Source organism: Narcine bancroftii, chromosome 1 (genome assembly GCF_036971445.1).
Source record: "Narcine bancroftii isolate sNarBan1 chromosome 1, sNarBan1.hap1, whole genome shotgun sequence".
In the NCBI taxonomy this organism is placed as follows: domain Eukaryota; kingdom Metazoa; phylum Chordata; class Chondrichthyes; order Torpediniformes; family Narcinidae; genus Narcine; species Narcine bancroftii.
In genome coordinates this window covers 68,053,034-68,125,122 of record NC_091469.1, presented here as the reverse complement: position 1 = coordinate 68,125,122, position 72,089 = coordinate 68,053,034, and the positions used below count along the sequence as shown (strand labels likewise).

Here is a 72,089-nt window from a genome sequence, read left to right as displayed (position 1 = left end):
CACAACTCCCCTCTCCATTTGGGCTGCGAACCCGTTCACAAGTGTCAACTGATTTCGCAGTGACTGTTATTCTCTCCCACCCAACCCCCTCCAGAAAAGACTTTTATCTTCACATTACAACAAAGTTCCCCCTCATTCCTTCTCTTTTTCTTTTTGTTTTATTTATTTATTATTAATTTTTTTAACCCCTCCTCCTTTTTTCCCCCTTGTCCCTTACTTCCCTTTTCTTCCCTCTTTTAGCTCTTACTTATATATTATTTTTACCTCTTTATATGTAGTTAATCTATCAATTTAATCTATCAATGCCAAATAATTTTATAAACATCTCGCAGGACTCCCCTCAGCCTCTAACGCTCCAGAGAAAGCAGTCCAAGTTTGTCTGATTTCTCTTTACAGTGAATACTCTCTAATCCAGGCCACATCCTTAATTGGGTTTCAAATGCATGAATTGTAATACAGATGCACGAAAAAGTCTTACTCAGAAGAAAGCAAAATCCTCCAAGAACACTTAAATTTTTTTAAAAATAAAATATTTTTCTTTCAGCATTTTTAAAAATCTTCAGTCAGCTGATTAAGAAATGCAATAATAATACAATATTTTAAGAACACTTGTTTACAATGGTATTAGTTCAGTTAGTTCATTGATGACCTTTCATTAAAAAGTGTGTTTGTCCCAAAACGGAAGCCTTGGACCAACAGAACTTAATATATGATTCATAAAGTCTAATATGGAGATATAGTGAATAATTAGGAAAGCTAAAATAATGTTTTTCTGTATTTGGGGAAATGAATTAAAAATTAAGATTATGCTTCAGTTTTTCAGGGCATTGGTGAGACAAGGTTGAGTGTGCACAGTATTGGTGTCCTTATTTAAAGAGGGATATCAATGCATCAGAAGCATTTTCAAGAATGTTACACCACATCTAAAACATTTATCTGATAAATCTGATTTCATTTTATGCAATTTTTACAGTGTTAAATAAAATTGATGTAAATATATTGAACTAAACAATACCTAACATTTATAATATCAATCTTGACAAAGATCTGCCCATCTTTTCTCATCAATCGTAATGTTTCAAGATGCCTCCCATTTCTGTCCAGATTTATGAATTCCTTGTTTGTAATAAAAGATACATTGCAGAAATAATCTCTCTTAATAAAAACTTCCAGCTCACTACAAGCTGGTAAGTACATTGTCGAACCTAATTTTTCCCGCAAGACAGCAGAAAAGTGTATTCCGAGTTATTCCATATTTACTTCTTAATTGTTGAAATCACATCAATTGACCTTATTCATAAAAAATCTTCTACATTTTTAATACCATTATGAAACAAGTATTTAAAAATTGCTTATCTTTAGTAAAAGATTATTTTAAATCCAAGGTGTCTTCGGTGATATTCTTCCTTTTGTTCCGATTTCATTATTTATCTTAGTCCAGATAATAATCAAATATTTAAGCAAAGGTGCTTCTTTCACACCAGTTATTAACTCTGAATCTCATTTATATATATTAATTCTCTGCTAATTTCTCTCCTATTTTATCCATCTCTATTTTGATCCATGCAGGTTTTCCTGATCCCTCAAATAAAGAAGAAAGAAATCTCAATTGAGCCACTTGATAATAATTCTTAAAGTTAAGAAGTTGCAAACCTCCTCAATCATATTTCCATGTTAATCTTTCTATGGATACCCTTGACATTTTATCTTTCCAAAGAAATGTTCTTATATGTTTATTTAATTCTTGAAAAACTTTTGTGGTAAAAATATTGGTAAAGTTTGAAAAAGATATTGAATCCGTGAAAACCTATTCATCTTAATACAATTTACCCTACTGACTAACATTATTGGCAAAGTCACTCATTTTAAAAAATTCTCTTTGACTTTTTTCAGCTTATGCTTTAGATGTGGTGAAGAAATAGGAACTTTTATACATTCTACATGGTCATGTTCTAAAGTTAGAATCTTCTAGGTGGATTTAGGAAAGTTTTTAGAACTGATTACTGATATTGTATTTTCACAAAATCCAGATTTATTTTTTAATGGGGAACATAGAAGGAACAAGACCTAAATTAAAATGATAATTTTATCAAATGAAATTTATTAAAATGGCATTAGCGGTGTAAAGGAAGTGTATTGCAGGGACTTGGAAATCAGGTACATGGAAATTCAAATTTATATACTTTTGGAACAAATTGCATGCCATTTAAGAAATAAATACTCTAACTTTTAAAAGTTTGGAACCCGTACATGCAAAGTTTAGGGATAAATCATGTAAAAATGTATTTCTGGCTTCTTAAAACCTGTAATAATCTTCTTCCCTAAAATGGCTATATAAATACTGTAAGATTCCAATGTGTGAGCCAATCCTTTGTGCAATCCAAAACAACATTGTCTTTTTCTTTTTCTTTCTTATTTTTCCTTTAAATTTCTTCATGTAACTATAAATGTGTTTCTGTTATCTGGTTTTTCAGTGAGGGAGGAAGTGTAAGAGGGAGGGAGGGGAGGTAAAAGGGAGAGGGTTAAACCATCATTCAATCATTGTCATCTTAACCTTAATCAAAAATTTGCTTATGTAAAAGTATATAATTGCATGGATGGAAAAAATGTAAACAAAATATTAAAAAAATAGAATGTTACTCGAATGAGTGGTTTGCCTTATGAGGAATGGTTGGACAGCTTGGGTTTATACCTGTAGATTTTAAAAGTGAGGGAAGAGACTTAATTATATCAGAAAAAAATAAGAATAGCTCTTGATGTGGTACATGTAGAGAGTACATTTCTTTATCTTGGATTATCAAGAACAAGGGGCATCAACAGCAAATTCATCTTTGTGCCATGGGAATGATTTGATGATCTCATCATGAGGTGAAAGAAGACTTTTAAGAAGGCGTTCCTTGTCACTTAATGTCATCCTCTGATTTTAAATAAGCTATATTTCACCAGACTCCTTGGCTAGTCAAGCAAGATGAAACAAAAGCTTACAGCTGGTTGATGAATATTACATATTTCCTCTAAATATTCAGAGATGAGCAAAATGGTTATTTGTGCTTGGAACATTCAAATGAGAAATAGACACCATTTCTACATTGTCATCTTTTTTTTACACAATGTAGCTAACTTCCTTGGACAATAAAGTATGAACAATTTGTTAAAGACTAATGTTTATAAAGATGTGTGATGCACATAATTTAGGTCTGTGCCCAAGCTTCCATTTTACTACTTTATTGCATCAACTTTCTGCTACCACACCTCTCTGGTAACATTTACACCATAAATAATGAATAATTTATTTGAAAACAAGCACCAGAATCCTCTTTAAAAGGTACAAGAAACTGCAGATGCTGGAACCGTGTGTGCAATTAAAGAGGAACGGGAGAAATCCAACAATGTCAGGCAACATCCATGGAGAGAAATAGACAGTCACCATTCCAGGTTGGACCCTTTTTCAAGACTAAGGTGGGAAGAGAATGTACTAAATATGAAAAGGAGAGGGAAAGGCTGGGGAGGGGCCATGAGGTAATTGGATAGTGGATAAAAGAAAGTGGGAAGAGACAAGTAGACCAATGGGATGGCGGGATTTAAGAGCACTGAAATGGGATAGGAAAATGTGAGCAGGTAAACGATAGATAGAAACAATGGAACCAGATCAGGGTGAGGAGTTAACTGGAAAATCCATTGCTCAATTTGGTGAGTTTTAAGCTACCCAGGTAGAACTGTTTATCAGGTTTATGTTTGGCATTGGATGAGACCAAGAACTGAATGGGTCTGTGTGGGCATGGTGAGATGAATTAAAATGGCTGGCAACTGGCAGTTTCCAGCTTACACTTGAGAACAGGTGCTCAAAAAAGTGATTGTGATGTCTGCATTTGTCTCCCTGATGTAGAGGAGGTGACATTGATGCCACTGAATACAATAGACTAGGTTTGATGAGGTGCACTGGAAGGTCTGTTTATGCCTCTGGATGAACACATCTTCCCTTCCTCACCCCTTCCCGTTTTTTACAGTGACCATTATATCAGTGACTCCTTGGTTCACTCTTCCCTTCCTTTCCATCTGTCCATCCCTTCAGGCACTTCCTGCTGTAACCATATAGATACAATACTTGTACCCATGCTTTTCCCCTCATCTCTATTCAGGGTCATGTTCAAACCCTTTTGTGTGTTATGAATAGGAGAGAGCATGAATGATTATTCCAAACACTCCTGAGGGCTACTAACATGAAATGTTTTGTTCGAAGTATGCATGACCAGTTACTGATAGCCTCAGTCACCTGAATAAAGCTATTAGCAGCCTAGTTTCCATTTAGATTACGACCAAGCAATGACAAGTTAATTATGGTTTCATTATTTAAAACTCAGTGAATTATGACTGGTAATAGATCTTTGAAGACATGCATGAAATAATTTCTCAGGCTCTTATTTTTCTTAGTTTATGATCAGCCAATATCTCATCATAAGTGAAATATTCATTGCTTTACAAAAGCAATTGAATTTGAATGATTGAAACTTAATTATTTAATTATTAAAATTATACATAATTAAAAGTTGGATAGTTTCTTGGGATTATTATTTCTTGTATTGCTTCTGCAAGATCATCATGGGAATTTTAAACTATTTTGAATTTTGTGAGGTGCATTTGAGCTTAGAGAGTATTGGGTTGGATTGAATTCCTCTTCAACAGGCAGCTCTGTAGAGAATTACCAACCAGCTGTAGTGCATCTGTCAGCATGTTCTAGATTCTGTGTCTCCACTGAGACCAAGGATGTTCCAAAATCTGTTGGCTTGAGGAGCTGGATGGACTTGAAACTTGTTCTCTCAGTGTTATACCAGCCAAAGTCCACAAATCTCCTGGGACCCATTCATTTGGATGGGGCCACTGAACTTCACTAAATAGGTATCGTATATGTTAGTGTATAAGACGGTATTTGAACCTTAAAAATGTCATCCCAAAACCAGGGGTCATCTTATTCGCCAAGTATAAAATATGAACCTTAATATCCTGTGGTTTAGAGTGTTCTCCATGGCAAATACAGTCCTACCACTAAATATATTTCTGCTGAAACTTAGTTTAGGAAGCTGGATTAATAGTAATGTTACATTAAAACAATAAAAATGTATTATAAACCTATCTAACATACCTTAAAATAATAGCACAGCAAATGAAGCTAACAGCATAACACCAGTCGCCATTTGCAACAGCTGATGAAGAGCAATGTCCCAGGGCTCCCTTGTGGGATCCACCCGCCCAGTCCGACTGCTGTTGGCTCGGCACAGGCTTTAAACAGCCTGTTAAAGGAGTTGACAGTGGATTCTTTGAAAATATGCTAATAAAATTTAAACCTTTACTGGGTAATTTGCTTTTAAAATATTGTGACAGCATCACTTTACTGGTCAGTGGGATGGCTGGTAAAGGAATATTGGGGCAGTAAGCTCTCAACGGTAAGTGCCTGACTTGGGGTAGTCTTATACAGTGAGTATAGCTCAAAACCTACATTTTAAGTGGAAATTCTGGGGCTCATCTTATATGCTGACATACATGGTAATTAAGTTGTTTACTTTTTGCCTTGTTTGAGCTATTATCAATGTTTTATTTAACTTAACATTGTGGAATGTAGTTTTAAACAGTATTATTTTTCATTTTATAATGTTTTAAATCACATCGGAAACCACGGCAAATTTCTACAGATGTGTGGTGGAAAGTTTGCTGACCACATTACAGTCTGGTATGGGAACACCAATACTGAGTGGAAAGCCTTGCAAAAGGTAGTGGACACAGCTCAGTATATTACAGGCAAAACTCTCCTTGCCATTGAGAAAATCTACATGGAATGCTGCCTTTAGAGAGTAGCATCACCCACCACCACCCGGAAATGCTCTGTTCTCGCTGCTGCCGTCAGGAAAGAGGTGCAGTTGTAACAAGACTCACACCACCTCAGGAACAGTTGATACCCCTCAACCATCAGACTCCTCAACAACAAACTCAATCAGAGACTATTAAGGTTCTTACTTTGCACATTATTTATTATTGGATAATTACTTTCTCTATTGTGCAGTCAGTTTGTTTGTTCTTCTTTCTTTCTTTACATTTCTCTCTTTTTCTTTACGTATATTTTCTTGAGTACAGTTTTTTGCACTACCGATGAGTTAGAAATTCTGCCTGGCCCACAGGAAAAGGAATCTTAGGGTTGTATGTGATGTCGTTCATCTACTCTGACAACAAATCTGAACTTTGAACATAATTGTTATTAGTGCTTAAAGTCTTAGATGCCTCTGATGGTAAAAGCTGCCAAAAGGGCATCAGGGTGGCCTGTGGATGGGATTTTAGCTTATGCCACCTGCAGCCTACTCACCAATCTATGCAACAGCAACTGCAAAGATATCTGCATTCTTTGGCATCTTGTAAGGGTGGACTGGATCAAGTGTAATCTGGCCTGGCAACTTTAATAAAATTGTTATTTGGATTTGCTGCAAAGTGAATTGTAGAATTGCAGGTACTAAATTCATGTTGAATTCATGAATCTGTGGGTGCATATTTTATTTTAGTTTTCACGGACTTACAAAATCCAATAAACAAAGCCATTCATGTATATATGCATGCCCAAAGTCCGTATTTGTCCCAACCCCACCCCACCAACAGGCATTGATAGCAGAAGAATGTCATGTTGGACAAATTATACTTGTTTCTCAATTGCTCAAATGACATAAGCTGCCCTCCTTTGTAACAATTCTCAATACACCTGATTCCCCTCTGGCACCAGGTGTCCAAGTCAAAACTTTGCTCAAAGTGAGCAAAATTGATCTGTAAAATGCAAAAACCTGTGTTTCTGACTTTCGATTTCAGATTTATTGTCAGAGGACATACATGGCATAACACAATCCCGAGATTCTTTTTCCTGTGGGAGAGGCAGAATTACCACTTATATGTGATGCCAACAAAATTGTACTCTATGTACACAAGTAAATAAACTGTGCAATACAGAGAGAAAAAAATTGATAATGTGGAAAAGTAAGAGTCCTTAAATGAGTGTCTGTTTGAGATTGTTGTTATCTGATGGTGAGGGGTAGCAGCTATTCCTGAACTAGTGGTGTGCATCTTGTGGCACCTATATCTCTTCCTCGATAGTAGTAGTGAAAACAGAGCATGTGCTGGGTGATGTGGATCCCTGATGATTGCTGCTGCTCTCCAATGGCAGCATTCCCTGTAGATGTTCTCGATAGTGGGGTGGGTTTTGCCAGTGATGTCCTTGGCTGTGTCCATTACCTTTTGCAGGGCTTTATGCTTGGGGGTATTGGTGTTCCCTTGACTGTGATGCAGTCAGCAAAATTTCCACCACACATCTGTTGAAATTTGCCACGGTTTCTGATGTCATACCATATCTTCATAAACCCTTGAGGAAGTGGAGTCGCCGATGTGCTTTCTTCATGATGCCATTTGTGTGTTGGGTCCAGGAAAGATCCTCTGAGATAGTGACTCCCAAGAACTTAAATTTTCTCATCCTCTCCATCTCTGATCTCCCAATGATCATACATGTCTGGTTTTCCCTTCCTGAAGTCAACAACCAGCTCCTTGGTTTTGGTGATATTGCTTGCAAGGTTGTACCATTCAGCCAAGTTTTCAATCTTCCTCCTGTATGCTGAATCATCGCCCCTTTTTATACAACCCACTACTGTGGTATTGTCAGCGAATTTGTAAATGGTGTTCTTGTTGTACCGAGCTGCAGTCATAGGTGTATAGCGAGTAGAGCAGGGGGTTACAAATGCAGCCCTGTGGTGTTCCAGAGCTGATGGAGAATGTGGAGATGATGTTCTTACCAATCCTCACTGATTGTGGTCTGTAGGTGAGGAAATCCATGATCCAATCGCATAATGGGGTGTTGAGTCCCAGTTCATGGAGTTTGCTGATCAATTTTGAGGGGATAATTGTGTTAAATGCTGAACTATAGTCAATAAAGAGCATCCTGATGTATGCATTTTTTCTATCAAGGTGTTCTAAGGTTTTGTGTATAGCCAGTGAGATGGCATCTGCTGTTGCTAAAGTAGGCAAATTGGAATGGATCCATGTAGCTGCTCAGACAGGAGCTGATATGCTTCAACACCAGTCTTTCAAAACACTTCATCACTGTTGATGTGAGTGCTCCTGCTAGATAATAATTTAGGAAAGTTACCTCACTCTTCTTGGGCACCGATACAATCAACCCATCAATGCTCTGTGATGTCTAGCTGTGAAATAACTTAGTGCACCTTATTGTTTTTTCCAAAAATTGAGATGGAACCCTTTATGTTGAGCAATGCCAATAGTTTTGTGCAATCCAAAAGGGATTATGAGTGACACAGCAGGGTTCTGACCCAAAACATTGACTGTCCATTTCTTTCCATGGATGCTGCATGATCAGCTGAGTTTTCCAGCTCCTTTTTGTTTGCTTAAGATTCCAGTATCTGCAGTATGTTGTGTTTCTCAAAGTAAATTGTATCATGTGGAGGAACACCACCTACCGATTTTGTGATGACTTAAAAAGATTTCAGAGATTTATCATTATGGTATGCTTTAGTTTACTGATCTTGTCTGTTTGTAGGTGAGGTTTTGCTCATTCAGATCACTTGTGGCACTAGAGTAAGGCTAGGATGAAGTAAAAGTGTTATTTCACTGTATATACCGGTAGAGAGATTTAATTTAATCACAATGGTGCAATATAATGAAGTGTTTTGAATATAACAACATACTGATTGAAATAATAGAATAGATCGCACAAAAGGCTAGGAATGGAAATACAATTCCTCTGGGACTACAGCATTCAGAGGACTGTTCTTGATTATTAACACCTACCAACAAATCATAGCCTTAGTCATCAGGGCAAAAGTCCACCACATCTGTGCCTGTTTTGAATATCAGTAAATTATCATCTGACTTAAATCCTTCAGGACAATCAATTTATAAGCACAATATTTTCTCAAAGTCTTTTAAAATGGCTTCATTTAATTATAATAATGAACTCCTTATCGACTGAATATTTTAAACAGTCTTTGAGCTACTTCCCCTCATTGGTGTCTCATTCTCTCTGTTTAAACCAAATCTTTGCCCTTTGCTTCTTCTAAAACACAGCTCCCTGTATTTAGCTGGGTAATGGGATTTATGATTTTGTTTACATCAGTATCCATGGCAATGCACCATAAAAGCTCAGTTGCCTGGCAACTTTGCATTGTGAGACTGTAATGGAGGATGGAATTCTGTGTCTCTGAAGGGAGGGTTTGAAGAATAATGAAACTTCTGCTCATACTTCTGATGAGTGCTTTTATTTTCAAGGTCAACTAAATGTTTTTTTTCAGCAAAGACTAATGCACTTTTCATCAAAAGATGCACCGTAAAATGTTTCCACAAGATTATCCTGTCGCGGAGTTGGGGACAACAGCTTAAGAAGCCCTTTTCCACTTCGCATGCTGCTAGAAAATTAGGTTGACACCAACTGTGGGATTGAAGTACAGATGCATGTTTCACTCAAAAACTATCTCTGCATTCATTACCAAAGGCCCAAAGACAGTTTAAAGAATGAATGTCTTCCTTGAATACCTAATTTTAAGTATTTAAAAAATTCATTGGCAACTTTCTGTCAGTTATTTTGAATTCTGAAAATATCCTTTTTATGGAAGGATCAACAAAATTCCTTTCAATTTTTATATGTGCAATAGACTTTCAGAGTGAATAAAACTAATGAATTAGAATCATGTATTTCAGGTTTTTGAACCATATTTATGATTAAAAATGTGAATTACAGTTATTCTTTTGTTATAAATGCATGTATTAGCTTTCTTCACTGTTACAATACATGAAAATATTTCCAACAAGTTGAAAATGATGCATTTTTGTTAATTTGGCTGCTTATAGAGATAAATCTTGCTTATTTTTATTTTCTCATTACCAGCAATAAGTAAGGCATATGAGGAAAAAATTAGTGTGAATTCAACATGTCATAGCTACCTGTGTTAAATAAATGCTATTATATCAATGAAAATTAGATTCATAAAAATGTTTTAGTGTCATTAGAATCAATGACACCTAAATAATTGGATTACTGATCTACTTCAATATGAAACATGTATTGATTTCAATTAATATTTCATAATGGATAACTACCATATATTTTGCCATATGTCGACTGGCGTACAAGTTGACCCCATTTTTCAGCCTCATTTTAAGGGTTTTATGATAAATCCGGCATATAAGTTGATCCCAATTTTCTGGATCCTTGAGTTGACCAGCTTATAAGTCAACCCCAAAGATTGCGATGCCTGAGATGGACCATTGACCGACATATACGTCGACTCCCAAAGTTTGCACAGATTGAACTGCTGGGCATTGGCTGGAGATGATTGCTATCACGGAGGGCCCATCGACACAATGCAACTCACGACAAAAATATGAAGCAAACTTTAAACTAAAAGTGATAGAAAATGTCCAAGAAAACCAACCACTGCACTACTGCAAGAAATTTTGATGCATATGAGAAGTTGGTAAAGGATTGGAGGAACAAAGAAGAGACTTTAAGAAAAATACCAAAAAGACAATGTTTGTTGAGAAAAGGAATCACTCATTGGCCAGAGTTGGAAAATCATGTTGCAAAATGGGTATGTGAACAGAGGTAAGATTGCTACATAGTCACCTGAAATAAAATAAGAGCAATTGCACTGCAATGGGCAAAGTCACACCCAGGCGTCAGTGAAGATTTTGAGGCTACAGTTGGCTGGTGCAACCTTTTCATGAACAGGAAAAATTTGATATTATGCCAAAAACAAAAATTGTGCAAAAAAGATCTTGATCATAAAATAATAAGTTTTCACCAGTTTATTATATGTAACCAGCAGAAACATCAGTTTGCATTGGCAGACACCAGAAACATGGACATATAGCAACTATGTCACAGTGTGAAATGAAGAATGAGAAAATAGTCGAGTCGAAGTTCAGTAAAAGTCGTTTACTCAAATAGTCACTCGCAGCTTTTAAAACCCTACACGTTCCAAATGACATCATCACATTGTGACATCTTGATGTCACTCAGGACCTCCTGAACCAGTTCGATTAAGCCTCCAGGGAGCTGCTACTTGCCACACCCCCCCCACCCCCCCAGAATCGGTGATGGGATGCTAAACTTCTGGTACCATTACAGTCCACCATTCAAGGGAGGTCGTCTGCACCTTTGCATCGGGGTCGTGGCAAGGGCCGATCAAGGTTGAGATCAAAGGGCTTTCGTTGGTCAATTGTAAATGTCTCTGGATGCCCCCCCCCCAGTGCACAAGTTGTACGATTGTTTCATAGCACTCTGAAGGCGCCCTCATACACCCTCTGTAAGGGAGGCCCGTGTGCATTACACACCAAACACAAACTCACAGTCCTTGAATTCCTTTGGGCTGAAGGGTGTTGTTGTTTCATGCCTTGATGTGGGAACAATGGCCAATTTTCCAAGCTGCTCCCGCAGTCTGCATAAGACTTCAGTTGGTGGCACCTCCTATCTGCATGCTGCGGGCATGAACTCCCCAGGTAAAATGAGCGGGGCTCCATAAACCAATTCTGCCTATGAGGAACTGAGATACTCCTTGGGTTTATTCTTATTCCCAGGAGGATCCAGGGCTGCTCATCTGCCCAATCAGGTCCCTGGAGGCGAGCTATCAATGCAGCCTTCATGAGGCTATGGAACCGCTCCACCAGGCCATTTGACTATGGGTGGTGGAGCTGTATTCCCAGTAATCATGACAAAATGTCCCAGAGTACGGAGGTAAACTGTGGGCCTCTGTCAGAGGTAACGTGTGTGGGTAGGCCGAAGTGAGATACCCAGGCAGAAATAAAAGCTCTGGAGCTTTTATTGCAGGCAAAATCTTCGCTAGGATTCTACTAAATAGAATAATACCTAGTGTCGCTGAGAATATTCTCCCAGAATCACAGTGCGGCTTTCGCGCAAACAGAGGAACCACTGACATGGTCTTTGCCCTCAGACAGCTCCAAGAAAAGTGCAGAGAACAAAACAAAGGACTCTACATCACCTTTGTTGACCTCACCAAAGCCTTCGACACCGTGAGCAGGAAAGGGCTTTGGCAAATACTAGAGCGCATCGGATGTCCCCCAAAGCTCCTCAACATGATTATCCAACTGCACGAAAACCAACAAGGTCGGGTCAGATACAGCAATGAGCTCTCTGAACCCTTCTCCATTAACAATGGCGTGAAGCAAGGCTGTGTTCTCGCACCAACCCTCTTTTCAATCTTCTTCAGCATGATGCTGAACCAAGCCATGAAAGACCCCAACAATGAAGACGCTGTTTACATCCGGTACCGCACGGATGGCAGTCTCTTCAATCTGAGGCGCCTGCAAGCTCACACCAAGACACAAGAGAAACTTGTCCGTGAACTACTCTTTGCAGATGATGCCGCTTTAGTTGCCCATTCAGAGCCAGCTCTTCAGCGCTTGACGTCCTGCTTTGCGGAAACTGCCAAAATGTTTGGCCTGGAAGTCAGCCTGAAGAAAACTGAGGTCCTCCATCAGCCAGCTCCCCACCATGACTACCAGCCCCCCCCACATCTCCATCGGGCACACAAAACTCAAAACGGTCAACCAGTTTACCTATCTCGGCTGCACCATTTCATCAGATGCAAGGATCGACAATGAGATAGACAACAGACTCGCCAAGGCAAATAGCGCCTTTGGAAGACTACACAAAAGAGTCTGGAAAAACAACCAACTGAAAAACCTCACAAAGATAAGCGTATACAGAGCCGTTGTCATACCCACACTCCTGTTCGGCTCCGAATCATGGGTCCTCTACCGGCACCACCTACGGCTCCTAGAACGCTTCCACCAGCGTTGTCTCCGCTCCATCCTCAACATCCATTGGAGCGCTCACACCCCTAACGTCGAGATACTCGAGATGGCAGAGGTCGACAGCATCGAGTCCACGCTGCTGAAGATCCAGCTGCGCTGGATGGGTCACGTCTCCAGAATGGAGGACCATCGCCTTCCCAAGATCGTATTATATGGCGAGCTCTCCACTGGCCACCGTGACAGAGGTGCACCAAAGAAAAGGTACAAGGACTGCCTAAAGAAATCTCTTGGTGCCTGCCACATTGACCACCGCCAGTGGGCTGATAACGCCTCAAACCGTGCATCTTGGCGCCTCACAGTTTGGCGGGCAGCAGCCTCCTTTGAAGAAGACCGCAGAGCCCACCTCACTGACAAAAGGCAAAGGAGGAAAAACCCAACACCCAACCCCAACCAACCAATTTTCCCTTGCAACCGCTGCAATCGTGTCTGCCTGTCCCGCATCGGACTGGTCAGCCACAAACGAGCCTGCAGCTGACGTGGACTTTTTACCCCCTCCATAAATCTTCGTCCGCGAAGCCAAGCCAAAGAAGAAGACCCTTGTGACACCAGAAGCGGGCCAACAATGTCAACATGCACATGGTCGAATCTGCGCTGCGGTGGCCTGAAAGGCTGAAGTGGCGCTTTCACTTTGCTCTTTTGCAGATTAGCAGTCTGTTCACGTCTTTGCCTAGAACGTGACCTGCTTTTTGAGTCCATGCCATACAAACCTGTCAGCTATCAGGCAGATCATCCCTCGAATGGAGGGGTGGGACAGTCTGTGAGTGGGATCAAAAATGTAACATCTCCATGCAGCATGGACGATAAGTTGAGGCTGACCTGTGGAAACATTGCACAGGAGAGTGGTACCCTATGGCTCAAAGGCTACATCCTTGAGTTGCAGGTTTGTAGCAGCAGTTCTATAAGCTGGGGTTTATCATCTTGGCACTGAGGTTCGGCAAGCGCCATGTAGTCGACATTCAGGGAGAGGGCACGTACTGCTTGAATGGAGGAGCAAGACAGGGCATCAACCACCACATCACTCTTACCGGGTATGTGTTTAATCCTGGTTGAAAACTCGGATACATGCTAGGTGGCATTGCTGGCGGGCTGACCAGGGATCTGCTGCCTTCATGAAGGTGAACATTAGCGGTTTGAGCCCAAAAACCATTCTCAAAAATTCAAAGAGGCCGAATGGTGTTATGATGGCAGTCTTGGGCACATCCTCTGGGTTTACAGGTATCCGTCAATTTTAAAAAATATCCTGGCCCCATGAAAATTAGCTGTAAAATCCTATATATGGGGCACAGGGTAGCGATCTGCAGTGGTAGCATCATTGAGATGCTTGTAATCCCTGTAAGGTCTCCAGCCTCCTGTGGCTTTGGGCTATCAGACCTGCGAATGGTTCCAAGTTCCTCCATTTTGTGGAACTCTTGTTTTGCAAGCTGCAACTTGTCAGGTGGCAGACCTCAGGCTCGGGCTTGTTAGAGGAGGTCCTTGGGTGAGGATGTGGTGTGTGATGCCATGTTTAGATGTTGCATTGGAGAACTAGGGAGTGACAATGTCCGGAAACTCCACAAGAAGTTTGGCGAATTTGTTGTTCGAGTACTCCAAGGCATCTAGGTGCGGGGCAGATAGTTTGACTTTTCCATAAGGCCTGGGAAATGTTTGTATCCACTTAATTGAGAAGACTAAAAGTATATTAGCACTACATAATACTTAGATGGCGGTTAACCCAAGTGGTTTGATATCTATATTGCAACCTCTTGATGACTGCTTGAACAAGCCATTCAAAGACCATGTGCACAAGGAATGGAATACATGGATGTTGAGTGCAGAAAAGTCATTTACAAAAGGCGGGGCATGGCAGAAAGTCTGGAGTGTTGTGGTGTTCATCAACTGGTGCCCTTTTATGTTCACCAACAGTGAATGGGCTTTGAGGAAGTTGGCACCCAGCAATGGCTGGGATGCAGCAGCAAGAATGAACTTCCATGTGAACTTATTGTCATTGAATTTTAGGGGTATAGTCCATGTGTTGTACATAAGAATCGAACTGTTATGAGCGCCGGACCCACACTCCTGGTATGGACGTCAAAGCCCAAAAGATGAAGAACACTAATCTCCGCACCCATGTTGACTAGAGATTTGAGTTCATCCCAGACAAAGAGTAGGCTGTTTCAGTGGCCAGCCACTGTAGCCATTAGCGATGACCTTCCATGATGTTTTCCGAAAAAGTGCAAGGGGGTCAGCAGCAGCGAGCTCCAGAAACCTAGCGATGATGGTAAAAACACCAGGTGGTTGTCACAGAGTCATGCTTGTCTGGGGGTACGTGAGCCCTCATCGCCAATACTCATGGATCCTGTGCCTTGCTGTTTTGTGTACCACAGAATGTCTTCACGGGTGGCCACCGTTCAAGGGTTATCAAAGTCCTCGTCAGCCAACATGAGATGGAGGTCTTCTGGCACATGATCTAAAAATAACTGCTCGAAGAGCAAGCAAGGCCTATGACCGTCTGACAGTGTCAACATGTTATTCGGTAACTCTGAAGGGGTGCTGTCCCCTAGGCCATCGATAGGAAGGAGCCATGCAGCTCGCTCGTGCCTTGAGAAACATAAATCCAGAGAAGGAAGGCTTTTAGGGCTGGTGGGTCCCAAAGGAAATCCATTACTTGACTGGCCGTGTCCTGGTCGAGGGCGCTTACCATACGAGAGTACTTAGTGGCATCCACTTCTATCTTGTGAATGTGTAACTGCGCCTCAGCCTGCCCAAACCAAACTTCAGGTTGAGTGGTCCAAAAGACAAGCAGTTTGAATGAAACTGCTGCGTTGTCCATGTTGGGTCCAAAATCTATTTGGCCCTGTCAGGGTCACAATGTAACAACTGCGTCGTGGTGTGAAATGAAGAACGAGAAAATGATTAGATGTAGTCGAGACAAAGTTCACAAAAAGCTATTTAATCAAACAGTCACTTGCAACTTTTTAAAACCCCTCATGTTCCAAATGACGTCATTGCACTGTGACAACATGCTGTTACTCGGAACCTCCCGAGCCGGTTCGGTTAAGCCTCTGATGAGCTGCTACAGACAAAACCTCCATGAATTTCGACATGATAGGCAACAGTGGAATGAATAGTTGTTAAAACTGTCCAAACCAGAAGTACAGGTCATGAAAGGACCAGGTTTACCATTGTGTTATCGTGCATGGCCAACGGGATGAAGTTAAGATCCATGGTAATCTTCAAAAGCAAAATTAAACTGAAAATGAAATTGCCTGCAGGTATTTTTGTACATTTTCATGAAGAAAGATGGATGGATGAAAATAGTGTAAAATTATGGATAGACAATATGTGGGACAGGTGACCAGGTGGTTTACGCAAAGAATGGAGTTTGCTGGTCTGAGAAATATTTTGTAGCCACTTAACTGAGAATGCTAAAAGTAGATTAGCACTACATAATGCTTACATGGCAGTTGTCCCAGGAGGTTTGTCTATATTGCCACCTCTTGATGTCTGCTTGAGCAAACCATTCAAAGACCATTTGCGCGAGGAATGGAATACATGGATGTTGAGTGCAGAGAAGTCATTTACAAAAGGCGGGGCAATGCGTGCAGTGTAACTTCATGCTCAAAGCATGGGACAAAGTTAATGCAGAGACTGTGATAAAATCTCTTGTGCAATTGATGGTACAGAAGATGATTTATTGTGGGACACTGATGACGAAGCTGAAATCGGCTCATCAGATACAGCCTGGGACCTAGATGCTGACTGTTTAAACAGTGAGAGAATGGATGTGCTTGTCACCATCTTTGCCTCAGACGATGATAGGGAGAGTGATTTTGAAGGGTTCGAAATGTGTTGTTTTCAGACCGTGACAGTGATTTTGAAGGCTTCTAATTTTGTTGTTGTTTTCAATAAAAATCTCTGAAAATCTGTTGTAGTCAGCTTTTTTTTGCTTTTCAGTAGTTGACTTATATGCCAAATCTGGTTTTTATGGGTCGACTTACACACCGAATTGTTTTTTTCGTGGGTCGACTTACACACTGAATTGTTTTTTTTCATGTGTTGCCTTATACGCCGGATCAGAGTGGATTCGATTTTGAGCTGAATTTAAGGTCTCAAAAGTATATCTGGCTTATAAGTCAACCCCAATTTTTTGAGAGATTTTTTTGAGTTTCACAACTTGACTTATATGCCAAAATATACAGCATTTTTAATATTGAATCGTGAGTTGGAGCCATGAAACTGAACACTGATGTTCCATAATTCTGCTTTACTCAACCTTTAATCAGCGACTGTCTCTTGCATACTCAAAAAGTGATTTGGATTCCTTCAGCTGGGGAATTTATTAGACAAAAACAAAACAATCCAATAAAATGTACAAATTAAAATTACAAGTCAATTTTTGTTCTGTTGAAGTAAAATTATTTGGCTCATATGTGAATTAGTAATTGTATTAACTCTGAACTTTGAAGATATATCTAATTTTCAGATGCACTTTGTTTTAACATCTTTCCAGTTTCAGGTTATAATTCAAGTTTAAGTTTAAATTTACTTATAAACCGATTGCACAATTAGAACCCAATGAAACAGCATTCTCCAGGCCTCGGTGTAAAACATGCAAACACACAACCAGACATAACATAAACACACACACACACACACACACACACACACACACACACACACACACACACACACACACACACACACACACACACACAGAGACAGACAAGTGATACACATGTAGAACAAATATACATACTGTATATAGAAAATAAATAAATATTGTTTCATAAATAGTAGAATCTCTGGTGGGAGCAGTTCATTTAGTCATTCAGCAGTCTCACTGCCCAAGGGAAGAAACTATTTCCCATGCCTGGTGGTGCTGGCTCTGCTATTCTTGCATCTATTCCCCAATGGGTGCAAGGTGAAAGGAGTCCTCAATGATTTTGCACACCTGCCTCAGACAACGATTGCAGTAGATCACATCGATGAAGGGGAGGGAGGGGGGTGAGGGAGACCCCAGTGATCCTTTCTGTCTCTCACGTTCCTGTGGATTGACCTACGAATTCTCAACAGCTACCATACCACGCTGTCATGCAGCCAGCCAGGATGCTCTTGAAAGAGCTCTTGCAAAAAGTTGACAGGATGGTGGCTGGTTGCCTTGTTTGCCTCAGTCTTCTCAGGAAGTTCAGTCACTGTTGCACCTTCCTGACAAGTGAAAAAATGTTGTGTGTCTAGCATAGGTCGCTTGTTATGTCAGTTCCTAGGAATTTGGTGCTCTCTACTCTCTCTACCACATGACAGTTTCATGATAGATTCAAGATGCATGAAATTTTCAAATTTTCATAGTCTGCTGGTGAAAGTGGGGGTAAGAAATTAGTCAGGATACAAGGTACCTGCTTGATCTGCAACACATGGTTGGCCTACATTACTTTGATCTATTGCTTCTCAAACATAAATTTCACACTCCCACCTTATCATCATGGCACCCAAAGACGTATTGGTTTTTCACATTTCTGTAAATCAACAGAGATGCATTATTGTAAGTAGATGGCATTAGTTGACATTGATTGAAACCCCTAATGTACTGCTGTTTGGAGAGGCATTCATTGGTTTCAGGTTGTTTGTTGAAAGCATTGGTAGAAAAGAGCTGAAAGTAGGCATGAGAACTTTTTAGACTTGGCTCTGTATATTTTATTGAATGAGATTCAGATTTCAGATTTATTGTCAGAGTAAATACATGATATTACGTACAACCCTGAGATTCTTTTTCCTGAGGGTGAGGCAGAATTACCTTATTGGAAGTCCAATATACAGATGCAAACAAATAGAAAAATGTAATCAAACTGACAGTGAAAAAAATACAGTGCAAAAGTACGAGTCCTTAAATGAGACCCTGATTGAGTTTGTTGTTGAGGAGTTTGATGGTAGAGGGATAGCAGCTGTTCCTGAACCTGGTGGTGTGAGTCTTGTAGCACCTAGACCTCTTTTCTGATGGTAGAAATGAGAACGGTTGGGGTGGTGGCTAGCACAACGCCATTACAGTGCCAGCGATCAGGACTGGGGTTTGAATCCTACACTGTCTGTTAAGGAGTTTGTTCATTCTTCCCCAGGGGCTTTGGTTTCCTCCCACTTTTCAAAACCTACCGGGGGTGTAGGTTAATTGGGTTAAAATTGGGTGGCATGCACTTGTGGGCTTTTTAAAAATTAAAAAAAGATGTAAAATATTTAAAATGGAGCATGTACTGGGTGGTGTGGATCTTTGATGATTGTTGCTGCTCTCTAACAGCAGTGTTCCCGTTTGATGTTCTTGATGGTGAGGAGAATTTTGGCTGTGATGTCCTGGGCTGTGTCCACTACTTTTTGCAGTGCTTTGTACACAGGGGTATTGGTATTCGGATACCAGACTATGATGCAGCTGGTCAGCACACTTTCCACCACACGTTTGTAGACATTTGCCAGGGTGTCCGATGTCATACCTCCGCAAACTCCTAAGGAAGTGGAAGTGTGCAATGAATTGGATTCACTGGTAGGGTGTTGTGCTGATGACTGGCCCTGCCTCCTGGTTTCCTGCCTAAACCCAGAAACCTTCAGAAGACTACTGTTGAACCCTATCCTTAGTTATAAGCTAATAAAAGCATTTTTCTCCCTCCAGGTACAAGAGCTTTTATTCATGCTACAGTTTTATTAGCTTATTCACTAACAATGGAAGCGCTACTCAAGCCAGGTATACTACTGATAGACCCTCTATCCCCTGATGTAGCTGAGGAGTTCACATACTGGCTAGACTGCTTCCAGGCCTATCTGAATGGCAATGAACTCAAGAGGTCCACACTCATTTTGAGGGTAGGAACGAAAGGGTATGCAGTTATCAGGGACTGCTCTATGTATGATGCTGTTATTGAGGCGTTGAAGGCTAGGTACCTGAAGTTGCAGAACGAGGTCTTAGCGAGGCATCAAGTCGCTCTATGTCACCAGCAGACAGGAGAGACTATCGATGACTACGTGCTATATCTGTGGATGCTTGCAAATAAATGCCAGTATGAAGCGGCTATGGGCTGAGTTCATCAGGAAGAACTGATCCAGGACACTCTAGTCGCGGGGATCTGCTCGACGTACATGAGGCAGTGACTGCTCGAGTCGGGAAAGAAGGACCTGGCTACCCACGTCGAGCTGGCCAAATCACTGGAACAGGCCAAGTTTGAGAATGACAATCTCGAAGCCAGTGAGCTCACCCACCCAGTTGAACCTTTCCAAGGCCAGGCTGCTCCTGCTACCTAGCCCTAATGGCTGTCACTTCCTATGCTAGGGAGTGCTTTTTCTGTGGCAAGAGCCAGCATCTTTGATCTTGTTGCTGGGCTAAAGGCTCAGTGTGTTCCAGCTGTGGTAAGAAAGAGAATTGGGTAAGGGTTTGTCGTGTAAGGGGAAGCACGGGGAAGTCTGTGGCCTGCACCACTTCCAGATCCGATTCCATCCCCAAAGCTGTCTGCCCTGAATTCACCTGAACCCGCTTGCTGTGTGCCACGTCGACAGAAGATGGCAGTGAGGAAACGGCACGAAAAGGCTTGGCGGCCATCTTATCGTGACCCAAATTCAAACTCGGCGCCATCACTGTTGGAGGAAGAAGGAGGGTGGCCATCTTTCCGTACCACAAGGTCGACACCATCTTGCCCACACAGGGCAACCCAGGATGGTGGGGGCCACTCGAGTGAGAAGCATGGAGTCTCCAGGGTCCTAGTCTCGATGGTCCTAGATCAGGACAGACCTCACCAGCTCAGCAACTCTATAGTGACTGTGAAGGTAAATGGATTTTCCACTAAATGCCTAATCGACACAGGCTCGACTGAAAGCCTCATAGACTCACGAACTGTGAAAAAAATACAACCTGAAGATGTATCCTTCTAATTATTGCGTATTCCTTGTGTCTCATTTGCATTCTACACGTATTCAACAATATTGTATGGTACATCTGTCATTTGAAGTGGGGGGGGGGGGGCAGAATTCTGTAAATTTCACTTGTATATTCTTGATGAACTGTGTGCTCCAGTGTTGTTGGGTCCACTTCATTTGGTTGCTACTATGTACCATGACAAATGCTGCTCCTCATGAGCTCCTATTCACTTTGAAAAGAAGGTCAGTGTCGGGATCTACACTCCCAGTTTGACTCACTATTCCTGGTCCAGTCCTTCTTAGAAAGCATGTGAGAAGAAGCAAGACCGATCTCCTGGTGGAAAGGGTGAAACTGCTCCATGCCAATCCCATGTATGCTGATGTGGAGAACCCAGATGGCAGGGAGGACACTGTCTCCATCAGGGACCTGGCACCCGCTGGAACAGAGGATACGTTGCCTCAGGTGCCCTGCGAGCCACGGAGCTCATTCTCACTGCCTGCCCAGTCAGGGCCTTGGGGGATCCGGTTCAGGAGGAAAGTGCATCCCCCTCCACCATTGAGCCGGAGACCCAACCCACCTCTTCTCCCTCACAAGGGGATCAGGAGACCCAAGGAGTCCAAAGTCCCCAATGCTGAGGTGCTCCACCAGGATCTCCAGACCCCCAGACCATTTAAATCTGTAAATTTGTAAATAGCTGTATAATTTTTTATCACTTGTTTCTGAACCCATGTTTAATTCTACAGGAAGGGGTGAATACAGTGAACTGGGATTCACCGGAAGGGTGTTGTTGTGATGGCTGGCCCCGCCTCCTGGCTCTACCCCTATAACCCTGTTTTCCCGCTTAAACCCAGAACCCTTCTGAAGACTACTGTAAGACCTTACTCTTAGTGATAAGCTAATAAAAGCATTTTTTCTCCTTCCAGTCATGAGAGGTTTTATTCACACTACAAAGTCCTGGTGTGTTTTCTTCATGATGCCATTTATGTGTTGGGTCCAGGAAAGGACCTCTGAGATAGTGAAACAAGAATAATGGGGTTGCGTGGATGGTTGTGTGTAATAATTATTTCACTAGTATGGTGTTTCAACACCCCAATGCACCTTATACCCATGAATTACCATTTGAAGGAGAGTGACATCTCCTGCTTAGCAAAATGTACCAACTATTCTTCACCAGGAACACTTATAAATCACAATTGAGACAGGAGTAAAACACAAAAGTCTGCAGACACCATGAATGAAGTAAAAACACAAAGCTGGAGGAACTCAACGGGTCAAACAGTGTACTTTCCAAAGCAAAGATAAAGATGTATAACCAACGTTTCAGGGTTAAGCTCTTCCACAAGGTATGGACAAGATGTAGACGGGTGCCAGAACAAAATGGTGAGGGAAGGGGCAGGGAGAGGAGCACAGTCCCACAGGCAGGAGTGGATTAGAGGATAAGGGATGGAAGGCACACCAGCAAGCAGGGGGATGGGGAAAGGTTCTGTGAATGGACAGGGAGGGATTGGAAAGCTGCAGGAAAGAAGACAGAGTGAATGGGAAGGGAGAGAGAACAGGGAGTAGGCTAGCAGAAACTGGAAGCCAATGAGGAAAATTAAGTGTTGCTCTTCCAGTTTACAAGTGGTTTTGTTTACCAGTACATGTCAGCGCAGGAGTGGGGGCACAGAATTAAAATGGTCGGCCACTGGCAGATCCCTACCACTGATGCAAACAGAGTGAAAGTGCTCAGCAAAACGATCTCCTTGTCTGTGTCCAGACTCTCCGATGTAGAGAAGGCCACAACGGGAGCACTAGATGCGGTAGGTGACAACTGCGGATTCACTTGAAAGGACTGTTTGGGGACCCCAAATGATGATGAGGAAGGAAGTGTGGGACTTCCTGTGGCTGCAGGTGAAGGTGTCAAGGGGGCGATTAATGGGAAGGGATGAGTGGAGGAGGAAGTCACAGAGGGAGCGGTCCCCATGGAAGGTGGAGAAGGGAGGAGAGGGGAAGGATGCAGAGGCTGGCAGGGTGAGAGGTGAGGACAAGGGGAATCCTGTGTTTGTTGCGTTTGGGGGCAGAGAGGCCCAGGGCAGATGGAGGAGGGCTGAGTTGATGGTAGTGGAGGGGAAGCCACATTTTAAGAAGAAAGAGAACATTTCAGATGATCTGGACTGGAAGGCCTTAGGAACAGATATGAGAGAAAACAGAGAAATTGAGAGAAAGGAATAGAATCCTTTTAGGGGAATGGGTGTGAAAAGTGTAATCAAGGTAGCTGTGGAATCTTGTGGCATTGTAAAATATGTCAATGGAAAGCGTCTCCTTAGATGGAGACAGAGAGATCAAGGAAGGGGAGAATGTCACCAGAGAGAGGCCACGTGAACCTGAGGTTCGGCTGGAAGTTGGCAGCCAAGTGAATGTTGATGAGCTCATCATGGGTGTATGAGGCAGCACTGAAGTAGTCAACAATAAAGCAGAGGAAGAGATGAGGGGCCTTGGCTGTATAGGTTTGCAGCATGGATTGCTCCATAAAGCCCACAAATAGGCAGGCATACTCCTTTGATTTGGAGAAAGTGGGATGAGTCAAAGGAAAAGTTATTAAGAGTGAGAACAAGTTCTGCCAAGCAGAGGAGGGTAATGGTGGAGGGTGACTGGTTAGGTCTCTTGTCAAGAAAGAAACAAAATACCTATATGGGGAATCGAGGCATAAAGGGGTTGAATGTCTATCATGAAAATAAGGCAGTCAAGTTTAGGGAATTGAAAGCCATTGAAGAGATGGAGGACATGTGAGGTATCACAGATGTAGGTGAGGAGGGATTGGACAAGGGGAGAAAAATTGGAGTTGAAGTGAAAAGATACTAGTTCGGTGGGTCAGAACATGTAGAAAAAATGGGTCTGCCTATATAATTGGGTTTGTATATCTTAGGTTGGAGGTAGAACCAGGCAGTGCAGGGATGTGAAGCAATGAGATGGGAGGCTGTGGTTGGGGGGGTGGGGGGGGGGGTTGGGCAGAGGGTGGAGGTGTCCAGAAGTGAAGAGGTTAAAAATAGTGTTGGAATTGATGGCTTGATGTTTTGTGGCGAGGTCCTAGAGAAGGGGTAAATAAGACGAGGTGTTCTGAGGGCTGCTGTCTGACCTTGGTAACATAGTGCACCAGACCACCACAGCACCACCCTTGTCTGCAGGTTTGATAGCGAGGTTGGGAATGTTGCGAGAGAGCAAGGGGCAAAGAACGCAGCTCTGTGGTGCTCTGGTACTGATGGAGATGTTATTGCCAAATCCTCACTAATTTTGGTCTTGAGGTGAGGAAATCTAGGATCCAATTACACAATGTTCAGTCCCAGGTCTTTGAGTTGGCTGATTAATTTTGAGGTGATAATGGTGTTAAATACCAAACTGTAGTCAACAAAGAGCATCATGATTTTAGCATTTTTTCAGTTCAGGTGTTCCAGGTCTTTGTGTAGAGCCAGTGAGATAGTATCTTCCGGAGGCATATTGCTATGATAGGTGAAATGGAATGGATCTATCTCACTGCTTAGAGCAGATATACTTCAACACCAGCCTTTCAAAACACTTCAAGTTGGTTCATAGCTCTTCGTTATGTACCCATCATCATTTATTATAATTTAAGGTGGTACACAGAGCACCTCTGATATGAGTTCCTGTTGTGACAGGTGTAAGAGCAGAGAAGCATCATTAATTTTTATGTTCTGGACTTGTCCTAGTCTAGAAAAATACTGGAGAGAGGTTTTCTGCACTTGGTCTACAATTTTTAATATAGACTTGATACTGAATCCTTTAGTGGTCCTCTTCAGTAAAATGGAAGGGAATGATTCTTCTTTATCTCTGGTTCAGAGTTGCACTATTTAATTTGCCTCTCTTTTGGCGAGGTGTGCAATTTTACTTAAATGGATGGATGCTGGCCCGCCTGCTCATGATCAGTGGTTGCCCGACATCATGTCTTGTTTGAGCATGGAAAAGATTTGTTATTCAGTTAATAATTCATATATAAGATTTCAGACATTATGGGGGTCATTTATGACTCACTTTCTTATTTTATTATTTCACTTCAATGTAATTAAATTGTCTGACTGGTGTCTTTTCCATGTTCTTTTTCATATTTTTTTAATCCCTTTGTTTTTTTTAATGTTGTTAGAGCGGGAACTGAGTTTTTAAAATTTTGTTTCTCCTTTTTTATTATTTTTCCTTTTTCTATCTTTTCTTTTTCTCTTTTTTTTTACTATTAGTTCCTTTTAAAAAAATACTATCTGGACTACAAATTATGGATATTTATTACAATTTATGTTTGTTTTTGATATATTGATTGTTTTATCAATTATGTATAACATTCATATCATCTCATTGTATTTTATTATTATTATAAGCTCTATTAAAATCAATAAAATATTTTAAGAAGAAAACACTTCATCACTGTTGATGTGTGAGCCACTGGTTGATAGTCATTTAGGCAAGTTACCACACTCTTCTTGGGCATTGGTACAATAGAGGCCTGTTTGAAACAGGTGGATACCACACCCTGCTGGAGTAAGATGCTGAAGATATCTGTGAATATATTAGCAAGTTGGTCAGCACAAATTTTTAATACTTGGTCAGGTACACCGTCCAGATTGGATGCTTTGCTCGGATTCACTCTCCTGAAGGGAGCCCACACGTCATCCTCAGATTCGGATAGGAGAGGATGATTCAGGGACATGGGGGAGGCAGTGATGGTTCTTCATTGTTCTTGTTGTCAAAATGGATGTAGAAGGTATTGAGTTCATCTGGGAGTGAAGCTTTGCTGTCTTCTGCTCTGGATTTGGTTTTGTAGCAGGTTATGTCATTTAGCTATTGGCTATCCTTCGTTGTTTCCATTTTTGTCTGGAACCTCCACTTCACCTGGGAGATGGCTTTGCATTGGTCAAACCTGCTCCTTCTATAGTAATGTGGATCTCAGGACTTAAATGCCTGTGGTCTGGCTCTCAGTAGGTTGAAGAAGAGAGAATTTCTTTCTGTCTAAGAGTCCAGGAAGCTATCCAGACCCATCATGAATGACAGAGAGGTGAAGTTGCTTCAAGTCATTCACTAATGTCTAAAATATTTCCCATATCCTAACTAGTGCATTAGCTGTTCTATTTTGCATGATATAGTTGGTGTGAGAATACACTTCTTATTTGTCCTCGATATTAGTCCTTCTGTTAATCTAAATATTAATAATACCCTTTTTTTGTGCTGCCTGCTGCATTCTAGCCAAGGAAAAGGAGGTAAATCTGCCTTTCCTGAAGTAGAGAGCCTTGAATGACCTAGCTGAGAGTACTGGTTTAAGTAGTGGTGGTGCCCCTGTGTGAAATGTTTACACTTTCAGATGGAGGGATTTTTCCTTTTGTCCATTTTTTCAAAGGCTGGTTAAAGCCATTCACTCTACGTGTTTGTGTTGAATATTCAGTGATCAATTCTGAAAGCTTTTTCTTGAATGACAAAAAATGCCAAAATGGAAAGAACAGAACTTTTAAAAATGGCACTCTTGAGAAAAGTGGCAGTGAATCAAATAATATCGTTAAGAAGAATTCTAAACTTTGGAGTTTGGACATAAAACCAGAAAAGGCTTGAAATGACCATGAATATATATCAAATATGAGTCGTGTTTGCAAAAGGTAATGGAATAAATAATCAAATAATTAAAAAGACGTAAAAAAATGTTAAGAAGCTGAAATGCTACATGGAAACATATTTTCATCACAAAAAGCTGATTTGGCTGCAGGACATGAGAGCAAAGGTGTTCCAATTAGACTCATTGGGGAAAACCTTAACCTGAGTCACAGCTGTCTATTTTTTTTGTTCCATGTACTTTCCCAGTGAGCAACCCCTGTGCATAAATTACACTCCAGCAGTCCATGAAATGCTGAGAAGATGGATCAAAAAGCCGCTTTCAGGTGGCCAAAATACCCGACTGTAAAGCCGCCTATTCTACCCCAATGCAGCTGTCGGGTGGCCACCTGAAAGTGGAGAACCCGGCCAGGAGGAGCACTTACCTAACCTTCCTCCTGTAGGTATATTCTCCGGCTCGGAGAATCCCCCGTTGCACCTAAAAGCAGCAGTGGGACTATGGTCACCTGTTGTGACAGGTGTAAGAGCAGAGAAGCATCATTAATTTTTATGTTCTGGACTTGTCCTAGTCTAGAAAAATACTGGAGAGAGGTATACAGTCGGGTATTTTGGCCACCTGAAATAAAAATACTGGAGATGGTCACTATGGAGCCGGTGTTTGCTCGGACGCGGCTCTCCTTCAGCCGGCACATTCAGGTGACAGAAAGATGTCTTCTCTGCTGCCACCTGAACATCCTAGCTGCACTCCCCCAGCCGCGTCTGCCAGTGCATTATCTGCATCCGAGCACCTAAAAGCGGCTTCTATGCCTTCTGCATATCACATCACGTCAAGCCCCCTATGAACAATATGTGTGGGAAAGGTGGGCTGTCAATTTCAATATGTTAGGAATTCCATGATGGTGATATTATGGGCTTGCGATGAGAGGATGAGAAGAGAATTTATTGTAATATACATAAATACTGTATAATGCACAAATGCACCAAAATCCTTCTTGTTGCAGCCAAACAGATACATGATACACTAAGTACAATAGTATAAATTAAATTACCACCATATGCCAAGACAGAGAAAAAAAAATGTAAAAGGATAAATACATATTCATAATTGTAATTAGGGCAAAAAAAAGAGAGAAGTTTCAATAGTAAAAAGTGATGTTTTGAGAAATAACTGATTTCATAGGCTTTCTGAGCTCCCTGATAGTCATTAATGAAAGCAAGGGGAAGTGTGTGTAATTAAGGGTTGAAATTATATCGGGGACTATGTTACATTTACACAGCTTGTATCCTACTTACTTGATTTAGAACAGTGGTTCTCAAAACTTTTTTTTTCTCAATCACATTCCACTTTTAAGTATTCTCTATGCCATAGGTGCTTGGTGATTAATAAGGGATTGCTTAAGGTGGTATATGGGTGGGAAGAAAAAGTTTGAAAACCATTGTTTTAATTGTGCCTAATTGACTCGTTATGTGCACGGTTTCATAACTCCAAAGGAAATAGGCCAATGACAATTATTCTCAAGCAAAATATTTCAGTAACTATTGGGTCTAGAGCAGTGATTCTCAACCTTCCCTTCCCACGCACATATCACTTTAAGCAATCCCTTACTAATCACAGAGCACCTATGGCATAGGGATTACTTAAAGTGGTATGTGAGTGGAAAGAAAAAGGTTGAGAACCACTGATGTAGAATATAACATAGAACACTACAGCACAATACAGGCCCTTCAGTCCCTGATGTTGTGTCAAACCATATATTCGTTAAAGAAAAACTAAACCTTCCCTACCCTGTAACCCTCTGTTTTTCTTCCATCTATGTGCCTGTCTAAAAGTCTCTTAAATGCCCCTAATATTTCAGCCTCAACTATTACCCCGGCAATGCATTCCAGGGACCTACAACTCTCTATAAAAAACTTACCTCTGATGTCTCCTCTAAAATTCCCTCTCTTCACTTTGTACAAATGTTCTCTGGTGTTTGTGATTCCTGCACTGGGAAACAGGTGTGGGGTGTCCACCCTATCTATGCCTCTCATAATTTATAGACCTCTATTAAGTCTCCTCTCATCTTTCTATGCTCCAAAGAGATAAGTCGTAGCTCTGCTAACCTTGCCTCATAAGATTTATTTTCCAATCCAGGAAACATCCTGGTAAATCTCAATAGATAATAGGTGCAGGAGTAGGCCATTCAGCCCTTCAAGCCAGCACCACCATTCACTGTGATCATGACTGATCATGATTGGTCATCCACAATCAGTACCCCCTTCCTGCCCTTTAAGAGCTCTATCTAACTCTTTATTGAAAGTATCCTGAGAATTGGCCTCCACTGCAGAGCATTGCAAAGATCCACAACCCTCTGGGTGAAAAGGTTTTTCCTCAACTCCATTCTAAATGGCCTACCCCTTATTCTTAAACTGTGGCCTCTGGTTCTGAACTCCCCCAACATCCAAAAACATGTTTCCTGCCTCTAGCATGTCCAATCCTTTAATAATCTTACATGTTTCAATGTCATCCTTTTAAATTCCAGTGTATACAACCCCAGTCGCTGCAATCTTTCAACATATGACGGTCCCACCATCCTGGGAGTTCACCTTGTGAACCTATGCTCCATTCCTTTAATAGCAAGAATGCCCTTCCTCAAATTGGGAGACCAAAACTGCACACAATATCCAGGTGTGCTCCTCTAGCTTTCTTCACTGCTTGCTCAACCTGCATGCTTACTTTCAATGACTGAATAACAAGGACATCTAGATCTCATTGTACTTCCAGTTTTCCTAACTTGACACCTTTCAGATAGTAATATGTCTTCCTGTTCTTGTCACTAAAGTTGATAATCTCACATTTATCCACATTAAACTGCATCTACCATGCATCTGCCCACTCACCCAACTTGTTCAAGTCACACTGCATTCTCATAACATCCTCTTCACATTTCACACTGCCACCCAGCTTTGTGTCATCTGCATCACTTCATCTAAATCATTAATGTATATTGTAAATAGCTGCGGTTCCAGCACTGAGCCTTGTGGTACTCCACTAGTCACTGGCTGCCATTCTGAAAGGGACTATTAATCCCTATTCATTGCTTCCTGTCTGCCATCCAATGTTCTACCCATGTCAGTACCCTACCTCCAATACCCTGTGCTCTAATTTTGCCCACTAATCTCCTATATGGGACTTTATTAAAGGCTTTCTGAAAGTCCAGGTACACTAATCCACTGGCTCTCCCTTGTCCATTTTCATAGTTACAGCCTCAAAAAATTCTAGAAGATTAGTTAAGCCTGATTTTCCCTTATAAATCTATGCTGACTAAGACTAATCCTGTGACAGCTATCCAGATGTGCTGCTCTTTCATCTTTTATAATTGACTCCAGCATCTTCTCCACCACTGATGTCAGGCTAACTGGTCTATAATTCCCTGTTTTCTCTCTCCCTCCTTTCTTAAAAAATTGGATAATATTAGCTACCCTCCAATCTACAGGAACTGATCCTGAATCTATAGAGTATTGGAAAATTATTACCAATGCATCCACAATTTCTTGAGCTACCTCCTTAAGTACCTGGGATACAGACTATCAGGAATGGGGATTTATCATTCTTCAGCCCCATCTATCTACCCAACACCATTTTCTGTCTAAAGTGAATTTCCTTCAGTTCCTCTATTACCCAAGATCCTCTGTCCACTATTTCATCTGGGAGATTGTTGTGTTTCCCCTCATGAAAACAGATCCTAAGTACCTGTTCAATTCATCTGCCATTTCCTTGATTCCCCATAATAATTTCACCCATTTCTGTCTTTCAGGGCCTAACTGATGCATCATCCAAAAGACTGAAAGTTATATAAAACTGATAGGCTTTTATTAGCATGTTGGTCAACTGGCCTGAACTCAGGAGGAGGTTGTGGAACTGTCACCTTTATTCAGGAGTCTGTGGGTGGGGTTACAGGTATAGTTGGCCAATGGGCGTGCCCAGATGGTTAAATATACAAACAGTGGTTTACCACACAAACTTTGATCTTAACTATTTTTTTTTCCTCTTCATATACCTAAAAAATCTTTTGTTATCCTCCTTTATATTCTGAGCTGGCTTACCTTCATACCTCATCTTTTCTCCCGTATTGCTCTTTAAATGTTTCCCAATCCTCTAGCTTCCCACTCATCTTTGCTATGTAATACTTCTCTTTTTTTTTTATACTGTTCTTGACTTTCCTTGTTGACCACATTCGCCTCTTACTCCCCTTATAACCTTTCTTCTTCCTTTGCACCCTCTCCACAGCTTCCACATCCTTCCTATAATGAGATGACCAGAACTGAACACAGTACTCCAAGTGTGTTCTCACCAGAAATTTGTAGCATTGTAACATGACCTTTACTCTTGAACTCAATCCCCCTATTAATGAAGCCCAACATCCCATAGGCCTTTTTGAAGGATGTGTGGATTTGAACCCCAAGGTCCCTTTGTTCATCCACACACTTCAGTAACTGACCATTAACCCTGTGCTCAGCCTTCTGGTTTGTCCATCCAAAATGCATCACCTCACACTTATCCAGATTGAACTCCATCTGCCATTTTGCTACACAACTCTGCATGCTATCTATCTCCTTTTGTAACCGATGACAACCTTCAACACCATCCAGAACTCTTCCAAACTTTGTATGATTCACAGGCTTCCTTCTTCATCTAGGTCATTTATTTCTGCTGCTTGACTGCTTTCGATGGGTGGATACATTGAATGCCACTTTACATACACCACAGATGTCACTTATGGTTTTGTGGGGCAAAGGCTTGGAAAGAACTTTGGAGGCAGTTCTACTATATTAGTATGGATGCCAGTGTTGATGTGATCGTTTGGGCCTCAGACATTGATTAAGATGGCCACCAAAAGCACCAGCAAACATAAGAAGTATATAATAATATACTTCTTATTATATTATTAAGAAGTAATATAATAGCCAGAGCAGCAGCACCTGCACAAACCAAGGCCTGCTACTCAATGGCAGGCATGCTCACAGATGAGAGGGGATAAGCAGCAAGGTACATCCCATCAGAGGTTATACATACCATACTGGGTCCTTGCTGTACAGCAATGCCTATGTCTGAGGAGGTTCTTGTTCCCTCAGTCACTGAAATAAGGTTGACTGCCAGCTCACCTGACAGTCAGGCTTTATCTGTGGGTGTCAAAGCCATTATCATTAACCTCTTTTTTTGTTTTGGTTTCAGATCCTTCTCCGGCACAGTTTGCAAGATTTTCATGAACTTGTAGAGGGCTGATGACAAATGGCTTCTTTGCTGTGGGCAGAAAGCATGTCAACATTGTCAGAATGAGCAGTCAGCTGGCCTTCTACAATGGCTGGTGCAATAAACTGCTTACATATGGCAATTGATACATCCACAGGTCCTCTGTCTATGGTAAGTATCAATGCTGCAGAAATAATGATAACATCCTTCTTCAGCCAAAATATTGGAGGTGGACTGAAGACACTGCATGTTATTTTATGTGCCCTAATTAACCCCAAAAGCTGTGGTTCACCCTGCGGTCCTGGCACTGGACATTATTGTTGTCAGATAAAGATTTGAAGGCATTATCCATTATGCGTCCCATGGGATAATAGAGGATGAAAGAGGAATTGAAGACAAAGCTCAGATAGATTCCCAGAGGACTGGAAGATTTAATCCCTAATCTTTTGAACAAACATTGCAGGGCGTAGAGGGATTTGAGTCCATCAAAGAATTTCCTGCACTGCAGAATGCAAATGAGGAATCTGCACATTGAAAAGACATACAATCCTTCACCTATAACAACCAGGAGACTTACTGGAGACTCAAATAATCTGGAATACAGAGCCCTACCTGAGGTTGTTTGATTGCATTACTCAGTGCAGGATGATGACCATATATAGATCATAGATCTTAACAGCTCAAAACAGACTCCCTTGCACATATAATCCTCAATATTCCATACATCCATATGCCAATCTAAGAAATTTCTAAATATCCGTATTGTACCCCATCTTCCAACCACTACCCATGGCAATGTATTCCAGGCACCCATCACTCTCTGTGTAAAAAAACTACTTTTGACATCTCCCCTAAACCTTATTCCACTCACCTTAAACAGATGCCCTCTGGTATTTGCTATTGTTACCTTTCTAAGCCCTCATAATCTTATGAACCTCTGTTAAGTCACCTCTAATTCTTTGTCATTCCAAAGAGAAATGTTTTAGCTGACTCAACTTTGCTTCATAAGCCATGTTCTTCATTTCTGGTTGAGTCTCCTCTGAACTTTCTCTAAACATTCCACATACTTCCTGTAATGATGCGACCAGACTGAACATAATACTCATGATGGCAAACTCCAGAAAACTAATTACATAATGCAAAGAAAAGACTAAAAACATAATCCTCAACTGGCCAATAACTGCAGGGAAACTACTTAATCCAGTCCAACAACTCTTTGTGAAAGATAGACAAAGATATATTCTCCAGATCCAGGGGGGAGCACCTGACATTGACAATTGTCACGTATCTCAGAAGATAGGGGCAAATTTTTCAAGAGAAAGCTTGTAAGCAAACAACAAAACAAATTCAAACGATAGCTGAGTACAGAGGGATGTTGAACAAAAATATCAGGTGAGGCCAATCAACATATCCAATTGGAATGAGTGTGGTAGCCCTGAAGTTCTCCATCAGTGAAGATGAGAAGTTATTCTGTAGTCTCTTCCCCTAATGACTTTATTGCAGCATTAGTTCCAGAATTATTTAAAAGGAGCACAGGACTCAAGAACAAAGACAATTGAACCCAGTAAGTTAAGACTATTCATGACAATCATAAGAAATAGACTCAATGAAATTTTAAACCTTAATTCCTGGCAGGGGCTTTTAGTGCCTGGCACTCTTGTTTGCAAACATAGTTACATAATAAAATGATACAAAACAAGGCCATAAGCAACCATGAAGAATTAGCTTTAATTTTATATGTTAAAAGCATTTGATTTAGTCAGACATAAGGTGTTACAGCACTTAATTTCACAATATTAATTTAATTCATGGAACCATCATCATAAAAGAATAGAGATTCTATTCCAATTAAGAAGTGATGAATTGATATTCTGTTCAATACTGCTCTTCTAAAGAGGCAAAGATTGAGGGTCAGATATTAATCTGATGGGACCTTCTCAAGCCTTTATTGCAGTTTTGCTTGGTAGCCCCTGCTCAAGAGTTTCAAGATATCATCAGGTTGGATATTGTATGTATTATGTATGTGAACTCTTGCAAGACATCAGACCCTGATAGAGTACCTGGCAGGGTACTAGCCAGAATGTTCATAGACATATTCAATCTCTCATTGCTGCAGTAAGGAGGTTTCCCACCTGCTTCAAAAGAGCATCAAACATAATGGTGCACATAAAGAACTGAGTGACCTGCCTCAATGACTATCACCCAGTAGCACTCAGATTTACTGTGATGAAATGCTTTGAGAGGTTGGTCATGGGCAGAATTAACTCGTACCCAAATAAAGACTTGGACCCGCTGCAATTCGCCTACCGTCATAATCTCTCCACTCAGACACTGCTCTGCAATCAGCCCTGGATCACCTAAACTACAGCCACGCATTCATCAGGCTACTCTTCATCAATTACAACTCAGCTTTCAATACTATCTTACCCTCAGTACTGGTCAACAAGCTTCAAAACCTGTGCCTCGCAAACTTCATCTGCAACTCGATCCTTGACTTCCTCATCAGGAAACCATAGTCAGTGCAGATCATTACAACATCTCCTCACTGACAATAAACACAGGCACCTGCTTAGCCCATTGCTTTACTTGCTCTACACCCATCACCCAATGACTATGTTGATGACACCAGGGTTGTCAGAAGAATCACAGACGGCAATAAGGAAATGTACAGGAGTGAAATAGATCAACTGGCTGAGTGGGGACTACAGATTATTTTGAACTAGTCAGCACCAACATGGGCATCAGTCTTCACTCAATCAAATCCATCTACAAGAGGTGGTATCTCAAGACAGCAGCCTCTATTCTTAAGGAGCCCATCACCCAGGCCGTGCCCTCATCTTACTGCTACAGCCAGGAAGGAGATGCAGGAGCCTGAAGATGAACACCTCAGGGCACGAAAACATCTTTTACCCTTCTGCCATCAGATTTCCGAATGGACAATGAACAACAGACACTTTCCTCTTCCTTTTGTACTAATTTATTTAAAATGTAACTTATAGCAATTTTCCATCTGTGATGCTGCCACAAAACAACCAATTTCGTGACATATGTTCATGACAATAAATTCTGATTCTGATCCATTTACTAACAATATGTTAACTCCTGGTTTTCTTGACAGTGATTTCAAGACCTGTGCTTTTGCAATATTTTGGTATTTCTCATCATCCTGGTTTAGGAATCACAGGACATCACAACAGCATAATTCAAAACAGTGACATAGCTTTTTCAGTGCTTGCGATCCAGGTTGGAATACGCCTCTGTCTGTAAGAAGTTTACACATTCTCCCCGTGTCTGTGTGGATTTCATCCGGGAGATCTATTTTCCTCGCACCCTCAAAAAATCAGAGGTTAATTGGTGTATTGGGGGGGGGCATAGACTCATGTGCTGGAAGGACCTGTTACTGTGCAGTATGTCGATAAACGTTAAGCAGTATTGAACAGAGGGCGATAGAGAAAAATTAGTAAGTGAATCTTCAAATGCAGGAAACTTTGAACAGATCCAACCTGGAACACCATGTTTAATTTTTGATGTAACATCTCAGGCATGTGTCTCAGAAATGATAAATTCAACCTAACCCAAACAATTAAAATAAAACAATTGAATTATAAGGATTAAAAGAAAAATTAGACCCATAGCATGGTAACAGACTATTTTGGCCCACGAGTCCATACCACCCAATTTACACCCTATTCACCTACACCCCTGGTACATTTTTAATGGTGGGAGGAAACTGGAGGTCCCAGAGAAAACACACGCAGACACGGGGAAAACGTACAAACTCCTTATGGACAACGTGGGATTCGAACCCTGGTCCGGTCCCGATCGCTGATCCTATAAAGGTGTTGCGCTAACCGCTATGCCAACTGAGCCACCTTAGATAGATAGCTTAGCAAAACATGATCTTGTATTTCTCCTGAATTTAGAATATTAAGGAATGACCACATCAAATGATAATCAAGGGATTCAATAACGTAGGGTACATTTCTCAGATGGGGGAGGTCAAAGGTTTAATTCTCAGAATAGAATTACGCTATCTAGGACTAAAATTGAGAAGTATGATTTGACATAGTGGCATATTTTTTTTCAAATCGTTAACCCAAATTATTAATCTGTGTGATACTGAGCTAACTGTAATTTCAAGAGATACAAGCAAAGATGGGTGAATAGGTCCAGAACTAAATGCAGTGTTTCTTCTATGATCAGACAATATCATCCTTAAATATTGGATGAGATTCTGTTATCATGTTCTCAGCTGTTAAGTCATTGCAAATGCTGTTTCTATGATTTCCAATTTCTGTGCAATACCAACATTAGTTGTCAAAGTTTCCACCTGATTTTCGTTGTTAAAATTTCCTAAGACTGCATGTTTTTCTCCTAAGACTGCCTATCTTAGGTTTCCCCACATGAACCTCCTCCTCTTGTTCAGGCAGGAAGTAGTTAATGGTGCTAGTTCAGGCGCAACCTTCAGCCCCATGTTTATTACATTATCAAAATTTCAGAAGTTCAATATTGCATATGCTGGAAAGCTAAAATAAAGCAGAATATACTCAGCAGCATCTAAGGAGAGAGAAACATATGTTAATCCTGCAGCACAATGACCTTCAATGGAAATTCAGCTGAAGGTCATCAGGCAAGAACTCTTTGGTTCCCTTCTCTTTGTTTTCTGTTCTATCTTTTTAAAAACCTTGCCAAAAACCTTTATAGCTTTCCCTCTAAACTTTTCTCCATTGTTCAATCCAGTTTGACATACATTATTTTCACTTGCCAAAAGTAAATGTGAATGGCATTGCAGTATTGTCATGCAAATATTTTCTACACCAGGCATGTTCCCCCATTTGTCTATCTAAAAATATCCAAACCAAAGGTGTTTCTTCATGATTAAGAAGTACCTTCATTTTTGTTGGCTCAAAAGACCCTTTCAGCTCTCAGTGTGAGTCTTGGAACAAGAACATAGACTCAATTGTGATTCACTACTTTGGACTAGAGCCAATGGTTATCTGAGGTATGGGTGAATACCTCACAGCACATTCCTGGCCTAGCATTACCTTTTCTTTTAATATCAGCTTATAGTTTTCATTCAGAGTCAAGTATTATCGACAGGATATATGACACACTTCAGTGAATAACATATTTCAAATGTGATGGTTGTCAAAGAAAATATTTTATGGGACATTTATTTTCCAAAATGAATCCAAATCCCTGTCAAGGTTAATATGACTAATAGTACTAATATTGTAACAACTGACAAAACGAATGGCACATTGTAAGAAAAATTAACAGTGTTCCTTCATTGTACGAAATATGAAATTAATGCTGCAAACTGTTTTAGTCACACTTTTTTCTGTAAGTCATGATCCTACTCCACAAGAGAACACTCATGGTTTTTATATAAATATCATGTTCAGAATGGTGGGACATTTTGTACTAAAAATATCTGTGGGCACCTCAACATCAGGTCATACTGCTTAGTTCATATTCTGTCAATTCTCCACATATTCTTGGATTGGAGAGAAAATAAATGCTAGTCTTCCAGAGTAATTTTGCCATTATATACAAGCTGTCACACGATCAACTTACCAAAAATGGTAGGAGACAATTATTTACCTTTCTGCAATTATTAAGTCCGTTGTATACAGCAGAATTTAATTTGTGACTTTATTACTATGAGATTATCTTTGTCTCAAAGCAATTCATACTGAAGAATATTTTCCTTAGAAAATTTTGTCTGTGAAGTGTTTCCCAAGAAAAATACCAAAAATAATACGAGCTGCCAGAGATACACATCAGGTCAGACAGCACCCTTGTGAGAGAAACAAGTCAGTCTTGCAGGTTAGTAACACTTCTGGTCGATAACCCTTCATCACAACTTGAAAAGGGAGAAGACAAGCATTCTCACAGCCATGAAGTTAAAGAAAGCCTTCAAACTGAATTACTGTTTTGTAATTTACTGATAGCTATTGCATACTCTATAACACTAATAGATAATATATTTTTCACATAATTTTCCACTAATTTTCATAAAATTGAATATATACATAAGCAATATGAACTGCTGAGCTCATTTGAAAGATAATAGAAGGCAGGCAGGTTTCACCAGTTCTTCCATTTGGTTTTGTTTTACCATCATTGTATTTAATTATGGGCAAACAACAAAAATAGTTTAAGGATTTTAGGTTTTATTTTTCTTTCTACCACATTTGTACTTGTTGTGGTTATATATAAATGTGTTTTTTTTTAAAGAGAATGTTTAAAAAAATAGTTTAAGGATATTTGTATTGAGACACTGGTGAACAAAATAATGACCAGTACGTAATGGGTTGTCCTCCATATTAATCATGTTATTCCCTAATTTCAATATTCATTTATTTTTCTTTTCCTTTTTTTTGAATATTTTATTTTAATTTTCCCAAGACTCATATAGAATATTATTACAGACATCAGGGGTTCCCAACCTTTTTGTTCCTCTGTACCCCTTGGGCATTTTTATAGGTTCCTGTGTACCCCTAAAAATGAAGGATAGAAAAAAACATGACATTGTGCAATCTGACTGCAGATGACAACACCATGTATTGTACAGTAGAGGTTATTCTCTCAGACCCAATGGACCCCCTGAAAAGTGCAAATGTACCACTGGGGGTACATGTACCCCAGGTTGGGAACCCCTGACATACATCATATAGATAGTATTTTAAAATTACAGACTCTCATATGATTGCCCAAATCTCACCCCCCCCCCCCACCCCAACAACTGCTAACATTAAAAAAACAATTGTCCAATAAAAATAGGAAGGGATGTTTGAGCTGCCTTCATTAATTGGTCCACATCTTGATCTTCAGGAATTCAACTTAACTATATTATTTAAAACTTTTTGGAGAAGTTAATTATATCCTTAAGCCAGGATGATTCAAATAGAGTTGCCATATTTTAACAAACATGTCATATTTCTTCCTAAAATTTTAAGTTATCCTTTCCAGGGGGCACTACTTTGCATTTTCATATTCCAGTGAGTAATAAGTAGGGTGGAGTCAGACTTCCATGTATCAGCTGTACATCTCCTGGCTACCACAAGTGCAATCCTCATGAACTATCTGATATTTTGATAGTTTTGTGCCAATATCCATAAGATTGCTCAATAAATACAGTTCTGGTTCCAATGGAAAATCCACTTCTATAATATTTGTCAAAATTTCTGCCAAGTCATACCATCAGGATCTTAGCCAGGTTGAATGTACAAATGTTCCAACCTCTATATTGCACCTAAAACATGAGTCCGGAATTTCAGATTTTAAACCGTGTAATTTTTGGCAGTGTAGGGTATAAATGATGTATAAAATTGTATTGAACCAATCTATATCTGACATTAATAAATTATGCCATACTATCAGTGCATAATTTTGACTAATATTGTTCTTGAATCCTTTCCCCAAGTCCATCTCCCAGCTTTTTCTTTCACATCTTTGTATCTTTCGCATGTATGTTTGCATATTACTTCTCCTCATTGCTTGATTTGAATTTCTCAGCCACTTTGAAATTCTTGTCATTACTTTCCCTTATAACACCTAATTACTTACTCTGCCCAATTTATTCCTCTCCTTGCTCATTTTACATGACATTGGGCAACTCAGCGATGCAGCTGGTAGAGCCTTATGGCACATTTGTCATAGCACGGCTTTGATTTTGACTCCTGCGTTGTCTGCGTGGAGTTTGTTCGTTTTCCCTTTCACCACATGGGTTTCTTCTGTCTGCTCTGGCTTCCTCCTACATCCCAGGTTGATAGGTTATTTGACCACTGAAATCTGTGTAGGATCAGTGGACAGGGATGCTTCATGATTAGAGTGGAATTGATGGGCTGAAGGGCCTATTTTCAAACTGAATGACTTTATGACTCGAATAGTAACTTACCTGCTCCACAGATCAGTTTTGACTTTTATCGCTGAATGCATTTGGTTTAATAAATTCCTTCTCATTCTTTGCATGTTTCTAATGGACTGTCTGGTATCATGTTGACTTTTTTCATCAGTTTTGCAGTTCATTCCTTATGTTCCTTGGACTGCTTCAGAAATACCAACTCATCTGGTTTGCAGGAGTTGGAATGCTGAGTGTTGTTTGTCTCTTGGCCAGAATACATAAACAGAACTGCGGCTGCCCACCCACATCTACTGTAAACACAGGTTTTATCCATTCTCTCACACTCCCACTCTGAATGTCTTTTTTGTCTTTGCTTTTTTATTCCGTGCTCTTGAAAAACAGCCCTCTATTTCAATAAATTACTTACAGTTAATTACTCCATAATATCAAAAGTTTAAAAAACACATTTTATAACCTGAGCTTTAAACTAGATTATCGTTTTAAAAAAACCTTCTTGTTAACTATATTTGAGGGAGGATTGTGCTTTAAATGTGCATCCTTTTTTCACTTTTATTTTTTTTCCTTTCCTAATGATCTTCAAATGAAGATGGATGATAATATTAAAACATGATGTTTAACAGAAAGTTTGGCACATACAGGCAAACAAATTTCTTTGTGAATAAAATGTTCCAACATGAACTCAGATTTAATTTATTTTGTATTATCCCTGTTTAATTGTGTTATGATTTGGGATTCTTATTGTAAGTGAAGACTTTGTTCTTGTTGGTTAAGAAACATATGTGAAGTACTTTCCTGGTTAAACACACATGTTCAGCCCATTGCTGGTATGGTACAGCTGACTGAATGTCATAAATGTAATCAAACTGTCACCCTACAGTTTGTGGTAACAAATATACAAAGCGCGGCAGAGACTCCTTTGCACTAGAGATTATAGGGGACCGTTTAGTCTGAGAGGCCATTTATGTAAACCTCCACTCTGAAGTTGGACATGTGTTAAACTTGTTTATAGGTTTCCCAGTCCACTCAATACTTCAACCAAGTTGCTAATTTCATTTGAAAAATGAGAATGGAGATGAAGCAGCGGCAGCAAGATAAGGCCTAGGCTGTCTGAGAAAGGGATGTCTGCCTTGGAGCCGAAAGGTGCCTATAAAACCACCTCCAATGATGTACAATGAGCCAGGGAACATTCTAGATATATCTACATATTTTAACTGTTCATGAGGACTGAGACATCACATCTTTGTGATCAAGAATTTTTTGGAAACATTCTTAAAGTCCCTAAAGATGTTTTACCTTGATACAGGCACTAAAAGAACACAAATAAATGCTGTTGATGACTGATGAATTTTTTTCATGTTAAAAAAACCCCACAGAATCAGGCCTTTGGCAATGATCCCATGGCATAATTTATGACCAGGCTTTCATGGTGAGAATTTCTGGATTTATGATTTTTTTCTTGATATGCAGCACGGTTACAGGTCCTTCTGGCCAATGGGCCCATGCTGACCAATTATACCCAATTAACCTACACCCCCCATACATTTTGAAGGATGGGAGGAACTTGGCGGTCCAGAGGAAACCCACATAGACTTGGAATTGCTGTTACCTGGTTTGGAGAATAGACGAAATCCCTCGCATTGTTGTAGGTCGATCGAGAACAGTAGATGAGCATTTGCATGGCCCCTTGCATGTGGGATATTTAATAAATTCAGAATTTCCAACTCATCAGTCCACAATTACAGCATAAGTTTGTCCATTTGTTGTAGCCTACCAAAGTTCTGGAAGCAAACTCTTTCATAACCTCAGGAAGCTTAAGTCAACTACATGTACTGTATTGGTAAGATTAAATTTTAAATTTAGTACATACAGCACGATAACAGGGCTCTCCAGCTCACGAATCCATGCCTCTCAAATGCACCAATTAACCTCCAAAGCCTGTTCAATTTTGAAGGGTGGGAGAGAATTGGAGCACCCAGAGGAATCCCATGCAGATATGTATGTGGACACACAAACTCTTTAAAGACAGCATGGGATTTGGTGGCACTGTAGTAGCTTTGCGCTAATCGCTAGGAGATAATATATAACCTCCTTATAGACAGTGCTGGATTCGAACCTGGGTTGCTGGCACTGTAACAGTGTTGCGCTAATCACTACAGTCTGTGGACTTTGCGTTAGAGTTATTCGCACAGCAGTGCTCGCAATTTAATTAGTTAAACTTATACACTCTAGTCTCAGTATCCTGCTGGCTCCACATGTATTACTGTCCCCAAAGGGGCCAGCTCAAGTCTTTATATGGGCCAGTGATTGACAGCTGGTGGGGGGTAGCCTCCCAGGTTAACTACCTGCAGTTACCGTGGTTGCCCTCTGCAGTAGGCTGGTAGGAATGCGACCAGTGTAGTGGTTGTATCACCACTCTATGCAAACCGTGCTGCACCAGTTGTAATGACCTCTCACTGTAAATGCCCCTCAGTGTGCCTTGTAGTGACTTGTAAACTTGTACAGGGGTACCTTAAAGATGTACCCCAGTGATGAATTTGCTTTAACAGTTACTGTTCAATATTAACCAGATGGGATTTATGAGAAATCTCATTTCCTTTTAAATGTCACTTTCTACAGTGGGATACAAAGTAGGACTCTTTCATTTTGTAAACATTTTACAGGCATAGTTATATTGGGTCAAATCTTCCAGTGATATCCACAAAGGATGTGCTGATGGGTATGCCTGTAACCAGGCAATTCCTGAGAGGAGGCTGTGTCTTCTTCTGTTTGGGAGAGCTGCAGCTATGTAATTTCTGAGCTGCCATTAGTGTCCTAGAGGGTAGCATGAGCTCTTAAGGATTTCCCAGCTCTCAGGCTGGGGAATCCACCAGTGAACTTCTGCCAAATTAACTGGACGTGAGAACAGCGAGCCTTTTTTTTTGAATATTTTATTTAAAATTTTCTCCATATATGTAGTAGTCAAAGATTAATATAATAAAATACAAATTGCAAAAGAAAAAAAAACCTAAAAACTACATACATGATGGTAATATTCCCCCAAAAAACCTCTCTCCCAAACCCTCCAAACTTAAAATAGTTAATAAAAAAGATATAGAATGGTATGTAAAGTAAAAGAAAAAAGAAAACCTTCAGAATTGCACAGAGGGATGTCGTCTAACACAAATGTTTAAACAGAGTTCTTTAATACAATTCAGAGGAGATTCTCGCAGGTCTAGAGGCACTGGAAGCACAAAATTACAAATTTAAACCTAATATTTGGGTGTATTGGCGTCAAATTTGTAAATAAGTAGGATATTTATTTCTCAAATTATATGTAATTTTTCCCAAAGGAATACGACTTTGAATTTCTGCATTCCATCTTGCCATACACAAATGTGTATCTGATTTCCAAGTAACTGTGATACATTTCCTTGCCGCCACTTATGCAACTTTAACACATTCTAAGCAATATATTGACAGTTTTAATTTCGGTCTTGTTCCTTCAATATTTCCTAATAAAAATAAATCTAGATTTTGTGAAAATAAACAGCGAGTCCTCTGAAATCAGTGGAAGAAATTGGTTGATTGAGAAAGTTAATTCCATGTAATCAAGTTAGTTTAAATTATTCCATTGTTTAAAGTGCATGTATGTGATTTTACCCATCATTTTAAGAAAATACTTCCTTTTTTTGATAATTATTTTAAAAACAATTAATTAATACTGTGATTTGATCATCAGCAGGTTAATGTTGGGGGCTCACTGTTGTCAGCAATGTCTTCATCACTTCATCCGGCCACTTTTGACAGAAGAGGTGCTGGATCTCTCTGCTCCTTGCCAACATGCCAGGGGGTGGAGTCAAAGTGAAGGACCACACCCTGGACTACATCTGAGGAAATAACAGTGTCTCGAGCACAAATAAATGGCAATCTTGGAAATACTGTCCATTATGCTATTTTATGTGAATTATTATTCTTTCTTCATTTAACTTTCAATATTGATAACAGGCAATTAGTCTGTGAGAAGGCCAGTTAGCAATATATGCATAAATAAGGTTAGATTTTAAGTTATACAGTTGCCAGAATCTTAAGCCATTTTATTCCAGTCAAAATAAAATGGCATGTTCTCTGGGGTCTGCTTTTCTTAATAATTGAGAGTTTGATAGAATTACAGCTTCTGAGTAGGTATCATTTAGGAGCAAATCTTAAAAATTGCTGCAAGATTGAAAGATTGTAGAGGGATCAACACACAAAAAAAATCCTTTTGATGGTGCTACAGAAAAGTAGAAGTTACAATGCATAAACAAGATATTCAGCAAACCCAGTGTATTCAGCATTTACCATACTTGTGAGGAAACACCCCAGGTCATATTATACATTTAATATTTGTCTGGTACTACATATGAGAGACTATTAACTATCAAGAGGTTCTCCATCAGCCAGCTCCCCACCATGACTACCAGCCCCCCCACATCTCTATCGGGCACACAGAACTCAAAACGGTCAACCAGTTTACCTACCTCAGCTGCACCATTTCATCTGATGCAAGGATCGACAAAGAGATAGACAACAGACTCGCCAAGGCAAATAGCACCTTTGGAAGACTACACAAAAGTGTCTGGAAAAACAACCACCTGAAGAAACACACAAAGATCAGCATGTACAGAGCCGTTGTCATACTCACGCTCCTGTTCAGCTCCAAATCATGGGTCCTCTACTGGCATCACCTAAGGCTCCTTGAACGCTTCCGTCGGCGCTGTCTCCGCTCCATCCTCAACATTCATTGGAATGACTTCATCACCAACATCGAAGTACTCGAGCTGGCAGAATCCGCTAGCATCGAATTCATGCTGCTGAAGACCCAACTGCGCTGAGTGGGTCACGTCTCCAGAAAGGAGGACCATCGCCTTCCCAAGATCATGTTCTATGGCGAGCTCTCCACTGGCCACCAAGACAGAGGTGCACCAAAGAAGAGGTACAAGGACTGCTTAAAGAAATCTCTTGGTGCCTGCCACATTGATCACCGCCAGTGGGCAGATATCGCCTCCAACCGTGCATCTTGGCGCCTCATAGTTCGGCGGGCAGCAACCTCCTTTGAAGAAGACCGCAGAGCCCACCTCACTGACAAAAGACAAAGGAGGAAAATCCCAACACCCAACCCCAACCAACCAATTTTCCCTTGCAACTGCTGCAATCGTGCCCGCCTGTTCCGCATCGGACTCGTCAGTCACCAACGAGCCTGCAGTAGACGTGGACATACCCCTCCATAAATCTTCGTCCGCGAAGTCAAGCCAAAGAAAAAAAAGAACTATCAGGAAAGAATAAATAGGCTTGGGTTTGTATTACTTACGAAATTAAAGGTTGAGAAATTGAGGTTATAGCATTATGAAGTTGTTTGATGGAGGAGATAAAGACAAAATTATTTTCAGGGAATCTAAGGCAGCGTTATAATATATTCAATGAGCAATCCAATAAGGAACTAAGGAGAAAGAGGGTGATGGGGGTCCTCAGAATCAATAGTTACAATCTCAAAAATGAAACCAATAAGAAATCTTGATGAAGCAGTGTGACTAAGTGGAACTTGCTAGTCAGGTATGTAAAACAGATTAGAAAATAATGGTCTTCAAAAAGAGGTAATGAATAATTGGAATTCTCTATTCGAGAGGACCGTGGAGGCTCAATTGTTGAATATGTTGAAGACAGAGATTTTGGATGTTCAGAACTTCACAGGTTTTAGGGTGAATAAGGTCATGTGGGGCTGAGGTAAAAGATCAGTCATCATCTCATTGAATAGTAGAGCAGGATCAAGGGATCTTTTTATCCCCAGCCCAAAGCACTTACTGCCACAAAAGCACGTATCGGTTAATTCCACTTCTATTTCTCATGTTCTTACATTAGGTTCTTATGCTCATTTCAACATGATTAATAGAACATTTTTGTAGCTTTAGTTATATTTCTATTTGAAGGCTTCAATTGCTACTAAATTGTGAGCTTAAACTGGATATAAGTGAAATGAAAATTAGAAGTTGTATAAGAGGGAATGAACTGAAAGTGCTATTATTCATTTTGCGCAATGATTGTCAAAAACAATAGCATTTTATGCTAATATCTTTAACATAACAGGATGTTGAAAAAATGATCATCAAGTATGGAAGGAGGAAACCCCTTGGATAGATTTTAATTAATTCATTCACTTTCCAGAAGAGAGAACCAACAGCTTGTAAAATCTTTAAGAAAATCAAAACTCCCTTGACTCAGAAAGGTAATCAAGCAAAATTCCTGGATATTAATCTAACCTTTTAACTTCACTAAACAGACCACTCTTCATGAGTACAGTTCATGGAGAATTTGATATTCTAAGGTTATCCATTTTTTAAGGGGGGGATTTTCTATTTAGCTTTCCCAGCAGGGGACAGTGCCAGCAGAGAGCATGTGCTGTTAAAATGCTTTCCTTCACCTTCCTGCCCTGTGCTTTCAAGCGATTTGTGCAGAAAAATATCTTCCTTCAAACCTCAGTCTTCTTCACTGCCCCTGATGACTCTGTTTCCTTTCTGCTGTATGTTTCTTCAGATGTTAAATGTCATTTTTGTGGCTAGATTCTTGCTCAAGTGTGCATTATACAGCTAGCATCACTGGGTCATCCTGGGAACCATTCTTACTCAATTGGCATGTTGACTTTGGTGTTAGCTTTGGCTGTGACAACTATGTAATAAAATCTGGAAGAACCAGCACAACATTCAACATAATTTTATTACAGTACTGAGTGGGTTTGAGATTCGCAAAGAAAGATTTAAAAATAAAAAAACGATTATTTGCTCTAATAATCTGTCAAATTCAATATTCATCCCTTTATAGTCATGAAATAATACAGAAAATTTAATATTGCACAAAATTTTCTTCTGCCTACCATGTGCCAGACAAAGAGTCACCATGATCCCTAACAATAAGAGAATGAGGAGGAAGAGAGAGTCCTTCATAGATGCTGATTGCCCATAGATTCGCCTCCATCACTCCATCAATCTCTGCAGCTGCATAGACCCCTGTTTAATCCATTGGCAATCCAAGCTCCAGATCCAAACCACTGATACGATGACAAAGTTTTTAGTGCCCAAGGCTCCTTGAGAGCTCTTCTTGCTCTCAGCATCCTCTCGGTTCCAATATCTAGTTCCCGTGAGTTAGTTTCCAGCAGCCTGCTGCCTACATAGATCCGCCAACTGCAAGTTGCTGACCACCTGCAGCCTGTTATGGACCTTCAGCCACTGAGCCCCTTACTGGTCTGCTGCTGTAGTCACTATCCTGTAGGGTCAACTCCTCTGGGGTGGGGGTTGGGTTGGATGGGGTGTTATATCCGTTTCTGGTGCCCCATGCTAGACTACTGCTCCTCTGGAGTCTGAAACCCCTTGTGGCCAAGACTGAGCATAGGTAGTGGCAGATTACCCATAAGTATGGGTAGGGTAAAGCCTACAGACCTGGAAGGTAAGGGGGCCCATCTGTGATTTGATTGATCACCTGATCGGCCAATGAAACTCTGGCATCTGCGTGGAGGGCATGCCAAATGGCCAATGAAAGTAGACTTTGGGGGGTGCAGGGGCAGTAACATCGCGCAGCCGATGACGCAAATAGAGATCGCAACTATTGCCTTGAGAATAAACACCATAGTCCATCAACAGCTCAGACCCAAAGCAAGGTGAGTGCTGTTGGAATTGGGCCGCAGCCGCATCCAGGAGAGGGTACCTTCACTGTGGATGGGGATGGCAGTGGCCCCTGCAGTCCCTTAATAGCCACATGCTGGCCTGCTCTGTGTTTACCTTGTCTGTTCAATGTGTGTGTGCGGTAGTAGGCCGAGAGGAGGGTTCAGAGCTTAGATGTGTGCCTATAGGCCAACTGTTGAGGGGAGGGCTTGGAGTCAGGCGTCGGGAGCTCACATGGGCATTAAACCAAGGGGAGGGGTCTGAGTTGGAACTCAAGTGTCAGGAGCTCCCAATGCCCAAGTCCTGACTCCGAACCTTCCCCTTGGCCTACCACACACAGAAGCTCCTAATGCTCAATTCCCAACTCCGAACCCTCCGCTTGGCCTACACCAGAGCTCCCGATGACTGAGTCTGAACCCTCTCCTGTCTCCTGTTGGAGGCAGGGCTAAAGAGGGTGTGGGCTGCAGGATAAGTTTGAGCATGGGCTTCAGCGTTTTCCTGCTTCTCTCCCACTGGATGCTTTCCACTGAAAGTAGGAAAGGACACCCGCAGGGATGGTAACAGCCACACAACACCTTCAATTCTGGCTGTTCTGCTCTAGCCCAGGGAACACCGCTCACTGTTTTCATTCAGCGAATGCTGGCCTTTGAAGTAGGCAGGTGTTTTTTTTTAAACTTGAAATGACTGTCATGTTTTTTTTAAGGTGTATTATTTTTTTAATATCTCAATATATCCAATACAAACTTGTATATGACTATTTTAGGGTTCAACGGTGGTGAAAACAGGTAGGGAAGGCGAAGTGGATGGTGTGGCGGTGGCAAGAGATGGTTGCTGGTTGAAGGGTTGAAGTAAGTATATTTAACTCTTGCCATAGACATTATTTTCCATAGGTACACCATTGCAGTGGGGGGGGGGGGGGACCTCAGACTAGGGCCTTGGATGGGAGTTAATCCGCCACTGAGTATAGGCACTGCCATCTTGGGCACAGACCCCACAGTTGCAGGATTTTAATTAAAAACACTTTAACAGGTCGTTAAAAGCCTGTATGCAGTTGCTGGCATTTGGACCCTGCAGAGCAGTGGTGTGTATCTGCTCCCCACTCTCCCAGGTCCACACCAGAGGCAAATATTGAAATTTTCAACATTACACCAGAAAAGCAGAAGATATAAGAGCAGAAACATGCCATCAAGTCTGCCCTGCCATTTAATCTTGAGCTGATTCACTTTCCCACTCAGATCCATTACCCGGTTTCCCCATAACCTTTGATAACCTGGCTAATCTCTGCCTTAAATACACCCAATGAACTGGCCTCCACAACCACACATTCCATAAATCTATCACGCTCTGGCTAAAGAAATTCCTCTACATCTATGTTCTAAGTGGATACCCTTCGATCCTGAAGTTGTGCCCTCTTGTCCTAGACTCTCCCACAGTGGGAAACAACTTTCTATATCTACTCTGTCCATGCCTTTCAATATTCAAAATATTTCAATGAGATACTCCCTCATTTTCCTAAATTCCAATTAATACAAGCCAAGAGCTGTTCAACACTGCTCATATGATGATCCTTTCATTCCCAGAATCATTCTAGTGAAACTCATTTGAACCCCCCTCCAACTTCAGCTCATCTTTTCTTAAACGAGGACCCCAACACTGCTTGCAATACTCTAAGTGAGGTTTTATCAGTCCCTTAAAAAGCCTCAGCATCACATCCCTGCTCTTATATGCTATTCCTCTTGAAATGAATACAGTATGTTCCTGATTATCCAAAATGCTCGAGATTGGACATATATCGGTTAAATGCATTTTTTGGATAACTGAGATTTTCGGTTAAGTGGTTTTTAGATAATTGGAAACATAATGTACCAGCATTTCATTTGCCTTCTTCACTATTGACTCAACCCGCAAGTTTACCTTCAGGGTATCCTGCACAAGAGCTCCCTGGTCCCTTTGCCTCTGGGTACTTTCAATTTTCTCCCTATTTAGAAAATAGTCTGCGCTTTTATTTTTTAACCAAAGAGCATGAGCACACACTTTCTGACATTACATTTCATTTGCTACATCTCTGTCCATTCTGCTAACACTTCTAAGTCCTGCAGCCTCCCTGTTTATTCAGCACTACATGTGCTTCCACCTAACGACCACAAAGCCATTCATTCCATAATCTAAATAATTGATATATAACTTAAAAAGAAGCAGCTCCAAAACTGACCCCTGTAGAACACCACTAGCAATTGGCAACCAATCAGAATATGGTCCCTGTATTCTGACTCTCTGCTTCCTGCCAATCAGCCAATACCTTACCCACACTAGTTTATTTCCTGTTATATCACGGGCTCTTATCTTATTAAATAGCCTCATGTGCAGCACCTTGCCAAAGGCCTTCTAAATATCCAAAAGCACAACATACACTGCATCTCCTTTCTCTACCCTGCTTGGTGACTTCTTCAAAGAATTCCAATAGGTTTGTCAAGCAAGATTTTCCCTCAAGAAAACCATGCTGGCTTTGGCCTAGCTTGTCATGTGCCTCTAAATACTCCTTAATAATAGACTGCAACATTTTCCCAACCACTGATATCAGGCCTACTGGTCTATAATTTCCTTTCTGATGTCTCTCTCTCTTCTTTATTAGTGGGGTTGATATTTGCAATTTTCTAATCATCCATGACCATACCAGAATATAATGATACCTGAAAGATCATTATCAAGGCTTCCACAATCTCTACCTGCTACTTCTTTCAGAACCCAAGAGTGCAACCCATCTGCACCTGAGACTTATCCACCCTTACACTGTTCAACTTTCTGAGCAGCTTTTCCCTTGAAATATTAATTGCACTCACCTCCTTTCCCTGATAGCTTTTGATATCTAGCACACTAGTAGTGTATTCCACAGTGAAGACTGATGCAAAATACTCAATTAGTTCCTCTTCCATCTCCTTGACCCACGTTATTATTTCTCCAGCTTTATTTTCTATTCATCCTATTGTTACGAGCCCAAAGGACTCAAAAACCAGTGGCAACAGAGATTCACCAAGATAATGGTTTATTATTAATACATAATAATAATAATATCAATATTTAACTTATTACTATTAACCTAACTTAACCCCCTTCTAATTCTAAGCGTATGTATGTAATGTTTATGTGTTCAGGAAAGTTCTTTTTCACTGTCCAATCATTCATTTTTCACTTCTTCAAGTTCGCTGGGATCAGACCATCTTCCATACTGTGCACAGATTTGAACATTTATTATCTTTACCAGGCTCTGGTGTTTTAACTTAAGTTGTTACCATTCAGGAAGGTCTTTGTTGGTTTCAGAGAGAGATTCGTTGTTTGTTGGACACACAAACTAATCTCCTTCAATCAGCCACTAAAGTGTCTTACTGAAGAAACTTGCCCCCTCTTGGTTTTTTCCAAAATATAACCTTCCAGGTTATCACAAAGAGTTCTTCTTTTTCCCCTATTTCAGGAGAAACACGTTAACTCTGCAATTGACTATAGAGATTTAGAATAGGGTGAATTCGGAACTCAAAACCAATCTTGAAATGGGGTCTTGCAGCAGGTCTGCAAACTTGCAGTCTTCAACACAAACTGCTACTGAATCTCTCTGTCTCTCTGTCTCTCCCTCTCAAGAATTAATGTTTTCTCTCTGTTTGCAAAACAACATGGTCCCTCTTGGAAAGCAACCTTCAACCAGCAATTTCAGTTCTTGAGCCTGGACACTGTACAAATGAGCTGATCCTTTAACACCAACTTGCAAAACTCTCACAAGTACTCTCCCATTGTCTCAGCAAAGACAATTGGAGACATAAAGTCTATCCCTGCTTGGACTTGAGATGTTCATTTGTGAAATGTGATCTAACAACTAAACCTCATAATCTTACCCCTTTTAAGATATATTTTATCATCATTTCATTATCCATTCTGTAACACCATATCTCACCTGTCTTTTACTTTATATACATGAAGAAGCTTTTTGCATCCTCTTTATTATTTGTTAGTCAACTTTCATACTTCATCTTTTCTCTCTTTATGAGTTTTTAGTTACTTTCTACAAGTCTTTAAAAACTTTCCAATCCTCTATCGTTCTGCTAATTTTTGCTTCCTCTTTTACCTTTACATTGGCTTTGACTTCTATTGTCATCCACAATTGCGTCATTTTTCCATTTGAATATTTCCTCTTTTTGGGTATGCATTATCCTGCATCTTCCACTTGCAGAAACTCCATCCATTGTTGCTCTACTGTCTTCCCTACTAGTTCCCCCTTCTACTCTAGTTTGGCCAGTTCCTCTCTCATGCCACTGTAATTCTCTTTACTCCACTGAAATACCAACACACGTGAGTTTAGCTTCTCATGTTAAATCTCAAATTGAACTCAATCCTATGTGACCACTGCCCTGTAATGATTCCTTTACTCTAAGCTCCCTTACGCAACACCCAATCCCCTAGTGGGCTCATCAAAAAGCTGCTCTAAAAGAAATCTCATAGGCATTCTCGAATTCTCTCACTTGCAATCCAGTCCCAACCTGGTTTTCCCAATCTACTTGCATGTCAAAATCCTCCATGATGGCCATAACATTGCCCTTCTGGCATATCTTTTCTATTTTCTGTTGTAATTTGTTGTCCAATTCCTGGGTACTGTTTGGAGGTCTGTATATAACTTCCAACAGTGTCTTTTCTTTATTTTTCAATCTTTTAATTGAATTTTAATGTAATATGAAACATACAATAGACAATACATGGAGAGAATAAGGATACATGATTGACAAGATTATAATATTCAGCAAACCAATGAAAAATAATAACGTCTTCATCTCCCCATGCAGAGTCAAAGAGAGAAAAAAGATAATTCACATTATACTAAAACCCCCGAACGAATCTATAAAAATAAGTATGAAAAACAAAAAAACAACACAAAAAAAAAACAATGGAAAGCCTTGGAACAGCATCCATCAGAGATAAGAAGCCTGGTTTTTACGGATAAAATAAATTTGATGGTATCAGGAAGGGATAACCACTCCAAAAGAAATACGTTAGAACTTATATCATCTGAAAATAAACAGTATCTTTTTTACTCTTCTCATTTCTTAACTCAACCCACTATGATTCTATATCTTCTGATTCTATGTCACCTCTTTCTAATGATTTAATGTTATTCTTGCTACCAGAGACATGCCACTCCCTCTGCTTACTTGCCTATCCTTGTGTATCCTTGAACATTCAGTTCCCAATGACAGTTATCCTTTAGCCATGACTCTGTGATGGCCACATCATACCTGCCGAAGTATAGCTGTGCTACAAGGTCATCTACTTTATTTCTTATGCTGTGTGCATTAAATACAAAACTTTTAGTCCTGTATTTGTTATTTTTTGACTCTGTTGCATTGTAACTAATCCCAATGGGTGCAAATTTGCCCTATCTGCCTGTCCTTACATTCAACTCCCTACTAGCTGTTCATACTTGTGCGCCAACAACCTCTGCCTCTTCACTTTGGTTCCCATCCCCCTCCAAATCTAATTAAACCTATCCTAACAGCATTGACAAACCTCCCTGCCAGGATAATGTTTCCCTTGGAGTTCAGGTGTAACTCATCCCACTTGGACATGTCACCACTTCCTCAGAATAGGTTGCAATGATCTAAAAATTTGAAACCTTGCCCTTGCACCATCTCCACTCATTTGTCTGCACTTTCCTTCTGTCTGGCCTTCCCTAGCGTGGGCAGCACAATTGGTGTACCCGTTAGTGCAACACCTTTACAGCACTAGTGATTGGGACTGGACCGGGGTTCAAATCCTGTGTTATCTGTGAAGAGTTTGTATGTTCTCTCTGTGTCTATGTAGGTTTTTTCTGGGGGCTCCAGTTTCCTCCCACCATTCAAAACATTCTGGGGAGGTAGGTTAATGGGTTGCAAATTTGGTGGCATGGACTTGTGGGCTGAAATGGCCTGTTTACCATGCTGTATGTACTGTATGGGTATATGTCTCATGGCATTGGAGTAATCCAGAGATTTGCACCTTGGTGGTCCTGCTCTTCTGCTTCTTTCCTAACTACCTAAACTTACTTTGCAGGTCCTCTACTCCACTTATGCCTATGTCATTGGTGCCTATATGTACCACAACCTCTGGCTGCTCACGGTTCCCTTTAAGAATATTCTACACCTGCTCAGAGACATCCTGGACCCGAGCACCTGGGAGGCAACACACTATCCTCGAGTCCTTTTTGCAGTCCTATTTGTTTCCCTGAGTATCGAGTCCCCAATGCCGATTGCTGTACCTGACTTCACCCTTCCCTTCTGAGGCTCTGAGCTGAACATGGTGCTGTTGGTCTGGCTGCAGCCTGACCCAGATATGTCATCCCCCCAGCAGTATCCAGCATAACACATTGAAAATACACAATAATAGCAGAATTTGCTGCTGGGATTTAGGTATCTTTCAATTTTTTAATGTACTTATTAACAAGTGTTTATTTTTCCTGCAGCCTTCTATGTTAGAAGCTGTGCGAGGAATTCTTTGCACTCATGATGCAATCATGCTTTAGGTGGGAAAGCAATTTATTATGTCATTCTGATATTTCTGGGCAATTCCCATTTCACACAGGAACAGCAAGGGTCACCCTTCCTCTTGTTGCTTATTAAAATAATAGGAAAATTGCTTTTTTCCTGCATATGTGCACGTTCTGTGAAAAATGGGCTCGATGGTAAGAAAATAAGATGTGTTTAAGTAAATGCTCAAATTTGAACAAGAAGTGGAGAGAAAAATTATTGGTGAACACTATTATTTTAAAAGTTAAAGTTAAACTTTCCATTGAGGTATGCAAGAATATCTTGCCATAGAAATAACAGGATTGTTTGAAATGAATGATAACGTCTGCATTTTACTTTCTCAACTCAAAATGAACACAAAATACTGAATTTGAATAAGTGAATAAAGTGTGAGGTTGTTAGATATAAACTCAGACCTATGCTTTACCCAGATGCAATTTTACAGTCTGAGCAAATCAAAGGCGTAGGTAACTGGAGTCACTGGTCCTATTTGTCAATTACACCGGCAAAGGCAGGGATAAGAACCAGTCACTTTTCACCCAATGTAGGATTCTGTGGGAATGAAATATAATAGGTTACATGTAATTAGAGTAAGGACCATTTAAAGATCCTATATTTCCTCTTTCGAGACAACTCTAATTTAAAATTCCCAATTAATATTTAATTACGTTGGCTGAATGGCTATTCTTAATTTACAACCCACGGATGAGTGTTGACAAGTTATCTGGAAGCAGTACAACCAATATTAGTCACCCTTTTGCATAGCTTCACTGGAGGAGGAAATCTAACAAGAGTTTTTGTTCTCTTCTTATCCTCAGCCCAATGCACTTACTACCACAAAAAACATGAATCAGCTAATTCAGCGCAGGATAAACATCAAAATAGGGAGGCATTCCTACAGACCCACAACATTACATGCTGCAGTGCCCACTTAATTTTCTGGTCATCAATTTCAAACCTATGGTAGAGTTTAAATAAATTGTGGTTGGGATTGTACTCCCTGGAGTTTAGAAGATTGAGAGGGGATCTCATAGAGACATAAAATTCTGGCAGGACTGGACAGAGTGGATGCAGATGGGATGTTTCCAATGATGGGAAAATCCAGAACCCGGGGCCATGGTTTGAGGATAATAGGCAAACCATTTAGGACCGAGATGAGGAGGAATTTCTTTACCCAGAGGGTGGCGAATCTGTGGAATTCATTGCCACAGAGGGCAGTAGAGGCAGGTTCATTAAATCTATTTAAGAGGGAATTAGATCTATTTCTTCAGTATAAGGGTATTAAAGGTTACGGAGAGAAGGCGGGGACGGGGTACTGAACTTTAAGATCAGCCATGATCTCGTTGAATGGCGGAGCAGGCTCGAAGGGTCGAATGACCTACTCCTGCTCCTATCTTCTATGTTTCCATGATTTTCTGTTTAATATAAAAAACTTTACACGTCCATAAAACCATGCACAGATGCAAGCTGAATGGTGCTGGGAAGATTACTTTTTAAACAATAGAATAAAAGGGATCTATTTGTGCCCTTACTTGTGCCATCAATCTCTGAAATGTGAACATTAGTGAACAACTGACAATTCAATCTTATCTCAAATCTGCAGGTGGAAGTCACTGTTGTTGAACATCCCCTGGTCACTCTTTTTAGGAAAGTTTATTTCACAGCCCCTACTGATGTAACGAAATGGAATGGATCTTATTGTAATGGCTCATAGTTCTGAAGAGAACAGCCAGTGTTCATTCTGAACTTGTGCAGTGTGGGACTTGCTGAGTGACGGGTATCACTCCATGCATCATGTGCCCTGTCATTGGATTCCACATAGAATCAGGCCAGAACAAGTCGAGTGTGGGATCTGTGACTCTGTTCTTTCAAGCAGGTTGTTCAGTTGGGCATAATGCACATGATGGGTTAATTTCAAAATTAATTTTACTTTAGTTTAATATTTGAATGCTATCTCACTTCTTAATTGTTCTCATGATCCATTTTAAAAAAATACCAAAATGGGTAATTTTTACTTGTTAACTTGTTTATCAATTGAAGTAAGTGATTTTTATATGCTTCCTAATGTATGATATATTTAAAACTGTTAAAACAGCTCCCAACTTTGACAGAAATAAAGCCTGTGATAAGAAAAAACACAATGCTCCAACTAACTCTTTTTTTGTGTGTTCAGAAGAATTAGAGGGGATCTTATAGAAAGGTATAAAAGTATGAAAGGCATAAATAAGATCAAGGTAGGTAAGTTGTTCCCATTGGTGGGGGAGACTGGAACTAGGGGACATAACCTCAAGATTTAGGGCAGTAGATTTAGGGCAGAGCTGAGGAGGAACTGCTTTTCTTGAGGGTGGTGAATCTATGGAGTTTGCTGCCCATTGAAGCAGTGGAGGCAACCTCAGTGAATATATTTCAGAAACAGTTGGATCGATTGTTTTTCATTAAGATGGGGAATTAAAGGGGTATGGGGAAAAGGGAGGTAGGTGAAGATGAACCTATCATCAGATCAGCTATGATCACGTTGAAAGACAGAGCCAGCTCGATGGGCCGACTGGCCTACTCCTGCTTCTATTTCTTAGGTTTCAAAATAATACTAGAATTTGCTTTCAATATTATGTAATTGCTGCTTTTCTTTTAATTAAAACACAAAGGTTTATTGGACAGGAGTGTGCCATGTATGCTTCCAGGAATGGCAGAAACTTCTGTTTCATTTTTTTTTGGGGAGCTTTAAGGCTTCGTTTCTCCTGTCAGGTTGGAAGGAGTGGGGTTTGGGGGGGGATTGGTTGGGGGGGTGTTGGGGGGATGGGGTGGGTATACAATGGGAATTTCCAGCCCTAATTTGCTATTATTTTGCAGAAAGAAGCTGAGCAAGCCAACTTAAGCAGGCAAATAGACACAGTGAAAAAGTTGACTGGGGTTAGAAGGCAAAGGAGGTGAAACTTCTCTCCATTGCAGCTGTGGCCAATACATCAAATCAGGCAGGAAGTTTGTTAGATGGTGCACTCTTCTGCTGACTACATAGAGCCTCTGAGTTATCCCAAGACATGGTCTTGAGGACCTCAACACTATTTTTAATGCTCCCACTCCATATTTAAATGGTTTTAGGCCAGAGATTCCAAGGTCCCAGTGGAAATATTGCACTTCTTCAAGGACACTTGAAGTATATCTGGAATGCTGCTCTCTGCCCAGGAATCTCCCTCCATGATAAAGCTCAGATTTAATCTGTTTAGGAAACAATGGTCTGAGAGTAACTAGAGCCTTGATGAAGGGGATGTTGCCTAAGGAAAGAATGCTGCTGTTATTTCATTTCTGCTGTTGGTTTATTTCTCCTTGCAATGAATTTAAGGATTTTATAGAGACAGCATTTGTATTATTTTATCAGAGCTTTGAGTTGTACACTTTAGGTGGTCTGGGTCTCAGAAGAACAGAGGAGATCATGACCATCAAATACTCAATTGGCCAAAGATAGCATTAATGCCCTGAACACATTATTGAAAGGTGTCTACTGAGATAATGGAAGTGGTTAACCAAAACCTTTGGAAGTCAGTGAGATGTAGCAGGGGCAAGTTGCTAGAGGGCTTTGGTTATGAGAATGTTGAGAAAGCAGACATACATGGTTTGCTTACTGCAACTTGACTCCTGAGGTTTGGGTAAACAGGGTTTAGGAATGTCATCACAATAGGTTGTACAGTTTTGGAACTGAATATAGTATGCACTGCAAGAAGTTAGCATAAACTCTGTAGACTAGCACTATTTTGTTCTGTTTAATACTTTAGTTTCTATGTCAGTGGTCACATCAAATCTGACTACAACTTCTGGAACCTGGAATCTTAGAAGTTTCATAAATACTCACTTTCACCCTTCTCCTCTTCGTCTCTCGCCTTGTCTCGTCTCATCTCATCTCATTTCTCCTCTTTGCTCCCCCTCCTCTGCTCTTATTTTCACCTCCCCTCCACTCCCCTCCCTTCCCCTCTCCCCCTCCCCTTCCCCTCTCCCCCTCCCCTTCCCCTCTCCCCCTCCCCTTCCCCTCTCCTCCTCCCCTCCATCTCTCCTCTCCTCCCCTCTTCTACCTTGCCCTCCCTGCCCCTCCCCTCTCCCCCCTCCCCTCCTCTCCTCCCCACTCCTCTCCTCTGCACTCTTTTTCCCCTTTCCTCCTCCTTTCTCCTCTCCTCTTCCTTCTTCTCCTCCCCTCCCCCCACTCCCATCCTTCCCTCATCTCCACTCCTCTCCTCCTCCTCTCCCCTCCCATCTGCTCTCCTCTTCTCTCCCTTCAGGCAGAAGGTACAGGAGCCTGAAACCCAACTGTCTGGATTCACCAACATTTTTTTTTCCCAACTCCTATCAGGTTCTTGAACCTACCAACATTACCCTCACCATCACACTAAACCATGACCACCAAAGATCTTCTGTATTATCAAAGCAGGATGTTTTCCAATTATATGTTGATATAATTTTACATTTATTCATTTTTCCTCCCATAATGCATTGTGTAATTTATTTTATTCTTATTATTTCTTAATGTGTTATGCATACTTGCGCAGATGCTGCAAGGATGAATTTCATTCCACCTTTTCATTAAGTAAATGACAATAAAATTCAGATCATTTATCCTGTTTCTAAAGTGTAAACAACTATTCAGCAGGTGGGGGCACTCATTTGGAGACTTGACGCCATTTTCTGGACAATAGACTGGAATGTGTCAACACAACAAAATGTGAAGGACAAGCAGCATATGTGGAGATAACCCTCTGTTGTTGTTTCAGGTCGAGACTCGGCATCACTAAGCTGCAGCATGTGTGTCATCGCATTCTGGGCTTCTGCAGCTGTGCAGAAGATGAGTTAGCACTGAAGGTTAGATTTTTTCAGAATTTAGACATCAGTTATAATGTTGACATATATATGCTTATCCAAAATTGCCTGTGAGCCACCTTCCTGAACTGTTGCAGTCCTTCTGGTGGAGGTACTCTGGGTAGGAGGTTTTAAGCCCAAGGATAATGACAAGCCATCAATATATTTCCACATCATCATGCTATGCAATTTGGAGGAGGCATGAGTCTTTTCTCTGTTGTCCAGACAGTGTTAAAGATGTTCAGTTTCTTTTTACTTGAATACGATCATGGGCTTTCATTTAAAATTTTATGCAGACTAGCAATTTGTATTTCATTAATTGTCAAGTAAATCAATAGTAATCAAAAATATTAATAAATAAAATGAAATAAATGAGTAAAGAGAACATTAAAAAATTACATTATAATTTTTAATAAAACAGAGAAAAGTCATATCTACATTAGAATTATTGGAGAAGATAAATAGTTAGCATGGCTTTGTGCAATGAAGTCATATCTTACCAGCCCAATTGGGTTTTTGCTTGATGAGGGCAGGGCAGCGGATGTTGTCTACATGGGCTTAGAAAGTATTCGAGAAAGTACTTTGTGATAGGTTGATCCTGAAGTTTAAAGAACATGCGTTCCATAATGACTCGATTCAAAGTTAGCTTGGGCTTAGTAGACAGAAGGTAGTGATGGTATTCCAAGGTGATATTATGTTATGAGCCTAAATAAAGTGAATGGGGCACAAAAAGATGAAGAGTCACCATCTTTTCCCCAGAGTGGTAGCATCTATGAGAGGGCATATCTTTAAGGTTGGGGTGAATGATTTAAAAGGGACCAAAGGGGAAAATTTTTCACACAGGTAGTTGATGTATGGAACAAGACATTAGAGGAAATGGTAGAGGCAGGTATATTTTCAACATTTAAAAGAGTAGAATGGCCAGTTTACATGCTTCTCAGCTGAATGAATCTATAAGCTCTGTTGATTATGATATATATCAATGACTTGGGTAAAAACCTCAAAGGGATGATCAGTAAATTTTCACGAGACACAAACATTTGAGGAGTGGTGGAGAGTGAGGAAGATTATCAAAGGATACAGCAGTTGGAAATATGGGCAGGGGAATGGCAGGTGGCAGTTAATCCTGACAAGCTGAGGTGCAGCGCTTTGGAAGGTCGAATGTGAAAGTCAATGGTAGGAGTAGTGAGGTACAGCGAGATCTTGCAATACAAGTCCATAGCTCACTGAAAGTGGCTACACGAGTAGATAGTGTGGTTGCTTGCCTTCATCAGTCAGGGCATTGAGTATTAAAGTAGGGAAGACATGTAGCAGTATTTTATTTATTCTTTATTTTATTTATAATATGGCAGAAGCCAATTCTGGCCATTGAAACCTGTGCTGCTCAATTACACCCAAAATTAACCTATAATCCCATACATTTTGGAGGGTGGGAGGAAACCGGAGCACCTGGAGGAAGCCCACACAGACACAGGAAGAACATCTAAACTCCTTACAGACAGCACTAGATTCGAACCCAGGTCACTGGCACTGTGATTTTATGTTCACCATGCTGTCATGTTTGGGGAATTATGTATAATTCTGGCCAGTATACTATAGGAAGGATATGCAAGCTTTGGAGAGGGTGCAGAAGAGGTTCATCAGGATGTTGCCCTGATTAGAGAATATTGTGTACATGGAGAGGTTATAAAAACATGATTGTTTTATTTGGAGTATCAAAGGCTGAGGAGTGATCTGATGGTAATACTTAAAATTATGAGAGTTCTGAGACTTTTTCCATCTGGAAATGTCAAATACCAAAGGTCACAGTTTGAGGTGACAGGGGAACAGTTTAAAGAAGATGTACGACGTCACCTAGAGAGGATTAAGTGACTGGATGGCTCTGCCAGTGGAAGTGGTAGAAGCATGTATGACAGCAATCCTTAAGAGGCATTTAGAGAGGCATGTGAACAGGCAGTGAATGGAAGAAACAGACCTTGGATAGTATAGATAGCATGGACAGATGGGATTACTTTAATTTGCCATCATTATTAGGACAGACATTGTAGGCTGGAAGGCCTGTTTCTGTGCTGTGCTCATTCTCTCTTCTAGATGTAAAGTTTTTCTGAATGAAGAAATGAATCCCCATGATCTATTTTACTTTGATCACCTTTGCAGTGCAAGTGATTATAAATATAACCAGTATGTAACTATTATCGGTTGATTATAGCAAGGAACAGCACATTCTTCCCTAATAAATGCATTCAGGATGCCACCGAGTTCAAATGCTTCACAAACAGGGCTAATCAAAAAGCGTGGTTGGATGCAAAGGTATGAAAACTTCTCAGAGCTCTTGATACTGCCTTCAGGACAGAGGCCAAGATGGCACTAAGATCAGCCAGGGCAGAACTCTCCTGTGCAATCCAGAAGATAAAGCTTGAGTGAACAGAAGATACATGGACAGCTGTTTGACAATGGTGACATGAGGCATATGTGGTAATGTGGATTATGATTGTGCATTGGAGGGTCATGTGATCTCTCTGGCTGGTACCTAGTCAGAAGTCATATCACCTGCTAATCAAGGCCAAGCCCTGGCCTCAGGTCAGTGCACATCTGGTCTTTGGCACTTTTAGTTACCTCATTGATACCTGGGCTGGACTATCTAGCCAGACTCTCTATAAGTCCCCTCACATGTGGACCATCTGTCTCTTTCTCTTCTTGAACAAACCCGAGCTCCACTCCAAGTGGTGAACAGTAGCCGATGCTGGAGAGTCGTTGGTAAGGTGTGTGCAGACAAAGAGTTGGGAGCTGCAGTATTGTGCATCCAGAAATCAATGTCCCTAATTTAGAATAGTTAAAAGCCATGCCTGCACTCTATCAAAGGGTGGTGGGTATCATATGCTGTAATTTGATTATAAAGCTTTCTAACTCCAAATGGTTGCATGTATCATATAATCCAGCAAAAGAGAGGGAGAGAGAGAGAGAGAGAGAGAGAGAGAGAGAGAGAGAGAGAGAGAGAGAGAGAGAGTGTGTGTGAGAGAGAGAGAGAGAGAGAGAGAGAGAGAGAGAATGAGAGAGTGAGAGAGAGAGAGAGAGAGAGAGTGAGAGAGAGAGAGAGAGAGAGAGAGAGAGAGAGAGAGAGAGACTCATCATTACTCTTAGGACTCATTGAGCTTATTTCTTCACACACAACAGGATCAAATCTACAACAGACAACAACACAACCTTATGAGTCAAAGACAATGATGCTCACTTCTGGATAGACTGAACACCTTCCATGCACAGTTCGACGAGAAGAATAGGTTGACACCAAAGAAAGTCCCATCTCCCATGAGGAACGGGCCCCTTGCATAGCCATGGCCAAGGTTAGGAGAACCCTATTCAAGGTGAACCCACACAATGCAGCAGGATCAGACTACAATCCAGTCTGGTATTGATGGACAGAGCAGATCAACTGATGGAGGTCCTTACAGGAATCTTCAACACATCACTGCAGCAGTCCATTGTCCCTGTGGGTTTCAAGACTGCCACCATCATCCCAGTACCAAAGAGGGCAACAGTAATAGGCCTCAATGACACTGACCTCCAGCATTATGAAATGCTTCGAGTGTCTGGTGATGAAACAAATCAAAGCACACCTCCCAGAGTCAATGGACCATTTTCAATTTGCCTACAGATGGAACCATTCCACTGATGATGATCTCGCCGTGTCGCTCAACTCCAACCTGACCCACCTGGAGAAATACGCCTCATATGCTAGGATGCTGTTCATTGACTTCAGCTCGGTGTTTAATACAATATTTCCCCAAAGGCTGGTGGAGAAGCTGTTCTCAATGGGACTCAATACTCCTCTCTGTAACTGATTCTGAACTTCCTAACAGAAAGACCACAGTATCTCCAGGTTGGCAGCAGGATGTCGAGCACTGGCGCACCTTAGGACTGTGTGCTCAGCCCACTCCTGTTCATGCTAGTGACCCACGACGGCATCGACAGAATCAGTTCCAACAGAGTCATCATTTTCAGATGACATAACAGTAGTTTGGCTTCATCAGCAACAATGATGAGTTGCACTGCAGAAAAAGGTGGAAAATCTCATGAAATAGTGTGAGAATAACAACCTGAGTCTCAACATGGACAAAATGAAGATGATTGTGGATTTAAGGAGGACCATGGTTGACCATGTAGCTTGGTAGTAGATAGAGAGTATCAAGTTCCTCAGAGTCCATTTAAGTAGTGATCTATTCTGGACACTCAACATCTCGCCACTTGTTTCTTTAAAAAATAGTTTTATTGAGTTTAACATATAAATCCTACATACAAAATCTTCTAATTAAAAAAAAATAACAGGTCATATCATATACATTTCAAAAATTGATATAAATGTAAATTGAAAAACTATTGTTTATTTAACAATATTTCTTAAAAAATAATTTGGATAGTAAATAAGTAAAACCACATTAGACAATCCCTTGATCGAAACAAAGGGTGAATTCTGTCTAATTTAATGATATGATATATGACAAGCATATTTAAACCCATACTTAACAAGTTAAACTCAAAAAAAGGAATAAAAACAAACAAAAAATCTAAAACTAAATCTAATCTATTCCCTCCTTCTAATCAAGGTTATCTTATAGAAAAGGATGTAAAGCAAAGGATCTCAACCTTTTACTTTCCAGTTACATACCACTTTAAGTATTCCCTATGCTGCAGGAGCTCTGTGATTAGTAAAGGATTGCTTAAGGTGGTATGTTGGTGGAAAGAAAAAGTTTGAAAACCACTGTTTTAATCGTTCCTAATTGACTCGTTATGTCCATGGTTTCATAACTCCAAAGGAAATGAGGTAATGACAGTTTTTTCAAACAAAATATTTCAGTAACAAATGGGTCTAGAGCAGTGATTCTCAATCTTCCCTTTCCACCTTAAGCAATCCCTTACGAATCACAAAGCACCGATGGCATAGGGATTACTTAAAGTTGTATGTGAGTGGAAAGAAAAAGGTTGAGATCCATTGATGTAAAGATATGGATCAAATAGTGACCTTTAGAAACTTGACAGAGAATCACCGGAGTATCCAAACTTCTTAAATCTTCTAGTCATGATAGTATTCCATGAATGGGTTCACATCTTTTCAAATTGAAACTTTCTATCTTTAATGTTGTATCTAATATTCTTCAAGCTTACCCAGGCATTACATCATGTAACCACTGTGTATGAGTGGGGTATCAACATGATAAGAGCTAAAACTTTATCTTGGGATGCAGATAGAGGTATATCTGGTGCACAAGTAAAACCAAAGAAGGCAATTAAAGGGCATGGTTCTATTTTGATCTTAAAAATCATTGATATAGCCTCCTATATTGGGACACTCCCAAAACATATAAATCAATGAAGCTTCAAAAAAAATTCTCTTGCTAGTCCCATTAAAGATGATCATCTTTCTCTGTCTTCTATGTTAGGTTCAGGCTTTATGGAATGGTACAGATTAGGTATCAAAAGTTATAAGGGATCTTTTTATTTGAGATAACTTTGCTTCTTTTGAATAGCTGTCAGAGAAATTTAATCTTTCTAATAGACTTTTTTTTAATATATTTACAAGTTAGGCATTTTGTTCAGTCAAAACTATGATTTTCCATGAATCTCAAATTTAAATATTCTTGATGTATTTTTAAATTTACAGTTTGTCCCTGGTGGATTAATATCATGTAATTATAACAACTTATTGGATTTAAGATCAGCCTGAATGGCTGGGATTAAGAATGACTGGGAACATGATCTGAATATAATATTTTCAGATGAAGATTCGTACTCTTAGTTTGATTAATGATTCCTCATTTTGTGCAAGACATTGTTTATTACAATTTAAGGTGGTACATAGAACTCATATGTCCAAATTTAAATAATCTCGTTTTTTTCTGAAGATGTTGATCCATTAAGTAAGAAGTGTAAAATCTCATCACTTGTCAGGAAGGCACAACAGCTGCACTTACTGAGAAGACTGAGAGCAGGCAAATCAACCAGTCACCATCCTGTCAACCTTTTACAGGAGCTTTATCGATAATTCTTTAAGAGAAAGTTTAAAAAGTCAGTTGCAGCAAGCAAGCAGGCGATTGGAGGAGCTGTGATCATGAGTTCAAGAGCATTATTAGCATAAATGTAAGGAACTGTGCACTAAAGTGGCTAGTGTGTGAGTAGTCCAGTGTAGGAGAGGGGCTTTGACAAATAGATGCTGAGAATGTGCTTCTTTCAGGTAAAATGTTGGATAAGATCTCTGCATGTAAACAAAGGAGATGGCTGCTAAAGCAGTGAATGCTCCAAATGCAGGATGTGGGAAATCTGGGAGAGTACAATTGTCTCTGATGACGACACCTGCAAGAGGTGCATCCAGCTGCAGCTTGTTACAGTCTGAGTTGGGGAACTGGAGCTAGATGAACTCTGGATCATATGGGGTGCAGAGAGTGTGATAGCTAGGAGCTTCAGGTTGAAAGTCACACTCAAAAGTCCAAAGGCTGGTAGTTGGGTAGCTGTTAGAAGAGGGAAGGGAGACTAGCTGTTAGTGCAGAGCACCCCTGTGGTCAATATGCTGTTTAGGATACTGTTGGGGAGAATGATCTATGAGGGACAAGTTGTGGTGGTCATGTCTAAGGCTTAGAGTCTGGCCCTTCAGGTCAGAAGGGAAGGGGGGAGAAGAGGAGAGTGAACAGTTAGGAGGATCTGTGAATGAGATTGAGGCTCCTGGATGGTATGTTGCCTCTCAGGTGCTAGGGTCTTTGATATCTTGGAGTCCACAATATTCTTAAATGGGAGGGCTAGCAGCCAGATGTTGTGGTTTATGTTGTTACCAGTGACATAAGTAGGAGTAGGGATGAGGTCCTGGGAACTAAGAAGGAAACAGGATTTCTAGGGTGGTAATTTTGGCATTGCTGCCTGTGCCATACATCAATGAGGGGAGGAATAGAGAACTGGCAGATAAAAGATGTGACTGAAGAATTGGGACAGAGGTTCAGATTTGTGGATCATTGAGATTTCTTCTGGGGGAAGTCTGACCTGTATAAAAAGGATGGATTGCACCTTAAATGGAGAGAGCCCAATACCATGATGGACAGGTTAGTAGAGCTGTTGAAGAGGATTGAAACTTGTTTGGCAGTGTGGGGGGAGGGGGAAGTAGAGGTAGAGAAAGAACTAGAATGTGAGTGTAGAGAATAGGGCAGAAGGTCAAAAGCATGATGCAATATGTTGTGAGTTTGTGAGGAAGGGCAGGCACGGGATGCGGTGATACACCACTGGCCTACTGCAGGTGGCAACCTTTGTACCTGCAGGAGTGAAAGGGGACAGGACAACACCTGGCCGGCTGTCAATCAGTCAGCCCAAATGGATCAAGTCCCACCCAGTTGGGTGTCAATCACCCTCCGGGATATAAACCTGCGCTGACCTCCCGAAGTCTCACTCAGAGTTACTGCAGCTACAGCCAGCTTGGCTCTGTGGAAGTCTTTGTGGATTAAAGACTGTTGTACAGTCCTTACCTTGTGTGTGTGTCTGATTCTGCTAACAGCACTCTACAGGGGACAAAACCTAAATCTAGTCAGAGGGTTTGAAATGTGTCAATTTCAATGTAAGTATTAAGAATTAAAAAGTACTTGGAGTATGGATCAGTATGTGAAACTACAATGTGGCCTTTCTGGACTTGGCATGCAGAAGGACAAGATTGCCTGATGCAGGTACTGGGGTTTAGGTGTTTTAAAAGGAATAGGGTGGGACATAAAGTGTGAGGGGGGGGGGGGGGGGAGGAGTAGCATTACTGGCCAGGGATAGTATCAAGGCTATAGAAAGGGAGGAAGTTGCAGAGGGAGTGCCCACTGAGTTGGTGTGGATGGAAGTTTAACAAAATGGGAAGGGAGCAATGATTGTGCTGGGAGTAGTCTATAGCCCACCCCCAAATAGCCCTAAGGGGACTGAGCAACAGATAAATAGGCAGATTGGAATGATGCATAAATTACAGGTTTGTTGTTATGGGAGACCAACTTCTCTAATATTGACTGGCACCTCGTGACTTCAAGAGAGATAAACGGGGGAGAATTTGTCAGGGGTGTCCAAGAAGGATTCATGACACAGTACATGGACCAGCTGATGAGAGGAGAGGCCATACTGGATCTAATTCTAGGTAATGAACCTGGTCAGGTGGTGGAGCATTTTGGTGATAATGACTGCAACTTTAGCATAGCTATGGACAAGGATGTAAAAACAGACAAAATGAGTAAGTGTTTAATTGGGGGAAGGGATAATTATGATGGGAGGAGGCAGGAACTAGAGGGAGTAAATTGGAAACAGATGTTCATAGGAGAAAGCACAGAAGTAATGTGATGGATGTTTAGGGACCACTTGTTCAGGATAGATATGTCATGTCCCACTGGGATGGGGGGGGGGGGATAAAGGAAGGAAAAGGGAACCATGGTTGACAAACAGTTGCGGCAGCTAGTTAAGAGGAAAGAGGGAGCATACATTAGATTTGGGAAACAGGAAGGGTTCATGAAAATTGTATGGTAGTCAGGAAGGAACTTTGGGAAGGGGTCATGAGAAGCCAAGAAGGATTAAAGAGAACCCCCAAAGCATTCTATATGTATGTGAAGGATGATGAGAATGAAAGTGTGGCCATAAAGGATAAAGGAGGAAAAATATGCCTGGGGGCGGAGACATCCTAAATGAATACTTGCCTCAGTATTCACCAGAGAAAAAAGACTTTGATCTGTGTGAGGTCAGAATAGAATAAGCTTGTGTGCTGGACAATGTGGTACCTTAAAATCATGAAGATTGCCAAGTCCCTGCAGCTGGATATGATGTACCTCAAATTACAGTGGGGAGGGAGAGATAGCTGGGGCATTGGATCCTCCTTGGCCACAGGGGAAGTTTTGGAGAACTGGAGAATGCCAAATGTCATCACCTGTTTTTATGGTCTACTCAAGGATAGTCCGCATAGCTTTGTGAAGCAAAGGTCGTGCCTCTCAAGCCTAATTGAATTTTTTTTAGGTAGATATGGTCTATTTGGATTTAGTAAGGAATTTGACAAGATCCCCCATAACAGAATCATTCAGAAAGTCATGAGGCATAGTATGCATGGAACCTTGGCTATGAGGATTTAAAAATTGGTTTGCATGTAGAAAGTTCTGTCTGGAGGTCGGTAACTAATGGAGCTTTGAGGTTACTGTTCTGGGGCCCCTGCTCTTTCTGATTTTTATAAATCTACCTAGATGAAGATGCAGAAAGATAGGCGTGAGTTTGCAAATGATACAAAGGTCAGAGGAGTTGTGGATGGTGCTCAAAGTTGTCATAGGTTACAGGATGCAGAGTTGAGTGGAAAAATGGCAGATGGAGTTCAATCTGGATAAGTGTGAGGTGATGCCTTTTGGAAAGTCAAACTAGAAAGCAGAGTACAGGGTTACTGGTTGGATACTTAATACTGGGGTAACAGGGACTTTAGGTTTCAAATCCATACATCCCTCAATGTTGCCATGCAGGTTGATGGGATAGTTAAGAAGGCTTCATTAATAAGGGGATTGAGTTTAAGAATAGAGATGCACTGTAACAACTACAAATCTCTGGTGAGACCACACTTGGAGTACTCTGTTCTGGTCACCTCATTATAGGAAGGATGTGGAAGATTTGGAGAGGGTGCAGAGGAGATTTACCAGGCAGTTGCCTCAATTGGAAAACCAGTCTTATGAGGCAAGGTTAGCAGAGTTGGGACTTTTCTCTTTGGAGTGTAGAAGGATGAAAGGAGACTTCATAGAGGTCTACAAGATTGAGGTATAGATAATGTGGACAGCAAATGACAGAGGACATGGGTACAAAGTGAAGGGAGGAAAGTTTAGGGTGACATTGGAGGTATGATTTTTTTTATTGTATAGAGTTGTGGGTGCCTGGAATGCCTTGCCAGGGATAGTGGTGGAGGCTGAAACATTAGGGGTGTTTAAGAGATAATTAGACAGGCACATGGATGGAATAAAAACAGGTTATGGGATAGGAAAGATTGAGTATTTTAGGTAGGAATATATAGGTTGGCACAACATTGAAGGCTGAAGGGCCTGTGCTATAAAGCTCTATCTTCTATGTTCTGTGAGACTGTCCTGGATGGCTGACCCCAACTTGAACATGATGTGCACAATGCATTCTATGGTTGCTTTGAGTGGAAAGCCAATGTGCAAATGACACCCATCACTTCAACCTCAAGCATTCCTGCACCATTGGTCACTGTTGCAGATGTCAGACTGGGCTTCTGGAGAGTGAATCTGTGGAAAGTGACTGGATGTGTCCTCTGAGGGTTCTGTGGGAATCTGTCTCACTGCATCTGATCTGTAATCCCTGCTGCTCTCAAGCTTTAGACCATGTAATCACCAGAGCATCAATAACTGGGATCTCCCAGTGGCCAGCCATTTTAATTCTGCTTCCCACGCTGACATGTCTGCCCATGGCATCATGTACTGTCAAATCAAGGCAACCTGTAAATTAAATGAGCAACACATAATTTTCCATCTGGCACTCACCAACCAGATGGCATTAACATCGTCCTCCATTTTATCCTAGCCTACTCTGCATTCTCCCTCTTCATCATCCCTTTGTCTTTCCTCCAGCTCCCCACTCCCTCTCCTTTCACAAAGCCATTCCCCTCCCTCTGTTTGGTGTGCCTTCCCTCCCTTATCCACCTATTTCCTCCTGCCTATGGGACTGTGCTCCTTCCCATGCCCGCCACCTCGCTCACCATTTTGTTCGGGCATCTGAAACATTGGTTATCTTTGCTATTCAGAGTGCACTGTTTGACCTGCTGAGTTTCTCCAGCATTGTTTTGCTATCATTGACTACAGTTCTGCCTTCAACACAATAGTGCCAAATAAGTTCATCCTGCAAAGTCTGTGACATTGGGATCAACTACCCCTCTACAAATGAATCCACAACTTCCTGTCCTGAAGAAACAATCAGTAAGGATTGATGACAGCACCTCTTCATGATTATCCTCAACACCAGTGCTCCACAAGGCTGCATTCTCAGCTCCCTATTGAACACCCACAAATGCATTGTCAAACACTGCTTGAACTTCATCTATAGATTTATGGATGACATGATTGATCTCTACCAATGATGAGTTGGAGTATCGAAGAGAAATAGAGGTATTGTTGACTTGGTGCCAGGACAACAACCTCTCTATCAGCATGAGCTAGTCATGGACTTGCATAAGAGAACTGGACCTCACCCCTCAGTCCACATCAGCCATGCTGAGGAGTAGATAATGAATGGCTTAAAGTTTTTAGGAGTAAACATCTCAAACAGCCAATGAAGCGTACCACTGCCTTTATTTCCTCAGGAACCTGTGGAAATTTGGCATATTCCTGATGTACCATAGCAACTTCTATAGATCAGAAGTATTGTGTTAAGTTGCATCACTGCATGGTGCAGGAACAGTTCCACCCAAGTCTGCAAGAACTTGGCATAAACTGTCCAGTTTATTTTTTTTACGACCAATTAGTGGTAATTCTGCTGCACCCGCAGCATAAAGGAATCTCAGGGTTGTATGTGATGTCATGTATGCACTCTGACAGTAAATCTGATCTGAAAAGAAATGTTTCCCTAAAACCAGGGGATGTCTTGTATGCCAAGTATAAAATCCTACCTCAGCAGCAAAGTCTCTGTGCGACCCCTGCACCACATTAAAAATCAAAATGTTAAATTAGGTGTCAGCACTCCCCCCCCACCCACCCCCACCACCTCCATGGGGTCCATCCGCCCAGTCCAACTGCCATCGGCCCTGTGCAGGCTGTAAATGGCCTGTCAAAGGAGCCGTTAGTGGTTTATTTTAAAAATACTAATAACATTTAAACCTTTACAGGGTCATTTACATAATGTGAATAAGTATATTAAATGTGCCTAGCAGCATTATTCCACAGGTCAGAGGTAAGTGCCAGACTTGGGGTAGTCTTGTACAGCAAACATAGCTCAAATCCTACATTTTAGGTGGAAAATCAGGAGGTCGTCTTATGGAGTTGTCTTATACTGGCATAAACAATATTTCCCTCTCCTCAAGGAAATGATTCATGCTGCTATACAATCCTACAATATCTTGTCTGTGTACACATTTTTTCTTTGTGAACCAGAGTAGTGAGAGTAATGTTTTAAATGCGTTAAGGACATTTGTAGGGCAGCCATCTTGATCCTCTCCCTATATACTCAAACAAACGAATGGATATGATTAAGTTTGAATTTTATTATTTCACTGGCAATCTAGTTGAGTGCCATGCCCCTAGATTATGTTGACTGAAATGAGCTAACTCCTTGCTGGGCAAGACTGGATGCATTCTCACTTTGCACAGTTTAAGGCCAACACAATAACCTCCATTTGCAAGAGGAACTCTTCAAAGGAGTGATGTCAATGGAAAAAATCTTAATGTCTATGATGTAATAGGTAATTGATGGGCAGCTTTTCGGCTGGTCCAAAGACTATTGTCTGCCTGGTCTAGGTGGTTTTTTTGAGCAGAATCTGGGCACACACAGACTTCCATTGGCAGGCTGGCGCCCAGGTCTGCACCCAGGATTTACATAACCGAGAGCAGCACAAGAGTTTTCCCAGTGAAACAGATCAGTTTTGCTGAGAGGATGATTTTGATAATGGGTGGGGTCTTACACCAAGGCTCACTGGCTGTCAAAGCTGACATTGCTTCAGAATGTTGGTGAGGATTAAAAAGAATAAACAAAGCCACTTGAGATTGTTAAAGTAAAATAATGTCAAAATTGAATATATTTAAATGGAATGTAATAATTAAAAGACAAAAAATCTTATACTGGCACACAACAGTTGTAAATTCTTCAATTTACAATTGAATAAAATGGAAAGCTCCACTTACCCCAGTTTTGCCAGCCAGTTTCTCCTATTTATTTAAAAGCAGTTGCTGTACTTGCTGTAAATTTTTTTGTTTTGCCTGACGCCGACATCTGCAGGTACTGCCCCCTGTAAATTTTATTAATGCAGGTAGATTTCCCAGGCTGAGATTTGGAAATTCTACGAAAGTTGGCTCTGTTGCTTTGGACTCCACGAGGAAGCCCCTGACATGGTGCTTGTATTCTGGGACCACCATCCAATTGTGAGAAGGGCTGGACTTCAGCCTGTGCATAGGAAAATTCCAATTATCAGCCTACATACGGGCAGATCTGGACAGTATTAGTTGTAGTCTTCTTCAACTAATTGGAGAAAGGGGTTAGTACTAAGAACATGTATTTTCTGTGCAAAACTCAACAAAGCCACTTGCTGCTGCTAATACTTTGAACATGGAATATTCTACAGATGCACTTCATTTCTTACTAGAAAAAAACTCTTCATCTATATGACCATTGGATCTTGCAATATGTTGATGAAATTGGCTTGAAATAACTTAAAAGTGAATTCCAAAAAGTTGCTGTGAACAATGTTTGCTGAGGTGCTAGATCCATATTTAAAGTTTGGTTATATTTTGTTTGTAGACCAACTTGGTCCAAGCATTTTATCTTGTATTGGTAATTTAAAATATGCAACTGAAAGAATTATGTCAAGTACTGCCAAGCAACAATTCTGATCATGTCATGAATTATGTGTGTTTCTATGTTGTAGAACTTGGAAAAG

At 40.8% G+C, this 72,089-nt stretch overlaps 1 long non-coding RNA gene across 2 annotated transcripts; it reads left to right on the top strand.

The window, feature by feature from the left end:
• Positions 1–15,910: 15,910 nt before the first annotated feature.
• On the top strand, positions 15,911–43,316 carry LOC138738434 (uncharacterized). Of its 2 annotated transcripts, none has more exons than XR_011341550.1 (3): positions 15,911–16,072; positions 31,533–31,721; positions 43,139–43,316. It is a non-coding gene; the product is annotated as an uncharacterized lncRNA (long non-coding RNA). The 2 variants fall into 2 exon arrangements; XR_011341557.1 differs by lacking the exon at positions 43,139–43,316 and adding an exon at positions 37,266–37,334.
• Positions 43,317–72,089: the final 28,773 nt, after the last annotated feature.